At 41.3% G+C, this 72,089-nt stretch overlaps 2 protein-coding genes across 4 annotated transcripts in view; one reads left to right on the top strand and one right to left on the bottom strand.

Annotated features, from left to right (window-relative positions):
• PPHLN1 (periphilin 1) overlaps positions 1-696 on the top strand; it is a 91,707-nt gene extending 91,011 nt beyond the window's left edge. For both annotated transcript variants that reach the window (XM_069975988.1, XM_069975989.1), the window contains exon 10: positions 1-696. This exon is cut by the window's left edge and continues 30 nt beyond it. In XM_069975988.1, the coding sequence (XP_069832089.1) occupies positions 1-156 (156 nt within the window). In that variant the 3' untranslated portion in view covers positions 157-696.
• A 12,078-nt stretch (positions 697-12,774) lies between these two features.
• Positions 12,775-68,973, bottom strand: PRICKLE1 (prickle planar cell polarity protein 1). Of its 2 annotated transcripts, XM_069975986.1 has the most exons (9): positions 68,632-68,973; positions 20,013-20,188; positions 18,990-19,103; positions 18,257-18,394; positions 17,469-17,672; positions 16,981-17,167; positions 15,446-16,312; positions 14,947-15,054; positions 12,775-14,744 (listed from the first exon to the last, which is right to left on the bottom strand). In XM_069975986.1, the coding sequence occupies exons 2-9, from the start codon at positions 20,136-20,138 to the stop codon at positions 13,876-13,878; spliced, it is 2,613 nt and encodes an 870-aa protein (XP_069832087.1). In that variant the 5' UTR covers positions 20,139-20,188; positions 68,632-68,973; the 3' UTR covers positions 12,775-13,875. The 2 variants fall into 2 exon arrangements, with proteins under 2 accessions (XP_069832087.1, XP_069832088.1); XM_069975987.1 differs by lacking the exon at positions 14,947-15,054 and having other exon boundaries at positions 68,632-68,970.
• Between the last annotated feature and the right edge of the window lie 3,116 nt (positions 68,974-72,089).

Genomic DNA, 72,089 nt, shown 5'->3' with positions numbered 1-72,089 from the left:
ATGGTTGTGAAGATGCTCATAGATAAGGACCCTTCACTTGAAAAGCAGATCCAGTTTGCTTTACGGCAGAATTTAAGTGAGATTGGGGAGAGATGTATTGAGGAGTTGAAGCTGTACATTGCAGAATATGATGCTGCACATCAAGACCTGGCATAGCATGTGTCAATTATTTTTCTGGACTATCTTTAATTGTGTCTTATGATATGCCTATTGGTAATGAGTAGAACGTTTTGTTCACTAGTGCAGTTGTTTTTTTTTTGTTTTTTTTATTGAGGTACAGTCTGAACACATCCATGTAAATAATTATTAGGTCACATTTATTTTACCCTGTTTTTTTTTTTTACTACTTTTACTGCATTTTTCTTTTTAATGTTATATGTTTTGTTTCCTGGCAAAGTAACTTTGTATTTCACAAGTCTGAACGGTCCATTTTTAAGCCAAGTAAAACTGTAGAATATTTCAAATCTTCTATTTAATAAATTGTTCCAGGATCTCCTATTTCTGAATATATATACTAACTTATTTTGTTACTTTACATGCAAAAGATATGTTTTGTGATTTTTAAATCAATTTGATATTGGATATTTTAAAGGTTTGTCCAGAATATGGGAGAAATAAATATATTGACTTCATGTTATAGTTTGGTCTGGTCCTGGTCGTTGTTCTATGTTATATTAATACCTGAAGTATTTAAAGGAAAATTTTGGGTCTGGCTTTTTGGGTCTGGTCCTGTGACATTGGGGTTGCAGGGCCGTTCCATGGCCTCCCTTCCCTGCATGTGCACGCTTTGCGGGGTTGGCGGTCGCTGACCGACACGGTGTGGAGTTAGCGTAGGGACCCGTGTGGACCAGAGGACCTGCGCGGTGGTACACGGGGCAATATGGCTTGATCAATTCATATACAGACACTCTGGTGTTGATTTTTAATATAGGCCTAGCGGCATTAGTATCAGCCATAGATGGGATGTGCAGCCGTTCCACTCTCTCCAGTTCGTATTTAAAGGAAAATACTGTTAAATGGCTGTGGTAAAAATGTTATAAAACTTGATTTGACTTTTTTTTATAGCGAATAGTGCAAAAGTACATGCCTTACTAATAAATGGTAAAATGCCAATCTATAAATGCATATGTTTAAGTTAAGCTTTGTGTTTGTGTTTTTAATCTTAACACATTTTTTATTTTAAAAGAATTAATCTAGGGTATATAACTTCTTAAATGATTGTCAACACATCTTTTTACAGTGGTCATTAACAGTATATATTCTAGGCGGACTTAGTATAAAATGGAGCAGGTTCCCACTCTATCCACAAGGTTTCTTGGTTCCTGGTAGATTAAACCCTTTACATGCTGTGGTTAGATTATTACAACGGCATGTAAATAGTGTGCAGAACTTATGAATGTTCTCCAGTGCTAATGGGCCTGTTATGTCCCTCCATGAATGCCTGAGTATCTGGCCTTGTCTGCAGTTCAACCAGATACAGTGCCTGTCAGCGTTGTGCTGATCGTCTCAATACACTGCACTAGTGTGACTAGTGCTATGTATTGTAAAAATAATCTGTTGATCTTTGTAAAAGTCCACTTGTGAAATAAAAAAATTACAAAAACAGTATATAAAATGTAATTTTAAAAATTCCTCCCATCCTGCCAAAAAAATAAATACATTTTCACTTTACCTTCCCATTTTACACATATTAGATGTCATAATGCACATAATGACCTGAACAATACAATTTTATTATTTTTATCTTGCACAGTTAATATGGTACAAAAAGAAACACTAGGATAGCTTTATTTTGTTCATCCACCTTCTAAAAAAACACATTTGCTGTTTTTCAGTGTCATTGAAGATATCATTATAAATTCATATAATGGTTTTTAAAAATTGTAGTCTTTACACATACCCAATTCCACATTGGAGGCTATTCAGAATGTGGTTAGACATACATTGGGAAGGGAGTCGGAAGCAAATGGCTCGGTTCACTTTGTAGTGACCATGTTGGTTATTACTGCATCTTGCCTTTGATCACTTCTATGCTGTGTCAGTACCCCACTGGTCAGATATTGATGTTTGCTACATATGATAGGCCATCAATGTGTGGAATTGGAGATGTGTCAAGACTCTGTACAGTGCTGTTTTTAAAATATTAGTTTTTTTGTATATGCTAACGAGGCCCCCAGTGCACCAAAATTCATCATTAGCATAGAAAATCTACAATTATCCTGAAAATGGCTCCCAGGATCAAGAAAATTACCCTTTTCCTTAGTGCCCTGTCCTCTATAGGCACGTATCATGCTTCTAACCTGCTGATAGTTTCCCTTTAACTTCGTATTATAAGGTTTTGTTGCATTTACAGTTCTGTTACATTTGCTGTTTACATCTCCCAACATTGTTTGGTTTTTACAAGACAACGTTAAGGCACAGCAGTGCCTCACATTCTTATTCCTGTCACTTACACCATTTTTTTGTACACACACAAAATCGCAGAAGCTACTCTACCATATTCATGCCCATCATTCACGCAGGTGAATGTTCATAATTATGTGGCTTGGGTAAGTGCAAGCCACTCCAAAGGAATCACTGGGAAAACAAAATGGATTAACAAGATGATATATTGCAACATTTTTCGGCTACAAAGCCTTCATCGTAGCACAAATAGCGCCACAGATCTTACTTATATAGTTGTAAAAACAAATAAGCGATACACATATCACATCTTCCAAGCATGGACCATATTCATGGAATGTGTGACTGTGGCCTTAGTCTGTGTTCCAACAATGTGCTGTTTTAAAGTAAAAATATATTGTACCATCTGTGTAATCACCCTTTACAAAACACACTAGACTCATGCCAATACAATCATAAAGAGAATACCACCCCTGCCTTCTCACTTTTAGGCTGGAATAATGCACAATATTTCCTATATATTTATTTTACCAAAACCAGATTTGACACAGTGGGGAAAAAACACTTAAAGTGTCACTGTTGTTAAAATTTTTATTGCAGAAATCAATAGTACAGGCGATTTTAAGAAACTTTGTAATTGGTATTATTAGCCAAAAAATGAATTTTTATCATGAAAAAGCAGTTTGAAGCTCTCCTCCCTGTCTTCATGGTTTTCCTATGGAGAGAGAAAGTAAAAGCAGCAAAACAGGACAACAAAGAGTTAATTTACATGCACATCCCGGGCTCTCTCCTTTGACAGGCACCATAGACCTCTCTGACCTCTAATTAGGGCTCTGAATAGCTCCCCTGCTGAGCAATCCTTTGTTCTCAGCTCTCAGCTGCCTGCTAATCTCGCTCCTTCCCCCTCCCCCCTCCCCTCTTCCCTCTTCATAGACCAGACAGATCCAACTGATGAAAAAACAGTCGAGATTTCCTGATTCTGAGGAGTGGATGACAGAAAGGAGAGGAGGGGGGACCTGGGAAAAGGCTTTTTACATGAAGATAATGGCATATTTGGCTAATAAACCCGATTACAAAGTTTTTTAAAATCGCCTGGACTATTGATTTCTGCAAAAAAAAATAACGACAGTTAAGCATTTTTTTCCTGTGCATTTCTTAATGATTTAGGGGGTTTATAATTCCTGCTTTAGTGATTCAAACTTAATTTTGGTCATGTCCGTATAAGTTGTGTTTAACATACATGTAGAATTTGGGTGCCAGAATAGATTGTTAATAAAGATGAGCGAGTAGTAAAATATTCGAAAGCTTGAAATTCGATTCAAATAGATTGTGTTGCTCGAAAATTCAGTCAAATAGCGAAACCAATTGAAGTCAATGCGGGATAAATGCTCATTTCTTGGAAACCTAAATTCGACCACTTGGAGGTCACCAAGTCCACAATGACACCTCAGACATTTATGCAAACACCTCTGGAATGCAACTGGGACAATCCTTTACAGTATCTATCTATGAGAGGGCAAGTGTACTCCTGGCAAACCAGGGTACTCCCTAAAAACTGAAGAAATTGACCTTAAAGGGGTACTCCGGCCCAGCTGTATTATCCGTATCTGGCCGGGGAGAGGGTGGAAATAGAAGGCTCCAATGACTTACCTCCCCGGTTCCAGTGCCGGCTCCCGAATCGCGCCGCCACATATTCCCGTCCCGCGGCCACTTCCTGGACTGAGCTGCGGCTTAAGACGGTACTCCTCTACGATTGCTGAATGGCTGAGCTGCCTGGAGACGTCACGTCTCAAGCCGCAGCTCGGTTCAGGAAGTGGCTGCAGGACGGGAGTACGGGGTGACACGATCCGTGAGCCGGCGCTGGAACTGAGGAGGTAAGTACCCGGAGCCTTCTTTTTCCACCCGCTCCCTGGCCAGATACGGTTTATACAGCTGGCCTGGGGTACCCCTTTAAAGACAGCATCCATGCCAAGCATGATGGCTAATTCTGATGGATCCATGGTGGGCAAGAGCCTGGTGGCGACCCTCTGAAAAATTCTTGGAGGTAGTGATAAAATAATAACAATACAGTCTTCCTAAGGGGCGCTGGAAACCAGGGTAGCGCTGAACCTCCAAGTTAGAGATGGAGGAGGGTTCAGTGCTGCAGAACAGGGAGACAGCACTCCAACATATACCCATTTTTAGGCGTTTTTAACCTAAAAAATTAAAATTTTTATGGAATTTGTAATTGAAGATTAAAAATCTCCTAATAGAGTGGCCTCTACCGACCTGACTAATCCTGAATTTGAAACAGCTACTACTTCCAAGGAAGGTAGAAGGCACAAAAAATGATCAGTACCAACTCGGAGGAGCAGTGACAAAAAATAAGGTGAGCCCCTACAAAAATGGAGTTTTAAGGCCCTTGAGGTGGGCACTCAAAAATTGTGTTTGAGGCCCTTGAGGTGGCCCTCCAAAAATTGAGGTTCTTAAGGTGAGTCCTCCAAAAATTTATTTTTAGGCCCTTGAGGTGAGCCCTACAAATAGTTCTTTTTAGGCCCTTGAGATGAACCCTCCAAAAATTTAGACTCTTGGGGTGGGTCCTTCAAAAATTAATTTTTAGGCCTTTGGGGTAAGCCCTCCAAAATTGTGTTTAACCTCTTAAGGACATATGACATACCCGTACGTCATATGTCCTCATTAGCACGTCAAAGAGGGGCCGCGCGGCGACCCCGCTTTGAAGCGCCGCGGTCCCGGGTGCCGCGTGTAGCCCGGGATCGCCGCTATAAGCGGGCACGGTCTGATCGCCGTGCCCGCTAATTAGCTAATTGGAGGCAGCTGTCAAAGTTGACAGCTGCCTCCGATTACCAGAGGCAACCGTTCCCTGGTGTCTAGTGGGGGAGATCGCTCCTCCGGGACGTTGTCCCGGAGGAGCGATCTCCCTGTCTGATGCCGGCCGGAGACTCGTCCAAGATGGCGCCGTCCCCGGCTCGGCACTCGTTTGTTTCCGGCTGCAGCAGCCGAAAGCAGACGAGTGCCTATCTCAATGATCTTTGCTGTATATCTATACAGCAAAGATCTCAATGAGAGATCAAAGTATATATACTAGAAGTCCCCTAGGGGGGCTTCTAGTATATGTGTAAAAAAAAAAAAAAAACTAAAAAAAAAAAGCGTTGTTTATAGTAAAAAGCCCCCTCCCCTAATAAAAGTCTGAATCACCCCCCTTTTCCCAGGTTTTAAATAAAAGTAAACAAATAAATATCAAGGTACCGATAGAAAGAACACATCACGGCGCAAAAAATGACACCTGACACAGCCCCATAGACCCAAGAATAAAAGCGTTATAAGCCTGGGAATGGAGCGATTTTAAGGAACATATATTTGTTAACAATGGTTTGAATTTTTTATAGGCCATCAGATACAATATAAGTTATACATGTTATATATCGTTTTAATCGTAACGACTTGAGGAACATGCAATAACAAGTCAGTTTTACCCCAGGGCGAATGGCGTAAAAACACAGTTCCCCCAAATAAAAGAAATGTGTTGTTTTTTTTTCAACTTCACCACACTTTGAATTTTTTTCTGGTTTCGTAGTGTACCAAATGCAAAAATTCAGCCTGTCATTGCAAAGTACAATTAGTGACGCAAAAAATAAGGGCTCATATGGGTTTCTAGGTGGAAAAATGCAAGTGCTATGGCCTTTTAAACACAAGGAGGAAAAACCGAAAACGCAAAAACGAAAATGGGCCCCGTCCTTAAGGGGTTAAGGCCCTTGAAGTGAGCCCTACAAAAATTGTGTGAGAGTGTTGTGATGTCCCTCCTTAAAAAAATAGTTTGAATGGCCCGTTAATCTGGTGGTTGAGGAGGAGGAAGAAATGAGCTAACCATGTACTTCATACACTTTGTTGGGGTGATAGGGGTGCATGGGAATTTTCTGGCAGAGCTTGCAAAGGCACATGGCACTTCATGTTTTGCTGCTTTCCACCACCGGTGGAGATGCAAAGTCTGAGTCAATTCAGTGGCTGTTCATTTTGATAAGCGTCAGCACTGTCAGTTGATAGGCGGCTGCTCTGAATACCCTCTCAGAGAGAATGCTGGTGGCAGACCAGCACCTCCAAGGCATAGAGAGAAAGCTCCAGCCACACGTCCAGCTTAGACACCCAATAACTGTTGGGCGCAGAGGGATCAGGGAGGACAGGGTTATGGTCGGCTAGGTACTCCTTCAACATCCGCTGATACTTGTCCCTTCTGATCACAATACTACCCGCACTGGTGAAAGGTGCAAGGGGGTGCCATGAAAGTGTCCCACACCTTGGAGAGTGCTTCTCTAATGCTTGTAGACCTGCTGGATGTGGTGGAACTCTGTTCTCTGCCAACCTATTGCTCCTCTCCTTTACCGGAATAAGAAAGAACACCTTATCCTTATATTGGGGGTCGAGAAGTGCTAAGATCCATTATTTTTTGTTCTCCATAATGTGGGCAATGCTTTTGTCACTTGAAAAGCAGCCCAACATGAAGTCAGCCATGTGTGCCAGACTCTGAATAGGCATTACTTCGCTGTCGCCACCAGGGGACCATCCATCCACGATAAACAAATGGAACGGACCCAACTTGAGTGCTACCCTCTGTAGTATAGCCAACAACCACCTCCTCCTCTTCAACAGCGTCTTCCTCCTGAAATTGCCGCTGAAAAGCCAACACAAGTGTGCTCTGAGTGTCAAGCTCCATTATACCTTCTCCCATCCCCACACAGAGAAATTGTATTGTTAAGCTGACAATAATGGCAACGCAGCTCACCCACTTGGTTGACTCCTCAAAGGCATCAGATATCCATGGCCACTCATGGCTAGTGCATTGAGGAAGCTGAGTGGGTGGCACATGGTGGTTTTGGAACTAATACTCCATTAACGCTCTCTGCTGCTTGCAAACCCTGGCCAACATATACAGTAGCATGTTAAGTTTCAGCGCGCTAGCAAATGTAAGCACTGCTGCAGGGTCTTCAGGCTAGCAAGAGCTACAGTTGATTTGTGGAAGTGGCACACAAGCGGCACACTTTCACCAGTAGCTCTGGCAAATTGGCATACATTTAAAAAAAAAAAAACTCTGTACCACCAAGTTAACGTGGGCCAGGCATAGTATGTGTGGGATTTTGCCAAGCTCCAGAGCCGCCACCAGGTTACGGCCAGTGGCGAGAGCCACAGTTCAGTCTGCTGTGTTATGGCGTGCAGCACCTCTGAGACGCTCTGCTTCTTCTCACACAAGCTGATGAGCTTCAACACGGCCTGTTGACGTCTCCCCATGCCAGTGCTGCAGTGCTAGCAGCTGAGGGCGACGTTACGGTGGATAAGAAGTAGGAGGAGGGGGTTGTCCGAACTGTCACAAAGGTTTGCGAAAACCCTGACAGAAGCAGGACCTGCAATCTTGGGAGGAGGTAGCAGGTAGGCCGTCCCAAGGTGCAACCCGGTCCCCGCCTCCTCAATGTTTACCCAGTGTGCTGTCAGTGTGATGTAGCGTCCCTGGCCACAAGCGCTTGTCCACATGTCAGTGGTCAAGTGCACCTTTATGGTCACTGCGTTACTCAGGGCAAACCTGATGTTATGGAACACATGCTGGTGCAAGACAGAGATGGCACAGCAAGGAAAAATAGTCATGGCTAGAAGCGGAATACCAAGGGATGGCGGCTGCCATGAAGTTGCAGAAGGCTTCCATTTCCACAAGCCTAATGGCAACATCTCAAGGGCCAGCAGTTTGGAGATGTGGCAGTTTAAGGCTTTCGCTTGTGGGTGAGTGGACGTGTACTTCTGCCTGCATTCAAATCCCTGGGATATGGACAACTGAAGTGACTCTGCAAAGGATGGTTAAGGGGAAGGAGCAGAGAAAGGCAAAGTGGCAGATGCAGCATGTGTACATGTGTCCTGGCTGGTGGATTGGACTGCAGTGCCAGCACCCAAAACAGAAGAAGAGGCACTGGCGCAGGTTGTTGTCTGTTTGTTCTCTATCACTCAGTCCAGTGCTTGGCTTTCAAGTGTAAACACATGCCAGTGGTGGTCAGATTGGTCAGAGCCCCTACTCAACTTTGAATGGCACAGTGTGCAAACCGTGCTCAATTTGTCATCCACACACACGTTACAATATCTCTACACCTAGAAAGAACAAGCCCTTGATAGGGGAGCTTTGTGCTAGGGGCTGCTACGGGGAAGAGTTGCGGCCCTGCTGGCTCTGGTCTGCCTTCTCTGTATGGACTGTTCTCTGCCTCTGGCCACCCCACGGCCTTTGCCAGTGCTGCACATGCCTCCACATCTGCACTGCTTTCCCCACTAGCTATGAGACCTGGCCATGTCAGGTCACTCACTTCGTTGTCCACCACCTCCTCTCTCTGATCCTTCTACTGCCCACTGGACATACCAACAGCCTACCTTGCTTACAACTGTGTCTCATCATCATCGCTCATCATTTCACATTCAACTTGCTGATCCACACCACCAAAATCACTTAGAGATAGAAGATTCTCCAGTGTTTGGGCATCTGTACAAACAGAATCCTCTGGTACCTCCTGCGGTTCTTGCAGTACTAGCGAGGAGTCAAATTCAGGAAGATTACCCGAGAAGAGCTCCTGGGAGTGGGAAAGAATGGGATCACTCGTTTGGTAACATTGGTCAGAGTGGGGTTTCTGCTGTCCTGCCACTTGGCTATCTATGAGATTGGACTGTGTGGATGACTGCTATCCATTTGATCACCTGCTCCTCTGACTTCAACAGCGGTGTACCCCACCCCCTCTTAACTGGCCAATGAAACCAGGGATACTGGCTGAGCGTAATCCTGGATACCGCTCAGCAGCAGACATTGTTTCCACGCTTGCCTGCACCATTAATTTCACATCCTCGTCCCTTTGCACTAGCCTTCCGCATTGCAAAAGATATAACTTTAAACAAAGTTCCGGGATATATGTCTGTGCGTTGTATTGTAACACAATCAACTATAGTATGTCCAGGAAATAGTTTGCAAAAACAGAGAAATGTATGAGCGCAATAACCTGTAACCTGCAACAATTTTCATCCAACAGGAACTCAACTAAGCCAACACTGGTGCATATAGTATGCTTGTAAAGTTTTACATATGGCAACAGGCGATACATAACAGATTGTTTTTTTTAAAAAAAGAACACAAAACAACAACACCTTGTGCAGAGCGCAATAAACTGTCCTGCAAAAATTTTTAGCTAACATGAACTCAACTAAGCCAACACTGGTGTATACAGTATGTTTATAAAGTATTACGTATGGCGACAGCCATTACGTAACATTATGCAATAAGGTGTCCTGCGACAATATGGATGTAACACGAAATATGCCAACACAGGTGTATACAGGAGAATTATAAACCGCCTGCCTGTCTAAGCTGATGTGCTGGTAGTCTGCACTGTATGGACAGAGCCATATGCTGTGCTGTGTAGTAGCCCTAACAAGGGCTTTTGGGGTCTTGCCTGCCTAAAATCTGTGAAAATCTTTACTGTCCCTACTTCAAGATCTCTCCCTTAACTTGTCCAGCAACAATTAAAATGTAGGAGCAAATAGATCCAGTAAAGCCTATTCTTATTCACAATAAACAGCAGCTGCCTGTCTGTATGTGAGAATAAGCAGCTTATTTACTGTCTATTAAGAGCCATTTGATATGCTGTGTATTGTATTAGTCCAAAGAAGGGCTTTTGGGGTCTGGCCTGCCTACAATCAGCTAAAATCCTCACTCTCCCTACTCCAGGATCTCTCCCTCAGTAGGTTCAAGATGGCAATTGATAACAAGCAGCAGGAGCTAAGTTCTTATAATTTGAGGTCACATGAGTAAGCCATCCAATGTGTGTAGATGCTGTTCTCGCGATGCCTAGTTATTGGCTAGAAAAAAGTGGGAGTAACAAATTTTTACAGTTTTTTTGCTTGGATGCTCGATCAGAAAATGAATATATCTAATAGTATAATATTCGATCAAATAGCTAATTAATCTAATACTACTCACTTATCTAATTGTTATTAAAGATGAGCAAATTTACAGTAGGAACAAAGCTAATCGTTTTGTTCCTATCTGCATTCCGCTCTTCAGGCTGCAGGCTTTGAAGTCTGCTCCGCTCCATGCCACTTCTCCCTTGGGTGGTGGGAAAAGATGGTTTCAGTCCTGAGAAACTTCTCCCAGTTTCCTAGGGCTTGATCCATCTTTTCCTAGCACCTGGGGAAGAGTGGAGCAGACTTCAAAGCCCGCAGCCTGATGAGCAAAATGCAGATAGGAACAAAAAGTGATTAGCTTTGTTCCTACTGTAATTTCGCTCATCTTCAATGCCTCTATTTGTTTATTTTTAGCAAGACTGCAACTGCTGGGACCCTTGCTAATCCTTAGACTCCATTCACATTTCTGTAGTGTAGCCCACAACCACGGTCCAGAGTGCAAATGTGCATCTGTAGTGCTCCATGCTTGTGCACGTGGTTGTATCCTGAAAATGTAGGGGTTACAGTGATCGTTCAACAGTGCAGCTCCTTGAAAGTTTTGTGTACAGCAGAAATCACTGCATAGCTCCATTCACTTGAAGGAGTCTTCCCAGAGACCAGAAATTACTATTATATAACAGTCCTTTAAGAGAGTTTTGCATTTTGTTTGGTGCCTTTTTTGCTATATATAATATATACACAAAACGTAGCAAAAAAACAAACAAAACCAACATAGATGTCTGAAATGTAGGAAAGTGACAGAGTCTATCCAGGCACTTTGATTAGTTTAATACTTTTTTGTCTTGCATCTCTTACCAGAAAACAGATATCTTGTAAATGTCAAACTCACTTCTGGAATTTAGATATAAAAGTTCTTCTATTTGCTTCCATTAGAAGACAGAACTTTTTAGGCAAAATGCCACCAGTTTAATGTTCTTGAGCAAAAGGTGGCAATAAGTGCTAAAACTAGCATTTCCTATGCCAGTCTTATTCTTTGCTGCACTGGATTTATGGAGGGGTGAACACTTCTCAGTAAATGCAGTTGATCTGAGCTGTCCAGGTGGCAGGGGCAGAGATCTAAGCCAGCTAAGAGCCGACATGGATTTCTTATGAAATCTAGGCCTGTGTGCAGGAATTATAATAAATGTGTAGGTGCTCCCAGGAAATTAATCTTGCCAATTTTTTGATGTATGGCTGCAATATACCATCTGCCAACACTGTTAGGTCAATGAGACCAATGATATGGTCCCTTTTATATATGTTGGCTTCCCTAACACAGAAGAAAAGCTTTTATTCTCCAGTGCAAGTGCAAAGAGTCAGAGGCATTCTCCAGCTTAAAGGGGTTGGCCACTTTACAGTAAAATTGCTCAGTGTACAGTAAGTGTACTCACTGTATATACTGACAGCAGCTCCCTGTGTACCTCATAGAGCTAAAATCAGGCTCCCCTCCTCCAGGCTGGGCTGCCCTGCTCTGTGGTGTTTTGGTCCATAAGATTGCTTACATGGAGGAGCATGTGACCAGGCCCCGCCCCCCAGTGTCCACCACTGAGCCTGTATATGTCTATGGAGGACACAGTAGACAGGGCACGGTCACATGCTCCTCCATGTCGGCCATTTTATGGACAGAAACAAAACAGTAGGGCAGCACAGCCTGGTGAAGGGGAGTCTGATATTAGCTCTATGAGGTACACAGGGAGCTGCTGTCAGTATATGCATTGAGTACACTTACTAATACTTTGTACTGACCTATTTTACTATAAAGTAGCCAACCCCTTTAAGTGCCACCTCTTCACTTTCCTCTCATCCCTATCCCTGCAAGATTTGGCATCCGTGCTGGAAGCGGTCAATCCAACAGGGATAGGGATGTGAGGAGGAGCATGCATTTTCCTATGTTATGGAAATTGTGTTAAAGAGGCATTGCCAAGCTAAAGGCTGTAACACCTCCTTGATCCCCTCACATTCCTATCACTGCTCAATTTACAGCTTCCAACCTTGTTTTCCAAAGCATGTACCTGCACTGTACATAGAAATTTTGTACAAGTGTGAGACATGGAAGCTGCACTGTAGAGTAGAGTTGTTGTTTTTTTTTGTTTGTTTTTTATTTCAAATGCTTTCCTGACAACACCTTTAAGACTCGGAAAGTTAACCGACCTACACTTAATAACTAAGCTGGTATAGTCACGTGAGAATGCATAATACTAGACGAGGGGTAGGGAACCTTGGCTCTCCAGCTGCTGCGCTGGACTGTATAGTACAGCTTACACTGCCAGTGGTTGCAAATGTGCCAGACTTAGCATTGCGATTGGGCTAGATTTTAGTCGCAACTGCAACAAAACTTGTCTGTTAGGACTTCCTCTCATCATTTTTGTTTTAGACAAACCATGTACACGAGTTTAAGGAAAAATACAAAACAATGCAGAATGTTCTATTTTTTATTCTTCACAAAATGTGTCAGTCTTTTAGAAATATCAAACAAGTGATTTATAGTATCTAAAAACTTACATCCAAGACAATTTTTTTCCACTAGTCTGATCTATAAATAAAACCTATAGGTTACATAGGTGTAAAAGAATATACACCACTGCAGTGCCATGTATAGGGCCAAATAACTCATTGTGGGGTTGATAATATAAAGAAACCTTGTCCCTAAATACTGTTGGGATAGGCTTTTTAAACCTTTTGTAATTGCAAAAACATACAGAGAAAGCAAGCACAAACCAAAACTTTTCTGTTGGACCCCAATTCATGAAATGCAGAGAATGAATATAAAAAATAACATGTTCTACATTTGACATATACAATATATACAGTTTTTATATGCACAGTTAAATTAGGGCTAACTTTGTTTAAAGACAAAATTATAAATAACTTGCAGCTAAATATCCTACACTTAGCATGGTTTACAATGTTTCAGACAATGCTTTCAAATGAGAAAATCTGGTTCTGCCTGTATGGGTCAGCGTGAATCACCTGAAACAAAAGAGCTCATTGCATAATGACACATACTGTACACACATCTCCGATGTAGGAGTGCAAGATGCAAACTGTTAGAAGCAAACAAGCCTTATTCATATGAAAATTATCATATTCAAACGTAAATGACCCTGTAGGCTACATGTGGAAGGGGTATATTGAACTGATTGCTCTCTTTCAAAGTGGGTTCCAGACCTCAGGGTTAACAAGTCTGATGTATCTATACCAGTGGATGCTAAGCATATGGTGCACAGTCTAAATTCTAACTTTAGTATTGTGTGCAAAGCAATAAAACAAAGCAAACCTGAACTGTAAACCTGTGATCGTCTAAGTAAATAATCTGCTACACACAAAATCTTTAATAGCAATTACACATTGCAAACACCAGCCGGCCTGTTTTGGTACAAATGGCAAAGCTTAAAAATAAGACATTTTAGCAAATAGCAGAACTATAAAAAGAAACACAGTCTCTATAGACTGAGAATGTCAATTGCCTTCACAGGAGAAAAAAAAAACTAAAAAAAAAAAAAAAGATACCTAAAAGTCCTAGGAAATAATACAGTTTTTGCCTTTGTGTCCCTTCTTCTTTTTGGATTTAGTGGTCCTTTGGCCAAAATGACTACTGGATAGTGCAGATGTGGGACTAGGCAAGTCATTTGTAAAATACTGATATCTTTGTGGGCGTGGCTGAGGAATAGGCTGTCCAAGAAAATATCCTTCCTCTTCAGAGTCAGAAGATGACGAGGAGCATGTTGAACACCAAGAGTCATCATCTTCACCATAAAGACCAAAAAACTTATCCATAATTTGGTTTTGCAATCCATAGTCTGAAGCAGCATTTGCATACTGTCCAAAAAGTTCACTGTTTTGGATGTATGCCTGAAGCTCTTGAGGGGATTTGTTCTGAAAGACTCTGTCATAATCCTCTGAAGTGTAACATCTAGGTTTCTCCCGTCCAGATGCTTTTTGGTCTGCTGCAACATTAAGTGCATTTTCAGAGCGAGATTTCCTGCTTTTCCTACGGCGATGATGATGTCGGGGTCTCTCACTTCGCTCCTCAAAATTATAAACCCTTCTACGACTTCTCTCACTCATTGGTGGCTGTCGAATTTCAATGCTGCTATAATCTCCATTATCAATTACATCATCTGAAAATTTGACTTGTGGTCTTGTCTGTGATTTTGACCTTCTCAGGGCAGACATGTGAACAGGTTTTTCTTCTTGCAGTGGCTTTTCCTGGCAAATTTCCAAGCTAAGACTTTTAAAAGATTCAGAACTCCTGTTCATCATAGAAGAATTAAGAGTCCCCATATTACTCATTTTCTCACAATCTCTCATGTCTACGTTCAAGTCTTGAAAATTTGGATAAGAGAAGTGTGAAGGGCGTGGTTTACTTTCCCCATCGATTGACGCACCTAAGGAAATAAAAACAAAAACAAAAAAAACATATATTAGTCTAAAGCAGCAATTATAGTATATAGTTTACCCTCAGTTCACAGACAGAAGATCCTAGGATGGCACATAACTCAAAAAACAAAACAAGTATTAAGGCTATAGACATAGATGTAAGGCTATACAAATAATATTTAGATGTATTTATTTAAAAGTTATGGATACCTTTGGGAACTTTTCTGCAATGCATGTATTTTCTGGAGATTGGGCCATTAGATGAGTTCTCTGATGGATCTAAAGTGGGTTTCTGCAGCTTGTTATGTCCTGCAGAAGCTAAACAGTTGAATATTTTCAATGAAAACTATTTACAAATATGATCTTATTGAGGCAAAAATACATGCATGTCAGTACAAATCTGTGCCTTCTGAGCCCTTCATAGGTTTTAAACTAATATGCACATACACCATTAAAAGTTAAATCTATTGTGATGTCTGAACCAAAATGTAAACCTAATATGAAAGAACAAACTGGCCCAGATTTATCAAAGGGTGTAAAATATACACTGGTGTAAACTGGCCACAGCAACCAATCACAGCTCAGCTTTCAGCTCTGGTATAAGAAGTTGTGATTGGTTGCTGTGGCCAGTTTACACCAGTGTATATTTTACACCCTTTGATAAATCTGGGCCAGTATGTTCTTTCATATACAGAATAAACTGACATACCTGTTATATTGGACAATGCTAATGAATCCATAGAGTTGCAGATGTTGTCAAGCTGTGGTTTTATATCATCAGATAAACATTCCAATGAGTCTTTATACCATGGAATCTTTTCACGTTTGTAACCAGATGTTCCATGATCCAAATCCAGCTCTTGTATCTTTCTACTGCTTGCTGGCCCTGGGTGACTGCCATAAGCAGAGTCTCCAAGACCATCTTGTGACTGTGCCCAGTACATATCAGTGTGATACTTTTTACTTGCCAAGCTCTGATTGCGGTCACTTCTTTTTAAGTCACTACAGATTTTGACATTTTCTGACATCCACTGTTCACCAGATCGACTATCTTCGGCAGGCTGCTGAAAGAGCCCTTTTTCACCAAACTTTATAAGTAACTGAGTCATATAGTCATCGTGCTCAGCCCATTCTTCATGATCCTCTGGAGTCTCCTGTTCATCTCTTCCTTTCCAAAAGTCATTATTATCAAAACTGGCACCTTGCCTTGATAAGCTGAGGTCATCCATCTTACGAGACAGTGTATCATCAGCATTGCCAGACAGTCCTGGGAACTTGTAATTTAATGCTGGAGACAGCAAGAGTGATTGTCTACACTGATCTGCAGATCTGCTGCTCTTTCCCATTCTTACACTTCTTCTGGACTCTCTGGACCTAGCAGACTGAAATGCTGAGTCAGAAGAATCAGAAGCATGGACATCTTCTCCCAAACTACAGGTCTTTGAGCAATAGATTCGGCCCTTTTTGGGCAGAAAGGGACATCCAAGCAGGGAAACTTTGCACTGTGCGCAAGAAAAACAGCTTTCTGTTGCATGCCAGTGCTGGCCATCGTAGGTCATCTGAGCATGGTCAACACCTAGATGGTGAACAAACAAAAGCAAATGGTCATCAGATTTGGTTAGAATTCCAGTTTAGTACTAAGAATTAGAGCGTTAAAGGAAACCTGTCAGCCCCCGTGCTGGGGTGACAGGCTCCCGACCCCTATTAGATCCCCCTATACTTAACTCATTGCGCCAGGTCCCGCTTCATGAGCCGGTCAGGTGACTGAGATTTCAGCGCCCAAAGCCCGGCGCACGCGCTCACAGAAGAGTCCGATGCCCATAGAGAATAATGGAGCATCGGACTCCCCATTAATTCTCTATGAGCATCTGACTCTCCTGTGAACGTGCGCGCTTGGCTTCAGTATGTATGAGGTATGTATAGGGGGATCTAACAGGGGGTTGGGAGCCTGTTACCCCGGCACAGGGGGTGACCGGTCCTCTTTAAAATGCTGTTATGAGTATTTGATATAAATACTATAAAATAAAATTTATAATAAAATAAATTTTATTCATTTAAAAAAAAAAAAAAAAAAACTATTTGCATCCTTTGTGGATTTCTATTAGTAATTTTACTCCAGTAATTGTAATGATCCAATCACCAAAACTAAAAGTCTTCATTTTCATATGATATTCCCTGTGAACCCCTCATAACATAGCAATACAATACAATATGGTTGAAATTACAAATAAAGTTCCACAATACCTATATGCTCTCCACAGGATTCACAGTATTCTGCATAATGGGATTCAAAGCAGCTACAGCAGAAGGGACGACCGTCTTTCATGATGTACCTTTGTCCTCCAAGCACAGTCTCACACTCATAGCAACAAAAATGCTTCATATGCCAGTGACGACCCTCAGCCTCGGTGCACTCATCAGCAAATATAATCTACAAGAACACAAAAAAGTTAGGACCACAACATTTGTTACATTTATTAGATGCTCAAATTTGGGCCCAGATTTATCGAAGGGTGTAAAATATACACTGATGTAAACTGCACACCGCAACCAATCACAGCTCCTCTATCATTTTACCATAGCTGAAAGCTGAGCTGTGATTGGCTGCCATGGGCAGTTTACACCCTTTGATAAGTATGCCTCTTGGATTGTATATATGTAGCTAATGAACACCTGAACAAACACAAAATGCTCTTTTATTGTAAGAAAATCTTCTCGTAAGGATTACATACCTCATCACATGCTGAGCATCTTGGTTTAAGTAGTTCAGCGTGGTGTCGGCCACAGTGTATTTTTCCATCTTGGTAGAAGTATATTAGATCAACCAGTAGCTCATTACACGTGGAACAGGCAAAACATGATGGATGCCAGCATACCCCAGGACCAGCCCTCGAAACAAAAATTGCTATTTCACCTCCATTAATCTTCTCACCACACTAGAGAAACATAAAAGAATTGTAAAAAAATACACTTTAAAGTCTAGTCTATACCATGCTGATTGAAAGTTGGCACATTTGCTGCTGTTCACATTTAAAGGAAAAATACTACTTCTGACATAAAACTTACACAGGAATTTAAACACCCATTTAAAATCCAAAAGGGAGAAAAGTCTAATAATCCCCGACCATAAACGGATTCTAAACCAAGAAAAATATTGCTGATGTAGAGTAGATATTTAAAGAACCGCTTAAGCTGGTTTTCATTATTTGAATGTGGTTTTAATAAAGTTAGCCATCTGGCTACAATTTGACACTTCTCCCATGGAGAAAACACTCTCACAAGTCTGCAGGTACACATGCACACTATCTGGAGGAAATACCTATATGAGCCATGGGGAAGTGAAGAAATGACACTGGATGGTGACAGTACTAGAAGATTGTCATAGATACATTAATCGTAATACAGCCAGAATGTGACTAATGTCTTGTGGGGAAATGGTGCACCAGTGGTTACACAGTTTTCTAATATTTTCTCTACTGCAAAGATGACACAAAATGTGCCTTTAAGACATTCCAGTTACCTGCTCACAGACTGCATGCATCAGAGCCCTTGACAAGATTTTAATATTGCCTCTTCCAAGGGCCTCCTTTTTACGCTGGGTACTGAACAATATCAGTTCCTTCTTCTCTTCTTCACTTAAGGACTGGCAATAACGCACCTATGGGAACAAAGCATTTTTGTCAGTACTAAGCATTCACAGACTTGGGGATTATTTGACACTTGACTGACACATTCTACAGTAGATTTAACAACCTATATGGCTCCTATACAATGGCTCAGAATGAGGAATATGGCATGTGGCTTTAAACTGGTACTAACTGTGTTATATCGGTAAATATAACATTCTAAAACACTAGATTTTCTGGAATGTACAACATTACTGTAAAATCTAGAAGGAATTCTTCCTGTATTAATTGATGATTTATTGAATGGCTTACAAATAGAGATGAGCGAACCTCGAGCATGCTCGGGTCCATCCGAACCCGAACTTTCGGCATTTGATTAGCAATTGCTGCTGAACTTGGATAAAGCTCTAAGGTTGTCTGGAAAACATGGATACAGCCAATGACTATATCAATGTTTTCCACATAGCCTTAGGGCTTTATCTAACTTCAGCAGCCACCGCTAATCAAATGCCGAAAGTTCGGGTACGGATGGACTCGAGCATGCTCGAGGTTCGCTCATCTCTACTTACAAACAATGTGCTAAGCACATGTCTAAAGTATTTCCAAGGAAAAACTTTTGCACCTTACCTCATTGTCATGTGGGGGTAGCTGATAGAGGAGCTGCTTGATGCGATACTTTTCGCCCACACTGTTCACATAGGGGACTTTTTCTTCTGGCAAACAGGCAAAATATAACTGAACCTGCAAGAATAAACCAAAACTATTTATATAAAGTACATGAGAAAAACAATATTATTTATAAAATCTTAACATTTGCTGCAGACAATAGATTTCTATGTCTTTCGTAAGAAGGTAAAACTGAGGTGAAATGGCCAAGAAAAGTAAACAATGCAACATTAGGGTTGAGGCAGCTTTAGGCTTATGTGATAATGAGCACCAGATGAGCCAACTCAGCACCAGTAGACGGTCAGTTTGCACCCAGCTGCTGAATTGCTTTTCTGGAATGTGAGCTGCAGTAACTATTAGGGGGCACCATAAATTATGCACATTTAATGTGGCTATTATACCCACCTCCTCTACCACTAGTCAACAAGTCTATAGAAATTCCAACATTTCTACCTACAATTACTTTGCATAACGTGAGAAGCCATTTAGAAAACAGCCCCTATAAACAGGTTTAATTTGCTTCTTGCATTTTACACATTGGTGAGACAAAAGCTGCTTTGTCAACTCCTGCTGGTAGGTTCATCCCAAGCCACGGCTTTCATTGCTTCCATCTGAGCTTTTTCCAGAGGACCCGAAGTCAACTTCACGGGAGGGGTCAAATCCAAACATGTTTTAGCCAGATGCCAGGTTCTCCTCTAAAGAGGCACAGTTTAACTACATCCTTTTCCAAATACTATGCCAGATAAGCCTTATGTCCTTATGTGCATTAAGCCAGGTCATTACATTACGGGGCTTCTCTTTATTCATTCAGAGGTTTTTGCTACTGTATGAATTACTAGAAATGTCTTACAACACACTGGACTAAGAGCATTAAATATAAGGGCTATATTACCATGAGACCATGTAAAACATCTGATAAATATAAAGTTTAAAAAGGACATATGTTGTACAAGAAAGCACAGACAGCGAGCACGTTGTTCTTACCTGTTCAGGGCGAAGGCCTGGTGGAACCCAAGTGTACTCCTCCATAGCACAACCGGAATCGTCATCGGATGTGGAGCTCCGCTGACACCCGTAAGCGAGCTTACTGACTTTCTGCTCCATCGCCATAGGCAGAGAATAGGATGTTCTACTTCAGGATGTTTCAGTCATTAATTGCTCTAAGGAAGAAAATGAGACAAAACCAAGTCAACACTGTGTTCATTCTGAAGCACGTCCTGCTGAGATAATGTTTTACAATGTATTTAGTTTAGAAGAAAATCTATATCCACACAGCGATGTCAGAGGCCAACTTTGAAATGAATACATGCCATTCAAGGCACCAAAAGCCAGTTCCTCAGATGTCACCTCTCAAGAGGGGACCTGAGTGGTCTGGAAAGTTCATTTGCAACATCATTTTCTCACAGGTTCATGGGTGGGCAATTCTACAGGTCAAAGAAAAGAAAAAGTCTGGCAGAAAAGCCGTCATAAAAATTCATTTGTTGACACATTAATACAAATGTTCTCAGTTTATAGTGTATAAAATCTGACTTATTTTTTCTGGGGCCAGAATGAGATTAAGGGAAGATAGAGAGGGCACCAACAAAGGAAGCTACAGTTTCTCCCTACAGGGATTATAACCTTTTGACCCTGGGCAATACCGGAATACTGTGCTGCTCTTTCCACTACTAACAGTTAAACAAACGTTCCCTTCAACAGGTGCAGCTCAACTATTCACACCAGCCAACTGTTCACAAGTCACTTCTGCAATCCACTTTTAAGGCCTCCAATTGCATGAAGTTCTATAACCTCACATACCATAACCAATGTTCATCACGGGGTGAAGATCAAGTACTACAAGTGTTATATAAGCACGACTATTACATCTTCCACTCACTAGTTGCAATATAATGCATGGTACACATGACATCCATAGGTTAACCACAGTGTACTGCTTCTAACTATGGCTTATAAATAACAGCTACTTATGCAGAAGAAAAGAGATTGTTCTTTAAAACCATTGGAATATAGGACTTTAAACTTCCTAATATACTAGGCTATAGAAGATTAAAAATTAAACTATTGGATATAACTTGAATTGGTTCAGGTTAAAGAAAAAAAATGATATACACTGAAAGCCCTTATTTATGAATTTCCACAAAGCAATGACTCACACAGTATTACAAGTTACATTTTGAGGGGAAAAGTAAATAAAGTTATAAAGAATATGGGGGAGGGGGGGGGGAATCACTGTATGGGTGAGAACCAATATATGAAAGCTTTTTTTAAAATATGAAAATATATATTATTTTTACTAAGCAAATTCACATTTCTGGGGGATCCAACGGTGGAGACATCACCTTGGCAAAGGCAGTAAAGCCCAACTGTGTAACATTCTTCGGCTGAGAAGCAGTTATAAAGAAGGTCTTATCCACATGAAACATGATGGTTTAACCAGACTGAAATATTAGCATCTGCTTACAGTACAGATACTGTAATACACATATAATGGCAGAGTTGTCTCTGCAGCCGCTCACTTGCAGGTCAAGGCTTAAGTTTTTGAGCACACATCTTAAAGACTACACAACCAGTTTGTGATGCAACAGGCATAGTCGAATTATTATACAGATGAGTGAAAAGCATTTGGAAGATGGTAGTCCAATAGCATGTTTTTATTCCATGCTTTCATTACAGCCATGGGATGTAAAATATACAAGAAATAATAATTCGATTTAGAGGCAAGCTGTTAACACACAGTAAAGGGATTTAGACATTTTATACTAAAGGCAAAAACATCTCCAAAGCAGATGTTAGAAAGGTATTCTGAAGAGATCATTAATATAGGGTTATACAAGTTATGAAGCATTACTGAATAGGGTTGTAAAACTAACATGGTGTGAAGTTTTTTTTATTAGGTGGATGACTTCTATCCATATTGAAACATATAAAATGTATATTTCCTTAACTAAACCATTTAAAAGTAGTAATGCAGTTACTGTGTCCTAATGGGAAGATTTCAACATTGACATTTTTTAGGGATTTTTTTTTTTTTTTTTTTTACTCTTACTATCCCAGAAGGAAATGCCCCTGATGGACAGGCTACAAATTAAGGGTTTCACAGAAACCAAGCTCATTGAGTGATGTATTGAACAGGATTGTGGGTGCCAAAGCATTATACAAGTGAATGCTTTTACAGTTGTATGTGTTCTTCAAAGGAAGTGGTAAACTTCTGGCCATGTCAGTGACAGGCAGCATGTACAAACCAGTGCAGCAGCTGCAAAAACTAATCCTGATATAAGGCTATTTTAAGGCAAAAACTTCAAAGTATAAATACAATTCAGCTTTGTAAACTGTATGCTAGCATTTGCGAAATATCAGTAATTTTTTTTTTATTATTTTTTTTAATCACCACTATGTCTTAATCTTCCAGCTTCACTTGGAGGACACGTTAGTGTTGGTTTCTTATGTAAGAATATTCTTACATATAATGGGACGAGTTCAATGGTTAGCTCAGACAATACTACCAATTCAGAAAATGTATCTTCATATTATAGAGGCAGCTATATATCGGAAAACTAGAACAATTTATTTCTTAGTAGTAGTGAGGATCACAGGAGGAAGAGCAGTTACTACTAGTTTACTATTGGGCAAGTATTTGGATAACTTCTGATGTGTTACAAAATGGTGGGACCATCAAGCTTTATTTCTTATACCATCCATTACATTGCTCCTTTAAGCACTCTATAACCTCCACAGATGAAATTTTACTACTTATGAAAGCAGATGTCCAAAACAAAAGGATGACCAGGACAAACCCCATAAAGCCCAATTTCAGCCATCTCAATTGCCCCATGTCCACATTACTGCTGAATTTTTCATTTCCATCGAGCCTGATGCAATTAAGCTGTATAATCAGAGATTGCTTCTCTAATAACTTGTAGTAAATCAACCAGATTTCCACTTCAAAGAATGGCCGGTGTTCTAGAAGTCCTGACACCAGGGAAGAGGTGGAGCAATAGAGAGATTGATTTGAAACCACAACAAGAAGTTAGTTAAGCCAGAAACAATAAAACTTTTAGTAGCCCTCATTCCCTGGTTTCAGGGATCTGTCCTGTCATGACCTCTGGGAAACAGCAAGCTGACTATTCCAATGTACACAGATATTTACATCTCACACTGTCACCTGCTGGACTGAACAACACTCTTTTGTCTTTTACATTCTGGGACCCATTGAAACAAGTTGCCAGCAAAAAGTTGAATTCACCAGTTTTGTTGAATAGTTAATGATAAGAAATAACTACAACACAAATTTATATAGTGAGTGCTAAAGACTAGTGACTTCTAATCAGATAGCATAAACATACATACACACGCTATATGGAGAATCACTTGATGACATAAAACACATTCATCAGCTATACAGGACCTTTAGAACTTCTTTTGTGCGGTCAGATTAAACAGAGGCTTGTATCAGGAAACACAGCATTCCCATGAATACACTGCTGAAATTTAAAGCGTACCCAGACCACCTGCAGATCAGACAGGCCAGCTGACAACAAACGTGCACATGCTACATACAAATGCAACGTTTGTTCCATAAAAGGGATCAAATGTGGGGCCATCTTGTATGTCATCTAGAACAGAGGCACAGTGAGGAACCTGAGCAGACCTGACCTCTCTTTGCCTACAGCTTCATGGTTCAGGCATCAACATCCAATTAACCTCACTTACATAAAGCCCAGAGATTAAGTGTCTGAGCTCCAGGTAAAAGGAAAAATCACCAGTCACAGCAAAAGACATAGAACAACTAGAGGGGTTTCCAAGGAAATTATACCATATTCATGCAGGTTATATAAAAATACAACAGCAAAAAAAACAAAATAATAAACTATAGGAGGGGAAGGACAAAAAAAGCATTGCTGGCATAGTAGAAGAAAGCAAAAAAAAAAAAAATCTGTATTATTGGAATGAAGTCTTGTCCTTACCTCTTCAAATGATTGGATACAATACTTGCAGTGAATTATAGGAGACCCTTTGGGAAAGCTTCAGTAAGCAGAAATACACATAACTGGATGTGACTCCACTTAGTTTGTTTCCATTCTGTCTGAATGAGCCCTGTGAGCCATACCCTACCTGTACTTAAAAGGGCCAGCCCCTCTACTTATTCATGCTGTCACCAGCCCAACCCCCCATTCAACCCTTTGATTACACAAAATTCCAACAACACAGAATCAGATGGCCACCAGCAATCCCAGCTTCCTATCCCCAAAGCCCATACAGATGAACTCTGCCAACTCTTCAGTGCATCAAAAGCAAAAAGGCAGAGCTTCCATTGACTGCTCTAGGAACCACACCAGGTGGCTCTCTCTATAAACATACATGCATGGGAGCGCAGGTTTCCTGCTGGACAATGTGGACACTGCACAGTATGCACAACCTTTTAGGGGCAGTCACCAAAGTTTTTCCATTACCATCAGTTTCAGTATAACATCTGCACATGTCATTTACTGTTTTACCTCTTTCACTGTATTATACTGCCCCCAATTCTTTTTAAGCTAAACCTCAAGAGAAATAAAAACTGATCACTCAGGGGTATTTAACAAGAGTTTTTCCTACTGTGCTGGACAACTCACAAGCAGTAGATTTACTAGATTTAATCTTTTCAAACACAGTATGATATCTTAAGGCCCTATTCCACCAACAGATCTGACGACAGATTATCTGCCAAAGATTTGAAGCCAAACACAGGAACAGACTATTAACAGGGAACAGGTCATAAAGGAAAGACTGGATTTCTCCTCTTTTCAAATCCACTCCTGGGTTCGGCTTCAAATCTTTGGCAGATAATCTGTCATCAGATCTGTTGGTGGAATAGGGCCTTTACTTTAGCCTCTAACAGAGAGCAACTGAAATTCCTGGCATTGATAGAAGGATGTATGTAATACAACATATTGTGCTACTGAATGATTTCATCTGCTGCTACCAAGTGGCCTAATGTCCATGCTTAATATGAAGTTAGCCACAGACTGAGATTATTGCAATACAAAGAAGAAAAAAAAAAAAGGCAACACTTTTTTTTATTTTACACTTTTGCAGAGGATTCTAAGTTCCTCTTGGTGAATGGCGTTTTGTCAATAACTGCGGTACATATTAAACCAGCTATTAGCAGTACGGTGGCTTTGTAGAAAAATTTGATATATTTTTTTATATCTATATTTTGTACTTCCTCTACAGGTAGGCCGCTCTCATTAGTTCAACATAGAATAAACCCACTAGTTTTAGTTTAGCATTATCCTGTGAATCTAATGTCTCCTGATGGCAGGCTGCATTCCTACATAGTGATGGTAGCATGTGGCCGCAACCATGTCCCCATGCATTTACCAATAGCAATTAGATGTTCCCAGTGAATACCAGCAACTTCCTGTAACTATCTGTCCACACATGGGGCACAGTGTTTCGGATGCGCGAGTTCAGTGCCATGTAGGAAAGTGTGTTTCCACATTTGTTTTTGGAATCCATTTAAACATGGACAAAACCGCACCAAAGTTGCTATGGCCTTGTTCAGAACGCACTCAGAACACAAATGTGGCTGTTATGCAGGCTTAGAAAAACATGGCTGATCTCTTCCAGAAACAGCAAGACTCTGGTCTCCAGTTTGGTCAGGTTTTGCAACTCTGTTTCATTGATGAAATGAAACTTAATTGCAAACCACATTTTTCCTATTTCCCAGATAACCCCTTTACCTTGCCAATACCTACTTGTTGCTGGTAAAGAGCCACTGGTAGAGGTTTCTGGCAGCAGCCTATTCCAATTTCCTTGTCAATAGGCAGACATTTTGTGTGGAAGTTTGAAGAGATAGCTGGCCAAATGAGCAATTGGCCAACAGCTATCCAGGGTGTATGGTTACCTTAAAGGGGTTGGCCACTTTATAGTAAAATTTCTCAGTGTACAGTATTAGTAAGTGTACTCACTGTATATACTGTCAGCAGCTTCCTGTGTACCTCATAGAACTAAAATCAGGCTCCCCTCCTCCAGGCTGGGTTGCCTTGCTCTGTGTTTCTGTCCAAAAGATCGTTGACATGGAGGAGCATGTGACCGTGCCCCGCCCCCATTGTCCAACACTAAGGCTACGTTCACACAGAGCAAAAGGAGCGGATTACGCAAGGAAATATTTCCGCCTGAAATCAACTGACGCTGAATTCCGAGCAGAATATAAGCAGAATGTAAGCAGAATCCCTGCGTATTCTGCTAGGAAAGTGTTCAGCTCGTAATCAGCTCTTGACAAATTCAGCGCGGAATCCTCGAGGAATCCGCGCTGAATCCGCATGCATTCAGCGCTGAAATTCAGCGAGTATTTGGTGAGTAAACTAGACTATACCAGAACATATACTAGATTCCTCCTCCCCCCCCCCCTTTTCCCCATTTCCGCGCTGATTCAGCGAGTAATTTCCACTTGTATTACGCTTGTATTCCGCGCTGAATACGCTTGTATTCCGCGCTGAAACAGAAAATCAGAGCCCCATTGATTTGTATAGGCTTCCGCTAGCGGAAGAATGAACATGTTCATTCTTCTGGCGGAAAGCGGATTAGTTCAGTGCGGAAATTCCACTGTGTGAACTGCAGAGCAGAATTTCCATTCAACACAATGGAAATTAGCTCTGCACCTATTTTAACGGCTGAAATTTCAGCGCTGATTCAGCGCAGAAATTCAGCTGGTTTTGCTCAGTGGGAACGAGCCCTAAGCCTGTATATGCCTATGGTGGACACTTGGGGGCGGGGCACAGTCACATGCTCCTCCATGTCGCCTTATCTTATGGACAGTACCACCACAGAACATGGCAGCACAGCCTGGAGAAGGGGAATCTGATTTTAGCTCTATGGGGTACACACAGAGCTGCTGCCAGTATATTTAGTGAGTATACTTACTAATACTGTACACTGAGCAGTTTTACTATAAAGTAGCTAACCCCTTTAAAGTCTTGTATATTTGTTCTAAGCACCACCCCTGTCCTCAGGTTGTGGGTGTCATTACAATTCATCTCCATACATTCAATAGAACAGAGCTGCAAAACCACACCAAAAACTGAGGACTAAAGAGTGATGATGTATCTGGAAGAAATCAGCCATGTTTTTCTAAGTCCGGATAACCCCTTAAACACATTAGTTCCTACAAAGCAGTGGAACAGTTTACTGCTTAGATTACTTCAGTGAATAGTGTAAAAACTACACTTTACACAGTGTATATCCCTAAAGTAAATTCTGACCATACCTTGAGCTAGGAATTACTGGGATTACAGCTCTGTAGCCTGAAAATTGTAAAGACAACTCTGAACTAAAGTAGCATTTATGTCACTTTTTTGCAATGGTACGCAATTTCCCATCAGAACAGAGATTCTGCATAGTGTAAATTCTTCCATCCGTTTTGAAAATAAATTGCATTCCCATTGAGGATCTCAATAAGAAAAACAAAAATATTAGAATGCTCTGGGGCGCAAATGACTCTTACCATACAGCACTACATTTCAATAAGGATAATTGTAAGTGGACTGTACATTACAACTTGTATATAACAATAAACAAATATTGTGGATGCTACAGTTCCATGCCTGGAATCAATCATAATCTGAAAGCTCCTTTGAGAATCCTGAAGTCTTTTCCAATCCCATAAAGTGATGGCATATTGCTAGCATGTGCCTTCACTTTGTGATCGGTTATGATCACTAATTCCCTTGCAGTTGGCTGTGCTGCATTTCCCTTCATGTTAACGATCGGTGGGGGTCCATGGAGGTTGGACCACCAATGATGATAAAATGCAAGCACATTGTGTTCTGCATGAACTTTATGAGACAGGAATACACCAAGCGTGTCAATCCTCAGAAAAATAGAGCAAATATCCACATGTACCTATATGTCATAGGGCAGGGTGGGAGCTGGAGTGCAAGTGGTTGTGGAGCACTGCGTTATAGTAACGCAATCATTGTCATTCTGACACTGATATGTACAGTAAATGTAAATATTTTGAGAGCAGACATGTGACAATAAGACTACAATGTGTGGAAATACAATGCCTGGAATTGCTGTTTGAACCTACACCAGCTGTCCAGAAGGGGCAGTATAAATGGTAATTCCCCAGAGGCTGAAGGTGACAGTATATAGTACATTTACATCACTTTTTGCAGTGACTAAAGTTTTTTGGTTGCTTTGAGTAAATATACTTTATAAGGCTACATGGCCACAATGAAGCCAGTCAGTGGTTGTGTAGACTTGATATGGTCATAGGGATTATGATATACATTGCTATCTTTAAACAGGTTTAAGTAAAAATAAGAAAAGACCCCCTCCATGATTTGATCACGGCCCCATTGTTCAATGTAACTGAGATATCTCCAGTGTGAACAGGCGTGATTGTCATCTGTCTCAAATGCATGGTTATTGTCAATGGTTAGAGATCAGCCTAGTCTGTCATTCAGACTGTTCTTTGTCTTGAGTGTGTTAAGTGGCCTGCCTTTGTTCCAAAATGGTATTGTCCGTGCAATGAAACCAATGGTGGAAATTCAACTACTTCAAGTAGAGATAGTTCCAGAATACAAAAAGTTACTCAAGAAATAATATTGGTAAACTTGTAACACTTTAACGTTGTAAAAATCATGTGTCTAAAAGTTAATTGTTGCATTTTCGCTGCCTATACATTTTTTACAAGCTGGAAACAAGCAAACAAACAAACACAAACACACACACACACACAAAATGCAAAAACAATTCTGTCTATGGAAGTTACTGAGTCAAATATAGGGAGTGAATTCAAAAGGAATGGGAAATATAAAGGAAGAACTTCTACTTCCGTTTCCTGACAGACTCTTTTCTGGCTGCGGCTCAAAAACTGCAGGAGGATAAAAAAAAAAAGAAAAAGAAAACAAAAGGTGCCTTCTGGTGTAGTATTATAGTGTCCCCAGAGTCTAGGCAAATTTGGTGTACACACACTCACCTGATTAGGATGTACAACACGTAATAGGCACAACACTACTGAGGGCTTAAATCAAAATTAAGTTGTCACCGTTGCTTGTCAAGGATCACTCTAGAGCAGAGGTAGGGAACCTTGGCTCTCCAGCTATTGCAAAACTACAACTCCCATCATGCCTGGACTGCTAAAGTCTTGGCTATCCAGGCATGATGGGAGTTGTAGTTTTGCAACAGCCGGAGAGCCAAGGTCCCCTACCCCTGCTCTAGAAACTGAGGTGCAGAACAGAAGGCAGGAAAAGCTAACACAGATCCAACCAGCAGATAGGTATTGCTATTCACTAAATGTGTGTGACAAAAGCCTAAAAACACATCTGGCCGCAGGGAAAAAATGGTCACCAAGAAAAAGCATTTAAATATGTGCATGACACCAGCAGTATGCCTAGTGCAGGGCCTGAGAGGTTAGTGCAGGTCTTCTTCACATCGCTGAGTCATGGCACTGCGCCTCAGTCCCTGCAATATGTTTTTCCTGGACTGTTCATTTAAAAGCACAAAGTTCAGGTGAACCTTTCTGCATAGCTATGCCTCACAAGTATGGAACAGACGTATGTTTCATGTTCCACACTAATGCAGAGTCATGACGACTAACTACAGAGCCCCTGCACCAGCTCTATATATCCAGTAAAAAGTGCGTGCAAATCTTTGCTGACAACTAGCCTACATATCACTGAATACAGACTTCCAGGCATGGATCCATTAGTGTACATTAGTGCTCTTCTATATTATCATTTTTTCCCATTAGTATTAGAGAGAACAACTTAGAAAGCGTGATATGTAAACAGAAAATGCGCTACATAAACTCAATAATGTTTCCACCACTAACAAATGGATGGCTCTGCACAGAATAAAGCGTTTACACCTGTAATTACTATAAGAATTTTCTCATTTCTAATGAATGGCCACATTATGTCCAGGATGGTCTATGATTAGCGATACAGGGAATGTTTACTTTGCTGGCCAGCCATGAAGGGGAATGATTGAGAGCTATTCCTTCTGCAGACTTCCTGCACTGGATTTGCTGCACATAAGTCAACAACACAGGAGGACTCTGCTGGTGGTTTCTAGCATCCAATAATTTACAGTGCTCAGCCTTGTAAAATCAAATGCGGCTTCAATAATCCAGGCAAAAAAACACATCACAAAACACTTCGCACCACTGAAGCTGTAACTAACGGACAACATGCATATGTATGGTGTTTTATGGGAACAGGGATTATTCAGGCATTTCCTATAATAACCTTATTCAAGGAGGTCTATGCATCTTACACCGGAACTCTTAAATGGTTAACAGAATACTAAACATCTAGGAGTTACAAGCTTCCATGTTTGCCTATGGTAAAGAATCTCACAAATAAAGCCATGAGCAGTTATAGTAAACTGACTACTGTTAGGCCAAAAACAATGGTGACTGGGAAAAAAGGGAGTGCAAACATATAGTTTTTTTAGGTTTTAGCGCGTATACCTATTTACAAAGCCTGCAGGGCATGTCATAATGACACCTTTTTTGGTACTCTTTACACCAGTCTAACTTTTTTTTTTACCAACAGCAATAACATTTGAATAGAGCCTTACTACACTGAAAGTGTGCATTTCAAATAGGTCCCAAAAAGTGATATATCACTTATTCTGAGTGTATTGCTTGGGAAAGCATGATCCAGATGAGCTCCACTGAGTAGGGCTGATCTGCATCTACTCTCACAATTAAAAAGGTGTATAAAAAAGTATATGAATCTAACCCCCTGATTTCACCGCCTATGAAACATGCTGTGAGCCCATATCCTCACCCTAGAAGCCAGATATCTTACACCATCACAAATTATATTGATTTATATCATCTTGGGACATTTCAGTAAGTATGGCAATCAGAAAAGTAAATCTCTCTTTAAAAATTGTCGATGGATTTGCAACAAGAAATACAGTTTGGTCAAACAGAGAGCAATCTTCATCTATTTATATATTATGGATGCATTTCAGCATCTGTATTATGACCACAAGTCACGGCATGACCGCAGGTCTAATAACCCAAACTGACAGATGTTACTTTGTGTCATCAGGCCCTTATGGTGCATTTACACAGTGAGATTTATCTGACAGATTTTTGAAGCCAAAGCCAGGAACAGACTATAAACAGGGAACAGGTCGTAAAAGGAAAGACTGAGATTTCCCCTCTTTTCAAATCCACTCCTGGCTTGGCTTCAAAAACCTGTCAGATAAATCTGTGTAAACGTACCATAAGGCCACATTCACACGTCAGTATGTTTTCAAGGATGAAATTCGTGATCTGAAAATTTTTATCCGCAATCCAGAAAAAAAAAAAATCATCCCTAGTGCGCTCTCTATTTTGCGTATCCACAAATATAAGGTGTAATTAAAAAAAAAAAAATGGGAAGGCAAAATGAGCTTGGTGATGTCAAATGAGCTTGGCCGCATTACAACCTGTTCTATTTCTTTGTGTCACAGATACGCAAATTCACAGGATGTATAAACAGCACCATAGAAATCAATGAGTTGCAAAGGATTCAGTATTTTCTACTCCGCAAATACTGAGGAAAAATACTGATGTGTGAGGAAAAATACTGATGTGGCCATAAAGCAAAGCCTGCACTGCAACTTTTTGTAGCACTACAACATTGTAAAGCAAATCCCCCAAGTTGTATGCATTTCTTGTGGACTGCAAGCTAGAGTTGTAGTTCCAGTATCTGATAAAGGGTAAAAAGCAGGGCAGGTTATCATACAACTGTCTATGAAGGACATATAATAACTTCTACAGTGACACTCTTTTATGGACACTTGGGTAAGCGATGGAGGAGAATGGAAGCAAACAGATGTGGGATTTCGTTTGCACTATTATTTATAGTTTGTGTGGCAAGTATACACAGGACCTTCTTTCCAAACAACCATGAAGAGGTCATCTAACAATGCTGCACACCTGGGCTTATCTACAACCCACCGGGATTCTGCAATTCCAGATTCTACAATGTCCGGCACCAATGCTTAAAAAAAATAAATAAAAATACATGGCTTACAAGAGTCCTTCAAAGGCCTTCACTACTTTATTGGAAACAACAGCAACTGGACCAATGTCCTTGCAAAACAATGAAAATCTATCACTTGTTTATACAAATAAGATACCATATATCAATGACCCTGGAAACACAATTCAACCATAAAATCTTTATTGGCTGGCTTCCTGCAGTTCACACAGTTATCAAAAATATCAAAATGTAATCCAAGATGACAGATCTGGATAATATATACAAGCTGAAAAGTAATGCAAACAAAAATGAATCCTAATGATGTCATCAGACAGGTCTTATCAGTTCATGTTGAACATAAAACACCCTGGTACTATGAGGAGACTACAAAGCATCTACTTAATGAAAACCTTTAAAGCAAGGGAGTGGGTTATACAAGGAAATTGTGTCACAGTTCTCCCCTTTCATTTGCCTGTTACTGGAATAACTATAGCATAGAGGTCTGTTCTTGATGTGGACAGACAGAGGCTTAACCACAAACCAGACACGGTCCAAGCCATTGTAATGAATACTAAGGACACCTCCCAGAAATAATGCTCAGAAAGAAGGTAACAACGCAAAATAGAGACTTCTGACTGGTGACTAACATTAGTCTGCTACACAGCTAAACCCAAAACAAACCCAGCCACTAAGTAATCTTTATATAGGCATAAAAGTGTTCAAATGAGAAACACAAACAGAGGATTTACCCAACAACCACTAGACATTTCAAATACAAAATGAGTAAACCACTGGACAGTAATGTTTACATGTTTTTAAATAGACGCAGAATGGCTACTACTTGCTCAACATCCCTTTACCAGTAAATGGGCTTAGCACAGGGATGGGGAAGTGTTTTTTCACATTTAATGGGTCACTGCTGTTATAACTTTCAAATTCTACAACAACAGTAAATGTCATTTAAAGTTTGCAATTTACATAATTTTTTTTTAGTTAGCATGGAAAACACATCACTTCCTGTGTTCTGACTTTTTTTCTCCAAAGAGTCTAAACACAGGAAATCCAGTGTATCCCAGGCCATCTGAGCACTCACAGAAAAGGCAGTCACTTGAATGATGGACACTGAGCTGTGACTCTCTGTACAGGTCAGACTTCATGTGTTTAGTCACTTTTTTAACCAGCACAAGACTAAAATCTGCCTTTTGGAGACTGGACCTGAATTTCTGGTAAGTATAGCTTTGTTTTACAGCATGGTAACAAAAAAGAATGTAAATTGCAAACTTTCTTTATTTCACGTCTACTATTGATTTACAGTTTTTTTTAGTTATAACAGTGACAATTTAAGGAAACTGTGGTATGAAATACTTGCTGGGATTTTTTGTATAGGGAAACAAACTATCCAAAGAGAATGGAGTATAGCAGTTGTGTTATTAACTCTGCACATCTAGATCTGTTTTGTAAGTTTACTGTTTTTTTGTTTTGCATGCCAAGCATTAAGATGCCAGGCATACTTATATTGGCAGGTCCATCTTTCAAAGGACCTTGTTATCTGTTCGTTCTGATGCCATTCCTGTCCCGGTGATAGTACATGTAACTTGATCCCCAACTTCCTGTAATCTACAGTGCTTTACTGTAGATCGGAAGTATAAAGGTGTACATTAGGCTCAGGTAACTTCGGCAGTGCTATGACAGGGACAGCATAGACTGTCATGCTGATGTGAGTACACCTGGCACCTTAGTGCTGGGCATGCTAACAAACAAAATACAGTGGTTCTTTAAGGAATCGTATATGTCTCCTTTAAACTGTTGATCCATTGAATCTAACCAGACATGGATCTTTCTTTATAAATATGCATTTTAGAATAGGAAATATGCATGCACTACAGAATATTCTCAGCAAAGCATGAAAGTGTATGTCCAGTTGACCCTCCCTATTTCACAAAACAGATCCAGTGTTTGACCAGCCACTTGTAGCAAACAAAAATTCCAAGATGATTTGTTTGATACTATGAAACATTCTGCACCAAAAACTTTGCTGCTTTAAGTTTCCAACCATATTTCTTTTTTTTTATTTTCTAAATTTGACCTCAATGGTGTCTTCATGAATGAACAAAAACTAAACATTCATACACCTACAACAACAAACACTGCTGCTCTGCATTCCAGAATTTATTGATTAATGTAACTAGTAATAAACATGGATTCTGTTTAACAATTTCTGACAGCCTGACATCAGTGTACTTTCTCCCTGTACCTGCACTTTATGATTCTACATTCAATAGCTGGATCATCTGCAAATAAAGCACTTTTTGCCTCTCATGTCACCCCCAGTCCTCCTAGTCTGTAAGCTCTTGCAAGCAGGTCTCCTTTGTATCTTTATTTATTTTAATTTATTGTATAATATGTAAAAAAAAAAATGAAAATATAATATAATAATTATATATATTTATTTTTAGGCTGAATTGCCACCATAGATGTTATTGGGAGGAGCACTTTTAACTTACCTATGGAAACCTTTCAAATAAGAGACCACTAAATCAAGAAGACAAGTTGCCCAATAAACATATGTAACACAATTTAATATAGACTTATTATTTTCTGATAGTAGGGATTACAGCAAGAAGGAAATGTGCCAGATCTATTCCCAGCAAAGAAGGGCCCACCATTGGATAATAGTGGCCAAGACTGCAATATACTGCTAATGAATAATACAACTGTACTATCTGGGTTAAGCAGGTGTAAAGTCAGTGTCAATCATTAGCATTTTTGCAGGTTTCCTTCCTTCCTTGGAAGTGTCACCTTTATACAAAAGGTCCATGAAGTCTGTTGCATTGTATATGCTCTGCAGTAAGATGTGAAGTGGGTACATAAATAAAACGACACATTGCTCCTTGAAGAGAAGGTGATATAGACTGTAAGCAGGTGTATATCTGTCCAGGATAACAGAGTTTATCATTTTCCTGACCTTTACATTTGTTAAAGAAACTGTCACCTTCGCCCAGCATAACAATACCCCAGTCATGAGAGCCTAAACACACACATACACATTACAGATTCCTTCATTTACATCACTTCCCTTTACTTCAAGTCTTGTCCTAACATGTCTACCCGACTTCATGTGTGTGTTTATACCATAAATAAAAAGGTACAAAAAGTACAAAGCTGAGCACACCAGTACCAAACACACATTACAACATCAATATCAACTTCAGCATTCCGTTTTTTTGTCCCATACATTCCTATTACTTTATAGTGTCTGTCACAAAAAAAAAAAAAAAAAAAAACAACATTTCACACATCACAGAGAAATGTCAAAAGTTTAGTTGGTCCGGGTTGGAGTGTTCAGAACCTGACGTGAGAATGAGCAGGGAGAGGACCCCACTCTGTGTCAGAGATAAAATACACGTCCCATGAGGCAGACTTACAGTGGGGAAAAAAGTATTTAGTCAGTCACCAATAGAGCAAGTTCCACTACTTAAAAAGAGGAGAGGCGTCTGTAATTTACATCATAGGTAGACCTCAACTATGAGAGACAAAATGAGAAAACAAATCCAGAAAATCACATTTTCTGATTTTGTAAGAATTTATTTGCAAATGATGGTGGAAAATAAGTATTTGGTCAGTAACAAAATTTCATCTCAATACTTTGTTATATATCCTTTGTTGGCAATGACAGAGGTCAAACGTTTTCTGTAAGTTTTCACAAGGTTGGCACACACTGTTGTTGGTATGTTGGCCCATTCCTCCATGCAGATCTCCTCTAGAGCACTTTCAAGTCCCTCCAAAGGTTTTCTATAGGGTTGAGATCTGGAGACTGGCTAGGCCACTCCAGGACCTTGAAATGCTTCTTACGAAGCCACTCCTTCGTTGCCCTGGCGGTGTGCTTTGGATCATTGTCATGTTGAAAGACCCAGACACATTTCATCTTCAATGCCCTTGCTGATGGAAGGAAGTTTGCACTCAAAATCTCACGATACATGGCCCCATTCATTCTTTTATGTACCCGGATCAGTCGTCCTGGCCCCTTTGCAGAGAAACAGCCCCAAAGCATGATGTTTCCACCCCCATGCTTTACAGTAAGTATGGTGTTTGATGGATGCAACTCAGTATACTTTTTCCTCCAAACACGACAAGTTGTGTTTCTACCAAACAGTTCCACTTTGGTTTCATCAGACCATAGGACATTCTCCCAATACTCTTCTGGATCATCCAAATGCTCTCTAGCAAACTTCAGACGGGCCCGGACATGTACTGGCTTAAGCAGTGGGACACGTCTGGCACTGCAGGATCTGAGTCCCTGGCGGCATAGTGTGTTACTGATGGTACGCTTTGTTACATTGGTCCCAGCTCTCTGCAGCTCATTCACTAGGTCCCCAAACGTGGTTCTGGGATTTTTGCTCACCGTTCTTGTGATCATTTTGACCCCACAGGATAAGATTTTGCGTGGAGCCCCAGATCGAGGGAGATTATCAGTGGTCTTGTATGTCTTCAATTTTCTACTTATTACTCCCACAGTTGATTTCTTCACTCCAAGCTGGTTGCCTATTGCAGATTCAGTCTTCCCAGCCTGGTGCAGGGCTACAACTTTGTTTCTGGTGTCCTTTGACAGCTCTTTGGTCTTCACCATAGTGGAGTTTGGAGTCTGACTGTTTGAGGGTGTGCACAGGTGTCTTTTTATACTGATAAGTTTAAACAGGTGCCATTACTACAGGTAATGAGTGGAGGAAAGAGGAGACTCTTAGGGCCCTATTACACGGAACGATAATCGGCCGAATTGGCTCGATTCGGCCGATTATCGCTCCGTGTAATAAATGCAACGATCAGCCGATGACAACGATCATCGGCTAATCATTGATATAGGTTAGAACCTATTTTTGTCGGGCGCCGACTGCGCACCGCTGCGTGTAACAGCGGTGCACGAGCGGCGACTAACGATATACATTACCCATCCACGTTCCAGGGCTGCTCCTGCCGTCCGCTTCTCCCGGGGTCCCGCGCGCGCTCTAACTTCACATCGGCCTGTCAGCTGATAGGCCGCTCAGCCAATCACAGGCCGCGGCGGTCCTGTGATTGGCTGAGCGGCCTAACAGGTGACAGGCCAATGTGAAGCTAGAGCGCGCGCGGGACCCCGGGAGAAGCGGACGGCAGGAGCAGCCCTGGAACGTGGATGGGTAATGTATGCCAGTTTAGCAAGGGCTGTAAGGACATCGGTAACGATGTCCCTGCAGCTCTTGCTAAACAATTATCGGGCTGTGTAATAGGCCCAGTAAACGAGCGACGATCTAGCAGATCGGCGCTCGTTTCCAGGTATTATCGGGCCCTGCTCGGCCCATGTAATACCACCCTTAAAGAAGAAGTTACAGGTCTGTGAGAGCCAGAAATCTTGATTGTTTGTAGGTGACCAAATACTTATTTTCCACCATAATTTGCAAATAAATTCTTACAAAATCAGACAATGTGATTTTCGGGATTTGTTTTCTCATTTTGTCTCTCATAGTTGAGGTCTACCTATGATGTAAATTACAGACGCCTCACCTTTTAAAGTGGGAGAACTTGCACCATTGGTGACTGACTAAATACTTTTTTTCCCCACTGTATCACAGAGCCGGGTGAGAAATGCACTGAGCGTGGTCATCTTCCAGCTTTGTCTCATGATCGGCCAGGGTCAGAACCCTCAGACCCCAACCAATCAAAAAACTTTTAAAACTTGTCTTTCTGACATGGCAAACGTTCTTTTGTAATGACAGTGACACTTAAATCCTCAACAAAAAAAAAAAAAATCATGAAATTACACAAATGCTTGGCTTGTGCAATGCACATGTGTTCTGAATGGAAACAAAGTAAGAAAGCCATTGCCAGACAGCTCTGGGGGAACATATTTCCTCAAGAATATGAGAATTTGGAAGTTAAAATCCAATATACCTGACCCTTTTCCCCCCAAAATCCATCAGGGAGAGTTGGGGGCCCCCACACACCTTAGACACTCAGCTGGTACTGAAAAATCGGCGAGTTTGGCTAACTTTTCCCTAAAGATTATGGGGATGTAAATTGCAGTCCTCTCAGAGGCAGTCATTATCTAGCTTCTATAAACCTTAAATGCCTGACAGGATCAGATAGGATGGGTCAGAAAGTATTTCTTATGGTCAGAAAGTATTTCTTATGGTCAGAAAGTATTTCTTATGGTGGATATAAACAGTGACAAGGGTATCTGGCAGCCACTTAAGATCCTCGGCTCAACTAAAACAACACTTGACATCACAGATACACGCGGAACTGATAAGTAGGCCAAAATATTTTTGGTCATTACACAGTTTTACAGCAAAAAATCATTCACTAATTAATGAACAATATGAAATAGAAGTCTTTAACAATACTTGCGTTAGCATACCAAAAAGCTCATGTATATCAGGATGAGGAATATCACTTCAGTTACTAATATAGAACTGTCCATCTGCTCAGAGTGTAACATATTCAGACATACAGACTAAATACCATGTGAAAACATTATCCCTTCCTAGAATGCTTTACATACTTGTACAGCCTTCTATTGCACTTTGTCTAAAACATTCAGTCAATGCTGTGTTTGCGCTACATGTTGTCTGACCACATTAACTAGGTGGCAACCTGCCATGGAGTGAGCCAGACTATGCTCCACAAAGGTACACTTCTTTTGCTACAGTAATTAAAATCTATTTTCAGCCAAGTCAGTTCTCCAATGTTTGTCTGAACTATATATGTTGCATTACCCAGGTCTCTAAACTTGTACATAAAGATTTTAGGGTGAGGGTAGCATAATCCTTTCCCATTAAACCAGTTACCCAAGATGATAATGCCTAGGACTAGTGAAACAAAACATTTAAAGGATATTCCCATCTCAAGTGATATAGGTATACTTGTAGGACTCGCCAAATTAAATATTTTAGTTAATACATTAAATTTGGCAAACCTGCCTCCTTCTCCTGTCATAAGGGCTCCCTCACTTCCATTGTTGACAGCTCATTGTCTAGGTTTCCGACCACCCCACTGCTCTAAAAGTAGTGGTGTGGCTGAGATATACATTAGAGCTGAGGAAAATTTTGAAAAGTTTGGTCCGGCAGGTTCGCAAATTTTTGGTGTAAAAGTTGGTGTGATGTTTTTTTTTTAAATTTTCTATATTACTGTCTATTTGTTAACAAAATCATGAAATCTTGTAGTTTCCATTCTGGCTACTAGGCTCAAAACTAGGGCTGGGCGATATTGACCTAAATCATTATCGCGGTTAATCGTACATGTAGCCGCGGTAACGATAACTGAACGATAATTATGACACGCCCCTTAGGTAAGCCACACCCTTCTGCAAGCCACACCCACTTAACCGTGCCAACCTGGGGATATTTTGTTTTAATAGAGTAAAAAAAAAAGTAACTCACTGAGCAGCAACACAAGGATGAGCCATTTAGTCTATTGTCATTATTTGTTATTATAATTAGGGACATGTATATAGAGGTATACAGCTACAATAGGACATGTATATACGGGTATACAGCAATGTACAAAGTACAGGATGTGTATGTACAGGTATAGCGCTATGTACTACATAGCTGTATACCTGTGTATGGATGTCCTGTAGTGCGTACATAGCTGTATACCAGTATATACACATCCTGTAGTGTGTATAGCTTTATACCCGTATATACACGTCCTGTAGTGGCAGTATTATATATGTATGTACACACTACAAGATGTGTATACACAGGTATACAGCTATGCAGGTTCTACATTAAAAACACATGCACACTCAGCTAAGCTGAGCATTCATGTGTCTAATGGTGCGTTTACACAGGCAAATTTAACTGACAGATCTTTGAAGCCAAAGCCAGGAACAGACTATAAACAAGGATCAGGTCATAAAGCAAAGCCTGAGATTTCTCCTCTTTTTAAATCCATTCCTGGCTTTGGCTTGCAAAATCTGTCAGATAAATCTCTCTGTGTAAATGCACCCTTAGAGGATCACAAAAGACAGCTGGGGTGGAGCAGGGGCATAGCTAGGATTCATGACACCCCATAGCAAAAAAAATAAAAATAAAATACATGGGGCCCCATGAATTTTGTATGAGCCCCCCAACCTCTGGCAGCACATCAGATAGAAGAGGGGGCAGCTGAAGCGGGGGCAAGGGGGACTGCAATTAGAACTGGGGCAGGGTGGCATCTGGGCAGAAAGGGGGGCAGAAGCTGGGGGTGATCTAGGCAGAAGGGGGGGCATCTAGGCAGAAGGGGGTGGGCAGAAGCGGGGGGGGTAGAAGCTGGGGGAGATCTAGGCAGAAGGGGGGGCAGAAGCTGGGGGAGATCTAGGCAGAAGGGGGGGGGGCAGAAGCTGGGGGAGATCTAGGCAGAAGGGGGGGCAGAAGCGGGGGGAGATATAAACTGTATCTTCTCCCTTGTCACTAGGGAGAAGATACAGCACTGGCACACACTTGGCCCTCACGGCTGCCACCTCCTCTCACCCCCCCCCCCCTCCCGAACAGTCGCTGACCTGCTCCTCATACCCGACACACATGCGGCATTTCTGACAGTCGCCGACCCGCTCTTCATAACCAGCACCGAGTTCACACGCAGCCCTCCTGGCCGCACGCACCCGCAGGTTCCCGGTCTCTGGAGAAGGGGGTTGCAGGGACCGGGGGATCGTGTGATGGATGGTGTCGCTGCGCTGGGGCTGTATAGCGGGATGTGGGGGCGCAGTGCAGACCCCCGATCCAGCTATACAGCTTCACCACCCACAGTGACGCCATCCATCACACGATCCCCCGGTCCCTGCAACCTCCTTCTCCAGAGACCGGGAACCTGCGGGTGCGTGCGGCCAGGAGGGCCGCGTGTGAACTCAGTGCTGGTTATGAAGAGCTGGTCGGCTCTTCCGGAGTGAGTGGCGGGGGCGGCCGGGAATGCCGCTTGTGTGCCAGGTATGAGGAGCGGGTCAGCCACTGTTCGATGTGAGAAGAGATGGGGGGCGATGGGCTGCTGCCAAATGTCAGACTGCTGCAGGGCAGGGGATGGGAGGTCACCTGCCTCAATAGTAAATGTGCGCCCTGGCTGGAACCCCAGGCAGGTTGGGAGCGGGGACACAGAATTATATAGGGGGCGGAGGAGAAATACCGCAAATACCGCCCTGGCAAAGTTGAGGTCAGTTTACCGACGCCAGGGACGGTATCGGTATTTTCACGGTATACCGCCCAGCCCTACTCAAAACTAAGCTGAGACTTCCTGTTTTAGGCTATGTTCACACCTTGTAAGAGACCAGCCGTTCCGTGGCCCAGCCGGTCTCAGAAAAGATCATCCCTGCCGGTACTGCAGTACCGGCTGGATAATCTTTAGCTCCACTGAGTTCAAATGCGGGCGCATCCACACGCCCGCATCAGAACTTCCACTGCACACGTTGAAGCGCGCGGCCTGAGTCGCACACTTCATTGTGTGCACTGATAGGGTTTTTCTGCAGCCACTATCCATTGAATAACGGCCACTGTGTCTACACTCCGTCCGGGATTCCCTCAGCCTGCAGCACAAGTTCCCTACTAATCATGGCCGTTGTTACTGTGGAACGTACGTTGTATGAACATGGCCTTATACTGATCATTTTCCAACAGTACCCTTATCGACAACAGACAGGTGACAGTTGACACCAGTATATACATACCAGTTACACACACTAGCTACTGCTCATAACTCAATGTCCACCTTTGTCAAATGACCTCCAGAAAAAGGTCACTATGCATGCCTAAAGCCTCTCTCATTCACCTGTCTATTGTGTTTATGGCTCTTACTGTAAAGTCTCTTAAGGGTGCGTTCACACCTACCGGATCCGCAGCTGGTTTTCTTGCTGCGAATTTGCAGCAAAATCAGCTGCGGATCCTGTACTTTGAATCTCAATGTGTCTCATACACAAAGCGGATCCTGCATGGGACCCAGCCCCTTTAACCCCTGAGCCGCCGAAGGCAGCTTACAGCCCCGGCCCCCTTAAACCCCAGCACGGCCGATCGCAGATCAGTGCTGACGTGCAGGGGAGCCGTAAGCATCACACAGCCCGAGCAGGTGATGTATGCTCGGGGCCGGGGCTGCGATTGGGCGTACAGGGGGGCCGGGGCGGCGATCGGGCGGTGCGGGGGTTTAAGGGGGCCAGGGCTGTAAGCTGCGGGCGGTCGGCGGTGGCGCAGGGGTTAAAAGGGCCGGGTCCCATGCCGGCGGCGGCGCAGGGGTTAAAGTGGCCGGGTCCCATGCCGGCGGCGGCGCAGGGATTAAAGGGGCCAGGTCCCATGCTCATTACCCCCCCCCCCACTCTGTTCACACATGCTGCCAACAGATTAATATGTTACAGTCCAACTGTAATGTCCATATTATATTTCCACCATATCTCAAGTGAGAGTGGAATAAAAGTTAACCCACTAAGTTTTTTATTCAATGTATAGTAGCTCTTTATTGTTTTACTTCAGTCCCTCAAATTTATCACTAAATGTGGCTTTATCAAGGAAAGTTATGTGCACACTGCTTTGATCAAAGCACAGTCCTTGAATTCCTGACATCAGGCTGGTTGTGTTCCTTCTATATCCCTAACCAATACCTTATATATTCCTGCTGATTGTGACTATTCGTGACGTATAATTCAATTGTAACATTGTATATCGTCTAATCATGGAGCTCAGCAGCACCCTCTCTGTTTACCACTCCTGAGCACCATGTCATCCACATGCCAGTATTGTGATATCCTGGAGATCTCATGCATGCGTACATACGTTGAATAGGGGGCAGATCACAGAGCGGCAGTGCGCATGCATTGGGATTAGTCTTCACACCACATGTTACTCGAATAGTAAAATATTCATCAAATATAGCAGCTACACATGCTCGGGGACTCCATTCCAGTGAGTTTCATGTACATTCTCTGTCACGTCATCTTTAATGCTGATACTTTTAGAAGGAGGGGCATTCAGTATATCCACTTAATACCTATCCTATACATTTGTAAGTTATGTGGTGGTTCTTGAATTCTGATACCCATGAGAGGGAGGCCATTCAGTCTCCATTTATTCATTGTACCATTCAATTATACAGTGTTTCTTTTTTTTACTTGAAATTTTTGTATAAATTCCTGGGAGGATATAAGTTATTTTGCAGAAATCTCAAGCTGTTTCGCTCCATATTCAGACTACCAGTTTACAGATTACCTTATTAAAAACACATGTGTCCTGAAGGAGGCACACATTCCTTCCAGTCCCTTCTGAGGAGACAGAAGTGCAGGGAGTAAAGGAAAATGTCAGATATTACTTTCCGATTATTATTCATGAGTCAGCCAAGGTTCTTCTAGAACATTTATTTTAATACTTGTTTGTATGGCTGTAGCACAGAAACTTTGTAAAACCATTGTTTGCACACATGTAGGAATGATATAAAATCTACTTTATTACTCACGTGATACAGCTTTATAAAAAAAAAAAAAAAAAAAAAATAGATTCTTTGGTGACAGTTTTTGTCTGTCTAGGGGATGGGAACAAGACAAGAACATCAGATTAGAACACATGGTTTGTGTGACACAGCGCCCTCTACTGTTTATGGAAGGGAAGAGTAGGCTGTGGCTTTAAAAGCTAGTTAACCAGCCTGAGAATAGCCACATAATTCATCCAAGCTGTGAATACACAATTTAGCAAATTGAAACACATACATCATCTAATAAAGGCAAATGCCACATGATGAAATTGATATAATACATGGTGAGCTCAGTACATAAGTTGTTACAGTTGATTAAACAAATATTAGGTCATGAAACGCGATGCATGGCAAATTCCATAAATCAAAATACTAGCGTTTATAAATGTTAAGATTACGATGGAGGCCAAAAGGTGGAACTTGGAGAGATGGAAATAGACCTATTAATCTTTTTATTAAATGAGAGGCTGGTTCTGGCCTGCCAGAGAGTCTATAGAGCTATTGTTTTCCAGTCCTCTACAAAAAGGTGGTTCACTATGTAATATCACACTAGCATGACCAAGTCAATAAGAGGCTTGTTAGGGGTTTGAGTCTCCTCATGTATGGTAGCCACAAATAAAAATTAAAGTCTCCCAAGTATAATCAGCCTCATTATTTCACGACAAAGCCCGCTGTATCTGTGGAGGGAATTCCTTGACAACCAGCATCTTTACTGCTCATTTTACATGCTGGACACAAAGCATTATACATACTACCAACTTTTGCATCCACTAAATACTAAACTTTAATTAAAATCTACTTTTACATGAATTCTTTATGAGGGCATAATTTGACAGTAATCTTTAAGTGAACGAAAAAAAAAAAAAAAACAACTTGAGGTTCCAAGAAATCTTAAACTGTACAGTATACAGAGTTCTGCAACTTCTAATCCAAATAAAATATTTTATTCAGTAAGTGAACAAACACAAACTATGCTTCATTGAGTACTTTAGTTTATTGCCACAGCTTATAGCAAATTTATCGTTGGTGGATACAGAAATACAAGCTCGAGTAACAGTATACATTTGTACAGTGAAACCTCTGAATCAACTATCAAAAATTGCATTCACAAGTGGCCTTCTAAGGGACCGTCTTCATAAAGAGGTGGTCTTCTGTATATTAACTTCCTCCATGGTACTGTATAGAGAACACACTTACATGGGCCTCCATCTCCAGTATAGTGCAAAATCTAATATGTCATATAGACATAAGCCAGGACCAATTTCTAGGAGAACCAATCACTATTATAATGCATATAAAGCGGATAGCGGCTCCTAACAAAGCTACTAAAGAGTTGTCTTAACATACTTGGTGTGCCGTCCTCCTAGGGGGTATATCGAAGAAAATGTTGCTTTATTACAGCACATGCTACACGGAGAGAGGCGGGAACATGTAATCTGGGCGACTGACAGGTATAGAGACCCTTTAGAAGCCTCTTGATTGGTCACTTGTGAGGCCCTTTATGTGCATCATTTGTTGGATTAAGATTCTCTTCTACAAAAATGTTCTGTTTCCAGTCTGGCACAGTGCCCTCTGCTGCCACCTCTGTACGTTGCAGCGCAGTAGCAAATCCTCACTGAAAACCTCTTTTGCTTTGGACAGTTCCGGTCATAGACAGAGGTGACAGCAGAGAGCAGAGTTTCATTCGTCACTTTTGGTAGGACATACAGCGGTACATACAGTAATTTACAAATCTGTATTACTTTCTGGCACCATTTGATAACAATTTATTTTTCACCTGAGTACACCTTTAAGGCCGTAAAATATGTATAAAATAGCCTCTGTAATTGATTACCACAATCCAAATAATGAACATGCTCATTATTAATGATCTGCTTATGCAAAATATGGCTGTTTCTTTTTCATCCGTTCATACATTGTTTAATTTTTACTTAAAGTGACGGCCATATTTAGCTTTTAGTAACAAATGTATGAACCAACGGCAGCTTTTTTTCACATTTTTCTGCTGAATCTTATTGTCTCTGTATACAAAAATTCATACGAGTTGAACAAATGCCTCCATGGTGCAGAGTCACACACGCGGGGCAGGAGGAAGAATGGCCGAGTCCCATAGTTCAGCATCTGGTTAATTGCAATCATTTACTTTCATTCAGAATAGAAAACATCTGCTTAATGATAAAGCCACACTGTAATTATTTGAGGGGAAAATGTGATACAGTCAGCAGAAAAGACACAGGAAGGAAGCATGTTAGATTTCCCCCCCCCCCCCCCCAAAAAAAAAAAGTTTACAATCTGTTCAATACCTCCATTCTAAAACACATGCTTTAAACCTTAGCTCTGGAGCTATGGGACTTCATAAAAGTATTCTACTCTTCTATGTTGCCCTAACAAGGAAGAATAGCACATTTTATCGACTATCATCAAAGCAAATGTGTGTAAAAGACTTTAAACAAATCCAGGCCTACATTTATGCTTTTAAGCAGACATTTCATCCGAGCCCCCCGCCCACAAGAGAAAAGGTTGGAAGTACACTGAATATCTCTTTGAACTGACCATATCAGTAAAGTTCGGTGATAGGGACAATCAGGACTGTTAGTAGAAGTCAGAGGTCACAGATAAATAGACAGCTTTTGTTACAATTCAGACATTTCATTGGTCCTTTAAAGAGGAAGTACACGGAGCAATCTCCTCTACGTTACACTATAAATATTGACCGGCTTGTGGACAGCCATCTACAAGTGTTGCCAATATGATATGTATGTAGATAGTCATTACATATTGGAGGTTGAATTTTTGTGGCTATGCTTTGAAGTAACATAAAAGTCTCTTGGAGATAGGGGATGACCACAAACTGACCGGTTACACCATTAAAACCACTTAAGGGGCCCATACACCTTATGCTAACATTGGCTGAAACTGACACCATTATAAGGTGATGGCTTCTCAATTCGTAACCGACCGAGATAAGGGTCAGGCCTGACAGAATTTAACTGCCTGATCACTTTGTTCTCAGAGGGAAAAGCTGCAGCAAAAAGGAGTCTGGCTGAGGCTTACCCTTTCCCTCCCCACAGAAAGCACATCAACGTGCAGCAGTGCAGAATGTTAATATGTATAGGGAGAATGGGAGAGATAAAGGCATACAGGCACCTTAAGTTGCACAGCAGCCTCCTAGCTCTTCACTGACAGACAAAGTCTGAAGAGAAAAGGGTTGAATGTGCTGAATTTTTTTGGCACCCAACCCTATTCTTCTGGACAGTCATGTGTATGTGTCGATCAACATAATCAAGTGAACAACAACATTGATGATCTCAATACAATGGCACCCGTCAGGGGTGGGATATATCATGATGCAGTTCAATGGCATATGGTCGTACCCTCAAATTTTACTGAAAACCCTCTGCTTATTTTATTGGAAAATAAATCTGCCTATGGATCCACTAAGAATATCACTTCCTTTATTGGCTTCCCTTCCTCTCCTAGTGCATCCTGCTGACATATTTTCCCCAGGTAAGGAAGACAGGGGTCACCCTGGGTACTGTGACCAGTAACAGCTGTAAAGCCCCAGACAGCAATGCGTCACCTTTGTCATAGCCAGCAGTACCTTTGTAAAGTTGCCCGAGTTTTTAAGCTATGTGGACAGTTTTTTTTAAAGCTGCCTCAAAACGCCTGTTTTACATCTGAAATGCACCGAAAAACTGCAGTTTTTTCCCTCTTTTTAAAGGTGCCAGTGTCACAATTTCATTTGGTAAGGGTTTCTCCAAGGGATAAGGTTATTTGTTTGCACATGTCCATTTGTAACTTCTAGACAACACCAGCATATACAACTGTCTGCTTGCCAAGTTTCAGACAGTTCTTTTCCCATAAGAATGATCCCTGCACATTCTGTGTGATGAAGTACACAAATCTAGCCTCTCTTTCTATTATAGCTGAAAGTTTTTGCTTACATAAGCAATCTGTGCAGCAAGGACAAGGTATGATATCACTACAGAGCAATTTATTCTTGACCAGAGAAAAGGCACACAGCCGTGTAAGGTCACATGGTGAGCCTCTTTATGTCTATGTAGCTGCCTTGTCAGGAAAGCCTGTGCTGTGGCTGCCAACTCTTCTTTCTGGAAAGCTGCCTGTTTCCATTTCTCCCAGAGGTCTGGATGCTCTCATGAGGAGGTAGATTAAAAGGATAATGGTATCATAGGATTTAACAGGAAAAAGGTGCCCGGTTACAGATCAGCTACAGCTGCAGGGCAAAAGAAAAGCTGTACAACAGATGCTTGGCTCCCCTGGTGGACGTGTATCCCATGTGTGTTACTGACTGAAAACCATTGGGAAACACACCACAATATTAGGTTGTGCATAAGCAAACAGAAGAACAGCGCTCTTGCACAGTGACATAGAAGCAGCTTTTGAACACTGGACACCAATGTTACACCTCTAGCAATAATACAGGTGACCATTTTGTCCAGTTTCATCACAGTGCGTAATATAGATAGTGGTGTAAACTGCCCACAGCAGCCAATCACAGCTCGGCTTTCATTTTACCAGAGCTGAAAGCTGAGCTGTGAGTGGTTAGCTGTGGGCAGTGTACACCAGTTACTGTTTTACACCCTTTGGTAAGTCTTTTAAAGCCTTTATTATAGCCTAAAAGGAGTCAAGCTTAGCAGAATGGTCTAACTAATCTAGAACACATTATAGAATCGGAGTATATGCATACTAAGGAAATCACGCGGATAACCGGTCCCGCTTGAAGTTCTGTCGGTCCCATAGGCTCCATCCTATTCACAGGCGTCTGCCCAAGGAACTGTCAAGATGTAATAAAAGATGTTTTTATTACACCGTGCAAGGCCAGGAGAGGGGCGGCAACTAGTTATCTGAGCGGAGAACCGTCCATGACTAGTCACGGCTCTCTGCCTGTCAGCGCGCAGTGCAAGATGATTGACAGGCAGAGAGACCCATTAGCATTCACTCGCTCTCTGCTTGTCAATCATCCCCGCACTGGGCGCTGACAGGCATATGACTAGTCACGGACAGCTCCCTGCCCAGAAGACTAGTTGCTGCCTCCCTGCAGTTTATTTTATGACTAATTGTTGGAAATAAAGAGGATGATTACATGTTTAGGGGTGAGTGCCTGCTTCTTTATCTTATTTGGATTTTTGCTGAAAAAAAGTGTCTGGCATGGTACAAGAAGTTTCTAAATAGAACATAAATGCGGTTTATGCATTTGCACCAACTTTTTGGTGCATTGTAAGGCATAGTTGTCGCTCACTAGACTTAGTTAATCTAAAACCATATTTTTATTTTAAAATACCAGATGTATGAAAACTTATGAAATACTACAAAGAAGTGTGTCTTTTTACTTCCCACATTGTTCCCTATGACTTACTGTAATGAATGTATTAATATATATGTATATCACATCTAATAATGCAAACCACTCAGACACTGAGACATACGTCATACAGACAGACAAGATAAAAACATGATAAGCAGCCTAAACATTTCCAATCGTTGAAAAGGGAATGTAAGGGAAGTGAGTTAAGTGTTACATGTTATGAAAACAACATGCCTCGAATGCCTGTCAGTAGCACAATACTGGTGTGTGAAGCAGATAGACAAGGCTGCTGATCCATTAAAGTCGTATCCTAGGACCGAGAAAAAAAAAAAATAAATTCTTCTAAAAAATGGTGCCCCACATGTCCACAGCCTCAGTCACTTGAATATAGCCAAGCTACAGTACCAGGCAACCTATGGATAGAGGTGGCACAGCGAGGCATTTCAAAAGACAGACTTCAATTTACTTATCTAGCTCAGACTAGATAGGCTAAAAGAAGTTGGGCAAATAACTATGTAGTGTATAATGATGTTGGAAAATGACTGCCATTGCCAGTAAAAGCTGTAAATTGGGTTTTCTCAATAGTTGAACATATTTTTAAAAAGTACATTTGAAGAATAACTAGTTTACTTAGGCCTTTCTGGCAAGAACTACATTGTTCTACTTTTAGAAAATAACAAACAATAGCTTAATGTTTCTCTAGATATGGCTTTTGGCATTTTCCTACTTAGAATTTAATTGGCAAGTAATACTTTAAGCCTCCACAAAGGCCATGTAACATTATCATAGCAACTTGCTCTGTTTACCATACCTAAACGAGACCTTCTCCACAATACTTTCTCTTTTCAATTCCTTTTCCTTCTTCTTGAAAGGTGGTAATTCAATTTCAGCAAAACTGTATGCAAAATACAAGACTGTTCCTATAGAACAAAATGGGCTTCATTTCTAAGCCAAAACTCAGACCATTTATGGCCCTATTTAAGAGACCGTAGATGACTGTGGACTAGGCATGAACATATACACAAAATGTTACTACTAGTGTAGTATTTTAGGGAAAGGGAGTAATAATTGTAACCTGAAAGGCCAGTTTTGTCCAAAATAACATGGCAGATCTATTAAACTACCCACAGACATGCTGGCTACCTATCATACACAACACAGCCTTTGGTTGACAGCTATGTTTTCTGACCTATAAAACATATGTTTAGGGGACCACATGTTAAAAATCCATTGAGGGTGCTTATCCCCATACAGATGTGTATATTAAAGGGGTACTTTAGATAACTGCGGCAGTTATATAGAAGCTAATATTGCCTCACTCTCCCGCTGTCCTCCTGTGACATCTTCAGGTCCCCTGCCGCCACTTCTGAGACAGAGGCTGTCCCATCTCAGTCAGTGCAGAGACGAATCTCTCAGAATTGGCGGCGGGACTGTTCAGCAAAGGACCTGGAGGCAACACAGGACACTGGGGGAGCGCATGTTTGCTATGTTCTATATAACTACAGCAGTATATCTAAACTTGTCTCACACCGGAGTACCCCCTTTAAGCTGTGGTCTATGGGATCTACAGAATGAACCAAACAAGCAGCATTCTTCTCTTTCTGTAACTCCAATAGAGTTAAACAGAGCAAACAGACAAGCATAGCCACCTTTCCAAAGAAGTAGATGTAGCTGAAGGCCACTTTGCTGTGGTACATATGGGTCACGAGACTATGGCTAGGCTATAAATGCTTCAGACAGTAAAACCAGTGGCTTGGTGGATGTTTATGGTAGAACCTCTATATTTATCTAGGCATCATCTTTTGTAGATGTTCGGGAATGTCACAAATGCACAGAGTATACTGGGAACAAATACAAATCACCACATACAATTTAAGACCAAAGGGAAAATATTCATCCTTGAGTGTCGTATGGAGACTTATAGACCATTCATGCTCTGCTGGGAATTCTTGGAAGAAGGATATGCAAAGCAGCTCCCTGATTCCATGGACAGAGGTAGCACAGTGTCAGACAGAAAGAATACACCACTTTCTGCAGGACATACAGCAGCTGATATGTACTGAAAAGGCTTGAGATTTTGCAAACAGAAGTAGCTTACAAATCTGTACAACTTTCTGGTGCCAGTTGATTTAAAGTTTAGGTCTAGCTGTTTAGGGTTGATACACTTGTATGCCTTATATATATATATATATATAATATATATATATATATATATATATATATATATATATATATATATATATATATATATATATATATATATATATATATATATATATATATATATATATATATATATATTATTTGCTATCAGCATGTACATAGAAATGCAATAAATAAATGACCTGGCTAACTACTGATCTATTACCTGGCAGCCAAGCAACAAAGATTCTAATTTCCAAAGTGTTCTCCATTGACTTTGCATGTAAAGTTGAAATACGCCACCTAGTGTCAAGTGAGTTAAACTCTATTTATCTCCTTTATCTAAAACAAGGAACTACTGAAGGGAGAAAAGAATCAGTGACCCTATTGGGCATGCATCATTTTTGTGCCATCACCCACAACAGTTAAGGGAAATGAATTGTAATGTGTAGTCGTCACCAGCAAAGACTAACAATATGCTTCAGGTCATTAATGCAGAAAGCTGTAATTTATTATCCTCGGCTGAACAATATAATTAAATGTTGTCCCCAAAGGCTACCTCATGCTGACTGCTCCACTGTGACCTCACTGAGGGCTAGATGGATAGATAAACACAGACCAAGAAAGAAGGGGAATAGAAGCTAATGTGTACTAACAGTAAGGCGCCAAGATTAATAGCCCAATATTGGAAGTCAATAGCAAGGAATGGAAAGTTTAAGAAGTAGATAAATGGCAGAACTAGAACACATTAACACACAAGAGTTCCAAAGCCAACATTTAGCTTCTTAATGAATAGTAAAAAATACTAAAGAGCAACACATTATGTGTACGAGGGAGCGGATACAAAAGATATAGAAAGGCAGCTCCTTTGGGTCTGGTCAACAGACAATTGGGTGGTCAGCTGTTATTACCACCATTCATTTTTTGGTGGTGCCAATAGGGTGCTGTTGTGCATGGTGTCAGCATAAACTGAGAAGAATCACCAAGGGTCTCTGCCAAAAGTCATCCCAAAGGGATAGATACACACAAGGCCAATTTTGCATGTCGAAAAATGACCTACTGTTTTGTTCTGTGAGTGCTTATACAACTCGAGGCAGCCGAAATTCCACCAACACTCATAGGACCCGCTGGGCAATACAATAATGCCCCCAAAACTTTTGAGTATAGTCACCCTGAAGAATTAGAGGTAAGCAAATAGTGATAACATGGAATGGGGGAGCACCCCTGGCACCACTTAATAGATAGATTGGTATAGAATCATATCTATACTTTCATGTTCTCTCAGAATTAAGAGGTCATGGCAGATGCTATAGATATGGCAGTAAAGAAAAGCCCTCTGTGGTACTCACCAACAAAAATCTCATAACTTTGCCTAAATTAACATTAAAAGTATTAAAATATAAAGCATGTAATATAGTCAGAACAGATTACCAGGTGCATAAAATGCATTATCTGATGAAAACCAGCCACAATACGACAAGGCCATCATTACAACATTTCAGATTTTGACAGTTCTATTGTCACGAGATGCACCCAAGATAGACCACCATTACCTTCCATTTGGGTTCATCTAGTGGTGTCATACACTGAATCTCTGATGGCAATACACTACAAGCTGCCACATGTGCTGGTCTATAAGAAAGCTGCATATACAAGGAACCAGTTACATCCCCTCCACAGCTTATGAATGCCACCTCTCTGCCTAACATACCAAGCGAACGTTTTCCGTTTAAACATTTCCATGTGGTACAATGTCCAGACATCAAGTCCCACGGCAGAATTATAGCTTTACAGTCAAACATTTGTCAAGGTTCGACATCATCTTCATCCGCCTAACAATGACTCAAATAAAAAGTATAAGCAAAACATGTGAGGCCCAGAAGGAAAACATTTGTGATGAACTGGTTTAGTGCTTTTCTGTCACATAAATTCCTTGCAGCTTTATAATTGCTACAAGAGATGTCTATGTAAACACCGGTTTAAAGAAAGAGCCAAAACGGCAAAAAAAAAATTCTTCAAAGTATGTTATAGAAACCAGACTTCATTTTGCAGTAATAAATGTAACTGTAAGGCTGCAAGCAAAAAGAGGAGGAGCAAAAGAAAGGGAGTAACAAGAGTGCAGGATCCGACTACACACAGGGTTAGTTAGTAATCTGCAGCCATGGAGACATACAGCTCTGCACATAACCGGATCATATTAGTAAACAAGGCTAAATTTAAACAAATAGGGGGGAATTTATCAACAGTTTTTACGTAGGTTTTGGTGTAAAATTTTTGAGCAATCAATTGTTTTCTAAAAAATGTGCCACTTTTTACAGGCAGCACAAAAGATCAAGTCGTCTAACGACAGAGTTCACTCATCAGCTGAGCGCTGGCCCTTTTACACGGGCCAATTACTGGGTTAATAATAGTCCGTTTACACGAAGGGATGAGAGGAAAAAAATAGTTAGAAAAATCGTTATTGCGATAATTTTTAAGATCACTTAAGCCCATCTCACACCTAGGGTGAATCTTTGAAAGACTGTTTACACAAAGCGATCTGCGAATTTTTAGCGAACGACCAACGATGATTAGAGAACATAATTAATAATTTCTCGCTCGTCGCTTGATCGTTCGCTGTGTTTACACGAGCCCATTATAGCTCAAATGCGATTGTTATTGTGAAAATTCTAAGGATAATTGTTCCGTGTAAACGCACCATAAGAAGGGCCTTCACTGCAACTTTTTAATAATCCTTGCTTGCTGTCCGAGACTAGAAGTTTTTTTAGGTTACTCTAAGAGGTCAGAAAACCCTTTTGACCAAGTTCTGCCCACATAGTACAGATACAATGACTAGGGAGTCATTCAGGTACAACTGTATATGTACAGAAAAAATAAATAAAATAAAAACTATGAATGTCTGTATAAAGTAGTAACAGTGGATAGGCCTTGGTGCAGGAATTGAGCCATACTATGGCATGTGCATGATGAGCAGGGTAAATAAATTTGTTTTATTGAGTTATGATTTTTTTTTCTAGGAAATCTCTTGATCACTGCTCAACTGCAACAATTTTGTATTGCAGCTTGCCTGTTAGGGTAGTTTATACCACCAAGACAGAAGAGCCCCCAACTACCATGGACACTCATTGGCAACCAATCCATGTGCCCCCTCTCTCTAATCATTGAAAGAGAATCTCTCATTACTTTCTTCCTACTGTTCTCAGTTTCATAGAGATTTTCCTCCTGACAGGTTACCTTAAAACATAACCTGTCAGTTCTCCCGATATTACTGTTTTAGTAAATATTTTTATCTTGCATAAAAAAAAATTCAGAGCATCTTTTCATATTATATAGTTTTACAGTCCCTGTTATTCCGGCTGTTACCAGTAGGGGGTGTGCCTTTACTGTTAGCACTGGTTGGGCAATGTCAGACAAGCCCCATTGCAAACAGGAATGGCAAAACCCTCTTGTCAATGTATTTTTTCAATCTACAGAAGAAATATGTGTTCAAGGATTGTTACTTCATGGACAATTCTGTTTTGTGTCTCTTTTAGTAAAAATAAAAGTAATAACAGGCCTCCTTATGACAAATGTGACCTAAAAAGCATGTGAATTATAACAATAGGAATTTGAAATATCAAATATCTATATCCACAACATTATACAAGTTTGTTTTGTATGTTTTAGCATTCTAGATGTGAAGAGCCAACTTTTTAGGGACAAATACATACATTACTTGTTTAATGTTTCAAAGCAGAATATTCTCTCGTCCAGAACTGCTTTCCTTATGTTATTGTAAGTATAAAGCCAGCATTCTTGCAGAGGGATGGTAAATTCAGAACTTTACAAAAATGGCTAAAGGCTCTGCAGCTGTTATAACCAAAATATGTTGGGCCAGCTGAGAAAAAAAAAACAAAAAACATTTAGCCACCCATATCCTCAAATAAATAAGAACACTATATTATTCAGGTTTAGGTTATATACATTTATTTTTAACATGTGCTAGCTAGTTTTAGTTTTTATGTACCTACCCACAAAAATCTTGAAAATATTCAGTTTTCACACTGGTAACCAAAGCACACTTGTCAGCTGTGCTGTGTAGACTGTGACAGAGTCCACAGTGAGTGAGCCATTTAAAGTGGATTATAGCAAAAAAGTAAAGTTTCTGTGTCTACTGATTCAATTTCAGCTGCCAGAAAAAAACACCCATACTTGTCGCAGACTGATTGATAAATCTGGGCCAATTTTATCATTTAAAAGAAGTAATAAATAAAAACCTTACATATTTTGTCCTAAGTTTCCAGTTTTTCTTTAAAAAGGGTGGTTAAACCTTTCGATACTTGACTGATCAGTTGTATTTATAATGGCATTTTAAAAAAATGCATATACTACTGGGACCTTACCTACCCCTGTTCCTTTGTAGCTCTTTCTGGTCCCCATTCTCTTGTGTTCTTTTTGATGAGTGCTCGGAGCAGGACCTGCTCGCTCAAATCACTGGCCGAGAAGGGACACTGCTGCTACCAGTAATTTGCATGCGTGGGCAGGTCCTGCTCTGAGCGTTCATATCAGAAGCAGAAGACCGGAAATTAGGAGACCAGAAGGAGCCGCCAGGGACAGATGGTAGGTAAGTATAGGTATTTTTTCACATTTTTTCTAGCCCTGGTAGTATAGGATTCCACATTTTTGCAATCTGAAATCCGAATTTAAGTGGAAATAAAAAAAAACCCTCTTTAAGACATAAGATCTAATTATAAGTAGTGTGGTGCAGTCCCCTCAAGCAACTGATCAGTGAGAATGCAAAGATACAAAACTGAATCTCTTCAAGGGGCTAAATACAGGTGTGGTGATTTTAAAGAAATATAGCCTACTTAATCATATTTTTTAAAGTGTACCTATCATATCAACATATCAGAGGTTTGTATCAGTCGGGGTCCAGGTGCTGAGAACCCCCCCCAATCGTTAGAATGAAGAGGCAGATGCGCTCAGCCTCTTCATCTCCGTCTCACTGATAATGAATCAATCTTCGAACTATGGAACAGCGATTACCTGAATTTCCTTAGGACTCCATTATAATTCCATTGACTGCAGAGCAAGTACTGCTGCACACGTCTCCCCCTTAATTCTAATGATCCCAACCAGTGCAAACCTCTGACATGATTCTGTGACATGGCAGAGGGTTGTATGAATGATAGGAACCCTTTAAGGAGTTGAAATGGGTACCAATAGCATTCTCCTTTAGTTTTAATTTCAATCAATCTATTCTTAAGTGTTGCAAAATAACTTGGCACTATATAAAGATTATAATTTAACAGTTAACAAGACAACAGTAATAAAACCTGCATAATTACAATCCAATGTTTCTTTTCATTGTACATACTATTGAGAAGTTACAAGTCACCATTTGGAATAAAGCGTTAAATCATGCAGACCTTAATAAACCAGTAACCATAAAAAAACACTGTGGGGGGTTGTAAGAAACAGATTGGGGTTGTTCACCACCTCTCTTGTATTAAACTTAAGTAAATAAAGACTGCAAGTACCCATTTGCTTTCTCTAGAGGCGAGACAGGGCGAGTAGATTTTAAAGTTTCCCAACACCATTTGCTGGTATTTGTATTACAGAGAGTGTTATCCTTGCCATTTCCCTTAAGAACATAACTACCATTAGCCTCAAGTTACAACTAAACCCTTGCACATGCCTAGAGGAATACTTCACCCTGGCTGATTAGGTCAAGATTTGAACATATGATAAAGAGAAGCTGCAGCCAGAGATATCACCCTACTTGGCTGTGTAACACAAGTCTCTGACCATGGGAACATCTTACGACATATCATTTATCACAGACACAAAGGCAGGGTCCCATCAGACCAACATCCTGATATCTCATCAAGCATCCTTATTCCAGAGGAGCATTCTTCTATACATTGTAAAAGAATTATTCTAGGTTTATGTCACATTTGGGCTATATATCCTTTAATGTCTATTCAGTTTATGTACTGAATGTATACTTTATCTTTTAATGGTGGTGAATTACACTTTTGAGTTTGGACATCTATTCTCTTGAACACACACACAGTCACCAGTAGCCTACATTTGTCCCTTTAAATTCAATAAGCCTGCCATGTATACAAACTATCTGTCAATAGTTGATTCAATCTCTATAAAGGCATAAAACATAGTGGGGATGGCATGTCAGCCAATGGTATTAAACTATGCTTTTTTGGTTGAAAATTTTAGTCAGATTCATTAACCCCTTAAGGACAAAGCAAATTTTCGTTTTTGCTCTTTTGCTTTTTCCACTTTATGTTTAAGGGTGCCTTCACACCTACCGACTCGCAGCGTTAATAACGCTGCAAGTCGGCTAGGTCCTGGCAGATGACTGTCATTAAATACACGCAGCGGTCTGAAAGACCGCTGCGTGTATGTAAATCTGCCGGCCGCTTAACCCCTTCTGATGCCGGCCCGCTCCGCTCTGTATACAATACCTCCTCACTCCACGGGGTCCCGGCGTCCTGCTCTCCCGCCCAGCCAATCAGTGGCTGCGGCAGGGCAACACACTGATTGGCCGGGCGCGAGAGCAGGACGCCGGGACCCGTGGAGCGAGGAGGTATGTATACAGAGCGGAGCGGGAGGCGGCCGGCATCAGAAGGGGTTAAGCGGCCGGCAGATTTACATACACGCAGCGGTCGTTCAGACCGTTGCGTGTATGTAATGACAGTGATCTCCCAGGACCTAGCCGACTCGCAGCGTTATTAACGCTGCGAGTCGGTAGGTGTGAAGGCACCCTAAAAGGCCATAGCGCTTGCATTTTTTCACCTAGAGACCCATTTGAGCCCTTATTCTTTACAAAACCAATTGTACTTTGCAATGAGAGGCATTATTTTTCCATAACATATGCTGCAAAACCTGAAAAAAAATAATTTGCGGTCAAATTGAAAAAAAAAAGGAATTTGTTTTGATTTCGGGGAGTTTTGCATTTACGCCGTTCACCCTATGGTAAAACTGACTTGTTATGCATGTTCCTCAAGTCGTTACGATTACAACGATATGTAACATGTATAACTTTTATATTATGAGATGGCTTGTAAAAAATTCAAACCATCGTTAACAAATATATGTTCCTTAAAATCGCTCTCTTCCCAGGTTTATAACGTTTTTATCCTTTGGTCTATGGGGCTGTGTGCTTTTTGCGCCATGACATGTACTTTCTATCGGTACCTTGATTGCACATATGCGACTTTTTGATCGCTTTTTTTACATTTTTTCTGGAATTGATGCAACCAAAAATGCGCAATTTTGCACTTTGGAATTTTTTTGCGCTGACGCCGTTTACTGTGCGAGATGTGATCATTTAATAGTTCGGGCAATTACACGCGCGGCGATAACAAACATGTTTATTGATTTATATTTATAAAATGGGAAAAGGGGGGAGATTCAGACGTTTATTAGGGGAGGTTTTTTTTATTAATAAAAAAACATTTTTACTATTTTTACTTTAACTAGAAGTCCCCCTGTGGGACTTGTATATACAGAGCACTGATTTCTCATAGAGATCAATGCTGTGTGTATACACAGCAAAGATCCATCAGATCGGTGGTAGATTAGATAGATTGCTCTGGCCTGCTGCAGCTATTGCAGAGTCTGACAGATCATCCCCCCCGCGCGATCGCATCGTGGGGGGGGGGGGGGGGTAATCAACACCAGGGATGTGTGGGTCTAAGCACCTAAGTGCAGCTGTCAGGTTTGACAGCTGCATTTAGATGCTTAATTAGCCGGCACGGCAACAGGACCCCATTCGCTAATAGAGGCGCTCCCCGGCTATACATATCAGCCGGGAGCGGCGCCGTTCAAAACGGGGTCACAGCGGGACCCCTCTCTGAACACCCCCCTCCCCCCCTGCGGCACCATGACGTATCAGATACCTCATGGGTCGCTAAGGGGTTAAACAATCTCTACATCTATAACCATCATTGCACACGGAGCTCTTTAAATGGTAGCCCACAATATCAGCTCAAATATGTCTTAAGTAAATGGTGACAAAACGCAATTCACTAGAATTATAGTCCAATATGTTTGTAAGGTGTCTAACAAGTTTAGGAAGAATTTAAGTTTTATGACATCAGTTCTACTGGAGCCAGAATCTCATCAAAATTTTCAAATTACTTAAATACCAGAGTCCATTCTTACCCAAGATGCCCTGTTTTTGCCATACATATTTTTTCAGTGGATTTTTACCATTACTACTTTCTCACTACTGCACCTTATGGGCAGTGCCAACAGTTTACAAAAGTGGGCAACATGCCCAAATTATGTAATATACACACTCTATACAGGTCATCTGCTTAAAAGAGAAAAAAAATGTGTTAAAATACATCAGAGGAAACCTTGCAACAGACTTTATTAAACTCCAAAGCAATCAGTCTAGCGGGGAACACTTGAAAACCCTTTTGGCTTGCAGCTGTCTTCTGCTGCCAATAATGTGTGTAACTGGAAGCATTTCAAACAGAATTGTTGCTAAAGTCAAATGAACATAATTGTGATCTGCAGGATATTTACTTCAGATAAAGGCAGCTGAAAGATAAAAAAAAAAAAACATCTGCACAAAATAAAAGTTTAGACATATATTTAATACACAAGCATATGCACACTACAGCATACTGTACACTACACACAATATTACATAGGATTTCTATAGTTTGGCAACAGAAAAAAAAAAATACATCTGTTTTTCTCATCTAATGGTTTAAAAAAAAAATAAAAAATAAATAAAAAAATCAGGGATGGGTAAAATATTGAAGAATTTGCAAAACAGAACATTGCAGGTGTGGTCCAGCAATAAGAAGTTTCACAGACATCAAAACAAGGTAGGAGCAAGCAGCACATTTCTTATTGCATTGTCTACTGGACTTATGGGAGTTATCCAATTCTTTTACTAATTTAGTCAGATTAAGTTTTTGCCAAAACACATGTAGGGGCTGACACTATTGCATCCCACTGATATTACAGCAGTAAGAATGTGGCTTTAATAAAGCGGTAATCCAGCACTTAAAATGTTTTATATATGTTCCTGACCTTATATAAACGATGACATACCTCTTGTCCTTACCTCACCACACTCCACCGGTGTCCTCCTGCTGCATTTCTGGGTCCCCCACGGACGGCAGCCACAACCACTTCCAAGACGACCTCATCTCTACAGTGGCAGCCCACTTGGCGAATCACTGGCCGCAGCACTGTCTCATGTCAGTCAATGATTGGCTACACAGGCAGTCATTGCAGACACAAGTTTGTCTCAGAAATGGCAGTAGCTGCAGTCAGCGGGGACACCTGAGACACCGCAGGAGGACACCAGGGAGAGCATGGAGAGGTAAAGATAAGATGTTATGTTTGTTATGTTTTATATAAGGACAGCAACATATAAAAAGTTTTTAAGAGCCAGATAGCCCCTTAATCACCAACTACTTTGTGCTTTTGCTACTGTACTTTATTTATACACATGGCATGATATTTTACAGTTCATTTACATTTGCTCATTATACCTTGTTATAACTGGTATCAAAACTTATTATTTGGCATTTAGGCCACCAAGCTCCTAAAACATCAACTGCAGACAGAATCTGCAAAGGATGTGAGTGAGCGTGAAAGGGGGAAAAAAAACTGTGTCAGTGATGGAAGTGAGACAAGATCTGGAAAATGGTGACACTTTAAAACCAAAACAACTGAAATAACACAGCAAGTTTTTGATCTGCAATCTGTTGAAAGTGGCTGTCATTCCAGAGTCTGCCTTGTGGCCAATAAACCTGGCAGATAATTGCTCACTTATCTGCCCGCTGGAGAATATGCTTGGTTGGCCAAGGAAATGTGATCACTTTGTTACCTTCAAACATAGAACACTACCAAGTTAAAATACAGAAAAGAATGCAAAATTGTCACAATGTGAGACAGGATAAGAGGAGAAGACTCCAATACAAACAAACAACATTGGACACAATCTGAATTTCTAAGAAACTACTTTTCTTGAAGTTTCTAAAAACTACTTTTTCTCAATACAACGTATGATCACACAATGCCCAAACATTTCCTAAAAACAGACAGCGATATCTGAGCTTTGAAAAGATTTGTTTGTGGTCATTAGATTTTCTAAGGGTCCTTTTACATGAGAGAGATCGGAACTTGCTTGCAGTGTCTTTAACAAGGAAAAAGAAATTCGCCCAGCTGGGCCACATGAACGAACGATTTCTACAACGTTCATTCGGCCGTTTAAAAACGTTTAAGCAGGAAAATGTGAAGCCAATAAATGATTTTTCCAGCCGCACAAAAGAGCAAATCAGCCGACGAGCAGGCTCACTCGTCAGCTGATCGCTAGCACTTTTACACTGGCCTGTTATCAGCTGAATAAGCATAACTAGGCCCATGTAAAGTTGCCTTAATCCTGCTCATATACTTGATAAAAGCCAAGGAACCTGTATTCTTTAGAAGGAACCATGGAAATCTAATGTGTATGGGACCTTCCAACTTTCTTCAAACAGCAGATGTTAGAAGAACTTTTTCACAATGTGATTTTCAGCCAAATATTTCCTTGTGTAAACGACCCAGTGATCGGCAAACAAACAAGCAATCTCTCATTGGCTGATCACCCGGATCATACAACCCTAAAAATAACTGTTTATTGGCCACACATCTCTCCTTGCAAAACAGGGGATGTGCTACCCAAACCGATGGAAGCAGTAAATAGATGCAAAGTGATCCATCGATCAGTGGTGCAAACTTTCACTCACAATACCTGGTCTGTGGAATGGTGGGCAGCTGTCTGTCCATGTGAAGAAAAAAAAAAAGCTCAAGGTAAACAAGGATTGTGTATGCTGAATTTAAACATGTTGGACGGTTTGTCTACTAAGGTTGGCCATAGACATAAGCAAACACATTTCTAAAGAGTCTGTCCTTTAAGTCTTTATCGATATGTTAACAATATCTCTTTTCGTCTAACAAATCTTCAAAAATTTCAACTTACATTCCAATGTTATCATTAATAGCATTTTATTTTGAGGCACTCATTCACATTAAGGTTGAATCATGACAAGCATGTTCATAATATAAAATCGATTAATAAACAGCAGAATCAATACGCGGTTGTTTATTAATTCTAAGCTGTTACATGTAAGACTATGAACAGGTGACACATTTATTTTAGTCGAACACTAAATGCTAAGCGCTCGTAGCCAAAACAATAATCTGCTGTAGGTGCACACAAGAAATAATTACACAGCTGACACTGTGGGCTTATGATCACATGGCTGCTAGCTCTATGATTAAGGTGCCATAAATACATAGGACATGACTGCATAGGCCTTTAATGGATGGACAGTATAAAGGTTTCCAGCAATCGCTGCAAACTCTTGACTTGGGACAAAACAATAGGCCATTAAGGTCAATGTCTATAGCGGCTCAACAACGTCTAAAAAACCATTAGAGACGCCATCTGCCCTATAATAAAACTGAACAGTCTTTTACTTTTGCTTTCTCAGTTGGAAATCCAATTTTTTCCTTCTCTGTTATAAGCAGGTCAGGAAATTGTGTACTTGTCTAGACCTTACAGCTCCATGCTGGCAATTGGAAAACCATGGTCAGCTAGACTACCATACTCTACTTTCAGATATAAAGTTTATGGACTGCCCAACGTCCCCACATCATGCTAGTCATAACATTCGGTAATACAAGCACTCTATTTTCTAGGTCTCTTCTAGGCTAACAATGCCAGATACCTGTGATATAGAGGTCAGACATAGGCCCAGATTTATTAGCTCTATCAGTGTCCGCAATCCTGCATAAGCACCGTCCCACAGGAACTACATGCTGAGCCAGTCAGTGACTGCAGCTGTGCCCCGCCTCACCCACTGATTGGCTAAGTGGCCATTTCTGAGGGCGGTTGTGACATCACAGGATCGGGAGCCCGGCATGGGACCATGAGCCATGGCGCTGCACTGCGGGGGGCATGAAGATGGGTAAATATGACTTCTTTATTAGGATCCCACCATCAGCTGTCTCCTGGATTTTTCACTGTTGCCCAGAATACACTTAATTTCTGCCTCTCTCTCACTCAAACACAGCCTGCTGCAGCCATAGCACACTGGAGAAAATCACACAATCTTCTCTCAGAGAGAAAGCACCACACTGAGGACCGAGGCTACTGGTACACTACTTAAGTCTTCTCCTCCTCCTCCTTTCTCTATATTACACAGGATATCTTTATATTATACTGCTCATATACAGTCATCCAGCATCAAGAAAGAACAGCACAGATCTCCCCCCACGTAATAGACTCTTTCACCTCAGAAACAAGCTGCCAGATAGTGACCGACAACTTTACCCCGACCACCCTTATCTAATAGGGCCAGTGCTTTATTACGGATATAGGGAGGAAATGCTTTACTCTCTAACCAAAGGCCCTATTACACCAACCAATAATCGTCCATATTTGGTTGATTATTGACTGTTACGGACAATAAATCGCTTTGTGTAATAGCGCCTGTTAAAAAGGCAACAATCAGTCAACATGCACAATGTCAGCTGATCCTTGTCTTTCAACATGTTAAAAAAAAAACAGAACGATAATGACTGTCTGCTGGCCATCGATTCATGGAACATTTATAAAATTTATATTAATATATAAACAATAGTCAATGGTTGAACTCTCCGCCGCGGAATCATGCCTGCCTTAGTGTGCCATAGCCTGTCTGAGAGGGCTTGCGCACCTCTGCTCTAGCCACTCTCCGCGCAAAGAATTGACTCAGTGTGAACATACCCTTAGAGGGATCATCCTTTTTTGGAAGAATCACTGGTGCACTTTCATTAAGCCAAGGCTAGGAGTGGATTCAGAAGTAATGGGAAGCAATTTATACTATACACACGCAGGACATGACCGAATACACTGTCAATGGATGAGCACCACAAGCTTTCCATCAACGGATACAAACTTTCTGACTTTGGGATAAAACAATGGGCCATTAACTAAGTTCAATGTCTAAACCTGCTAAACAACTTTTAAACAACCATTAGAGACGCCAAATGCCTTGTAATAAAAGTGAGCAGTCTTTACTCTCACTTTCTCAGTTGGGAGTCTAATTTTAGGAGGGTTGTCCTTTTTGGTTGGATTCCCACGTCAGATATTATTGTACTTGTCTAGACGTCTTTAGAGCTGGCAACTGAGCAGCCATGGGGAGCTAAACTGCCATATACCCTTTTCGAGATAATATTTCATGGGTTTCCCAATGGCCCACAGCACACTAGGTTCAACAGTACAATTATTTCTGTATTTTTCATTGACATAATGGGCAATATGTTTCAATTATCAATATCATAATGGGCAATATGTTTCAATTATCTTATACACTATCACTAAAATATTGTCTCTGAAATAGGAAGGTGATGGAAGTTCAGGGGGCTGGAAGTTTCTATTGATCTGTATTGGCATATTTTTTATCTCATTGACATCCCTGTAAAAAAAAAAGCATGTTTCATTTGTGCAAAGCTCGCATGTACATATTTGCACAGTTTCATTTTAAATCCATAATTGACCAACGTTATAAACATGGCAGTGAGAAAAAAAAATGCAAAACCCACAAAAAAAATGGATGTAAAATCTGCACGCAATACAGAACAGAAAAAGGTCAGTCTTTATCCATATATTTTTATATAAGGCTGGGTTCACACTACATATATTTCAGTCAGTATTGTGGTCCTCATATTGCAACCAAAACCAGGAGTGGATTAAAAACACAGAAAGGATCTGTTCACACAATGTTGAAATTGAGTGGATGGCCGCCATATAACAGTAAATAACGGCCATTATTTCAATACAACAGCCGTTGTTTTAAAATAACACCAAATATTTGCCATTAAATGGCAGCCATCCACTCAATTTCAACATTGTGTGAACAGATCCTTTCTGTGTTTTTAATCCACTCCTGTTTTGGTTGCAATATGAGGACCACAATACTGACTGAAATATACGTAGTGTGGACCCAGCCTACAAGTGTAAATGAGGCTGTAAAGCGAAACTGGCTCAGTTGCCCCTAGCAACCAATAAGATTCCACCTTTCATTTTCCAAAGAGTATGTGAGAAATGAAAGGTGGAATCTGATTGGTTGCTAGGGGCAACTGAGCCAGTTTTCACTCCTCCATTGACTGTTGAATTTCAGCGCACATGACCTCTCACTGCAAGGCTGGGTCCATATTTATACAATTTTTGTGGCTGCAATTCCTGGCCCAACCAGTGATCTCATGACCCGTACTGAGAGCTGTGTGTTTGGATCAGACATGCAGTCAACAGTCAGCCAGGGACTCTTGTCCATAGTGCACTAGTGTGAACTCCGCCTATTTTATTTAGTTATTTCCCACAACAGTTTTTATGCAGTTTTTTAGCCGAACCTAGGAGTGGATCCATGAGGAAAATAAAAGTCCTTCCTTTATGTCAGCCATTTCTCTTGAATCCACTCTTATCGTATAAAAAAAAAAAAAAAAAGCATCAAAAACTTCAGTGGAGGTGTGTGTGTGTGTGTGTGTGTGTGTGTGGGTAACCAGCACATGGGGAAAAATAGTGAAAACAAAACAACCATATAGGGGTGGGAAGTAGCAGTAGAAGGTCTGTGCCTTGGCATAAATAATTACCTTTGCTGCTAAGGCCGATGAGAGTACAGAAGTCACAGAGTAATGAAGGTTTACTTGTCTGCCCCAGCTCCCTATGGGATATTCCTAAGAACAAAAGGGTTTGTTTCTTGTTTTTCCACATACATCTGCCTCTAATCTTAATAGCTCTGCTAGTAACCATACACATCACACAACTTCTTCCCTCTCTAAATAGATGGTGCATATCTATGAATACTCCTAGCTTAACTTCTTCCAAGTCCTATTATGATCTGGACAAACTGCAGCTCCCTACACATTGGATTACCACACATGATAAACTGTTTTCCCTTGTCTAGGCTTTCTGTGGCAAAACAGATTGCATCTGTCACTGGAGGTATATTAATTGCTTTTTTACCCCCTTAACAGAGTCCCTTAAACACCACTTGGTCCGACCCCAGTAACAGACACTGGAAACCGTAGACACAAAAAATGTAGAGAGAATTGCTGTGCAGCCCAGACAGTTCTCTGTTCTTCACAGAACACAATAGGCTGCATCATACAATAGACAAAAAAAATGTAGAAAACGTTAACTCTGTTTCAAAATACATCAGCCGTGTTTAAGACTATATATTATCTATACTTTACAAGTCATCTCTCCCTAGCCAGTCACCCACCTACCCCCAAAACCTATTAGGAAATCTCTTCTAGTGTTTCCTGGCTCCGAGCCTGATTGCATGGAGAATTACTGTAGCATCACCCACATCCTCTTCCATCAGACCCCCAGCAGAGGTACAATGATAGATCTCTGTCCACAGGCAAAGGCAGTCACCAGAATACTGAGAGGACATTGAAGTCAGACTAAACTGAACCTGGTTTGACAGGATGATAGATGATCACTGCTTATTACCTCCAGCAAGAGGAAATATTGCTTGAGAGAGAAGATTCCTCAAATGCTGCATCACTGTGTCCAGGTACTGTTCATACCAACAGGCAAGTATCCGAATCCACTACAAGTTCTAGAATCCCAAGGAAGAAGGGAAAGCCAGAATGTCTACAGTTTCCAACTACATGGCAATATAAAATTGTTGTAATAAAGATGGGCACATAAGCCTCCCAGTGGGCTAGTATATTATCCTTACAATAGCAGGAGGCTGAAACATTGACACCTAGTTAAAGGAACTGGTGAAAGCAAAAGCTTATTGGGATAGGACCAGTTGTCACCAAAGTGACAGACCAGCTGAATTCCCACATCTGGAGTCTCATTTGGGCAAACGCTCTGAAACTCACACCCTTATATAATGCTGGCCTGCTAAAGAGACAGATGGAAGCGCTCTGTACTACAACCACACACTCAGGACATATCCCGAGATACAAAATAAACAGACAATGGACAACACCATCATATACCCAGAGAAAGAAGTGCAACCTACTAGCATGCAAAAGAAGTGGAGAAGGAGCTTGCAAAGTTTCCTATTGAAAGAATAGCTCCCATCCACCCTGGCCTGCCCCTCCTTACTTCCCTGGCTTCTAATCAATCACCTTGTTCCAAGACTTCACTAGCACTAAGCAAGAATCAATAAATGAATTAAATGAATTATCCCCAGCAAGAGGTCAGCCTGTACATAAAAATACCAGTGCTTTCACTGAATAAACACTATAGAAAGCTCAGATAGTTATCTTTAATTGCGGGAGCCTGGAATTGCTTAACATGGCCTTATTCCACAATAACGCTAGTTTTATGGCATAGATATACAGCTTCCTGGACACAAAGCACCACACTCTGCCTGATGCCAACCCTCAGCTGGGAGACTCCAGCACTGCAAGCATTTGGCTCATGGGAAGTATGGACAACATCGCTAAATGCCAAATAGTCCCTAGTAACATAAATCATCATAGACATCATGCAACTTTGCTCAATTCTCGCCCATAGATAGTGACTTGTATGAGTGCAATGCACACTGGGAACCACAGACCAGATGCAGTCAGCCTCTAAAGTCTGACAAGTTGCAGTTATATTGTAGCCAGATTATGGCAGTGATCCCCAGTATGTGGCACCACTACAAGCTGCCGGCTGTAGTACTCTGTAGGGCACGCTGGGGGTTGTAGTCTTGCAACAGTCTGAGAGCCAAAGGATGGTGGACCACTGTTCAGTCACAGCCTAATGTAAGCATGTGCAGGGCATGTTGGGGGTTATAGTTTTTGTTTTTTATAACAACCAGACAGCCACAGGTTGGGGATCAGCGATCAGAAGTAGTCCAGTCTAAGTTGATGTAAGTTATTGAACACACCTCTGCTGCATCTGCTTTTCCTATCTAGATAGAGGGGCTCCAGCCCAGCATTACTGAGAGTGTTCTAGAGACTTTAAGCCTCCTTTATTACCCCTTAGGGAAAAGAGTTTGCACCAAGAGAGGATTTACCAGCTCATTCATCCTGACACATTTCCAATACATGGGATTACATATATTCCTGAGTGTTTTCACATACTTGCACACAAACTCGGTTCCATAGAACAATGACAGACAGACACAATTACCCGTCTGTACAATAAAGCCAATCCACATTCTCTGGCCTTGAACCCACAGTGCTCCCTGAAGAGACATGTTATTTAGCCATCAGCCTCACCTCTCCCCTAGGGGAATGCCATTTATTTATTATTATATGGGTAACACTATCAGATGGGGCTGGCACACACACATCTCTGCACCCATGGCCATAAATGCTGTATTCCAGCTGATCATAACATTTACTACTAACATTTAGAGAGGAACTTATACAATTCCCAACCTAAGTGCTATTCCCACATGCTGCCAGCAGGGGGAGCTGCAGAGCAATGAGCCGCAGGACTCCTCGGAGTGAAGGGTTAATGCAGCAACTGGTGCCCAAAGTAAAGTGAGTGTCTGCTCGGCACTGCACAGCCTCCAGGTCCCAGGCAAGTCTGGGAAGAATTTCTAAGTGACAGAGCTCAGGGTGTCTGACATTCCTCAGCACATCCCCCATCCAGACAGTACAAGGCAGGCGGCAGACGCTCACTACTAGCAAGGCTGAAGAGAGTTACTATGAACACTTGCATACCGCAAAGTAAGGAGTGTGAAAGTAAATAGCGACCTACCGTTCCGTGTCTGACGCCTCAGCAGGGTATCCGTGTGCAGTGTACGGAGGCTCCTGTCACACAAGCACATTGAGGAAAGCTCCGCAGCGCTCCAGGCTTGTAGTCCCCTCCAGCTGCAGCGGCGGCATAGGCAGCACAGTACACACACAGCGCCTGTAGGTGAGCTCCCTCCTCACTGACTACTACTACACTGCTGCCTGCTCCCAGCACAGCTAACGTGACAAGAGCTCACCCGCCCGCTCATTGGCTCCGCCGCACAGCCCTCAGCCAATCAGCGCGCACACTGATAGAAGAGCCTGCACAGTCAGCTTCCCCCGCAGCTCTGACAGTCCCTGTAGGGGGTGCCGCGCAATGAGCAGTCTGCAGACTGTGTCACCGGGTGGTCACCTCGGCGGGGCTGTGTGTGAGGAGCAGGAATGTGCTCACCGGTGCAGGACCCGGCTCATTCTTTTCAGAGACAGCTAGAACGGAATTCCCCCACAGGAAGAACCAGGAAAGGACCTGTGCTATTTGTTTGGATGAAACAAAGTGATGAAATATCATCCAGTCAGTAGTGAGAAGTCTCCGGATTATGGGATGTCTGTGTGGGGACGGGCTGGTTACCCGAGGGTGACTGGTGGGACTAGCCGGGGGGTATCCTGCACTCACACACAGCCTTCATTTACAGCTTGTAGGGAAAGAAATCAAGAGCTCAGAAGAGAACAAGATGAGAGGTTCCTTGTAGTGTTATTACTCAACATGGAAGTCATCCTGGTGCTGCTGCCCCCAAAGGTGGCCCCACAGCATGGCTGATACCAGAGAGCAATCACATCTGAGGCTACATCAGGTCTACGCTGCTATTCAGACATGGTGTGGACAAGCTGCCACTATGCTGCACCTTATTTGGGGGCTTTATTGGAAAGAGATACTTAGCTTCACATCTACAATGTAGTTATATGACTTATGTGCTGTCTGGAGTTGGCCATTATCCATACTAATGTGTATGTCAGTATGTGCTGTCTGGAGTTGGCCATTATCCATACCAATGTGTATGTCAGTATGTGCTGTCTGGAGTTGGCCATTATCCATACCAATGTGTATGTCAGTATGTGCTGTCTGGAGTTGGCCATTATCCATACCAATGTGTATGTCAGTATGTGCTGTCTGGAGTTGGCCATTATCCATACTAATGTGTATGTCAGTATGTGCTGTCTGGAGTTGGCCATTATCCATACCAATGTGTATGTCAGTATGTGCTGTCTGGAGTTGGCCATTATCCATACTAATGTGTATGTCAGTATGTGCTGTCTGGAGTTGGCCATTATCCATACCAATGTGTATGTCAGTATGTGCTGTCTGGAGTTGGCCATTATCCATACTAATGTGTATGTCAGTATGTGCTGTCTGGGGTTGGCCATTATCCATACTAATGTGTATGTCAGTATGTGCTGTCTGGAGTTGGCCATTATCCATACCAATGTGTATGTCAGTATGTGCTGTCTGGAGTTGGCCATTATCCATACTAATGTGTATGTCAGTATGTGCTGTCTGGAGTTGGCCATTATCCATACCAATGTGTATGTCAGTATGTGCTGTCTGGAGTTGGCCATTATCCATACTAATGTGTATGTCAGTATGTGCTGTCTGGAATTGGCCATTATCCATACCAGTATGTATTCATTCTTTATTGAGTCACACGTACCGCAGTGAAATCCACTGTTACTGAATAGCATTAAAGTCTATAACACTCCATACTCTCGTTTAACTACTTAGCCGCTGTGGTGTTAAAAATAATACTAAGCCTGTGCTTACCTGCCCGCGTTCCCCCGATGTCCTTCTGTCCTGCCACAGCCACTGATTAGCTGAGTGGGTCATTAGTGATCTGGGGCACAGCAGGTAAGGCTAGGTTCACACTGCATTTTTGCAATCCGTTTTTTTCATCCTTTTTTTGCAAAAAACTGATGCATTTGTGTGCATCCGTTTTGATTCGTTTTTCCATTGTAAAAAAAAAACGGATCAAAACGGATCCGTTTATTTTTTAACAAACACAAAAGTAGTGTCAGCTAAGTTTTTGTGTCCGTCAAAAAAACCAGATCCGTTTTGATTCGTTTTTTTACAATGGAAGTCAATGGAAAAACGGATGCACACAAATGCATCCGTTTTTATTCAGTTTTTTGCAAAAAAAACTGATGAAAAAAGCGGATTGCAAAAACGCAGTGTGAACCTAGCCTAAGCATGGGCTGTCCAGTATTTTTAAGGCCACAGCAGCTAACTAGTTAAACAAGGCCATGGCACTATATGGAGTACCATAGACCTACATGGTACTCCGTATCACAGTAGATTTCACTGCAAAACTCACTACATAAAATCTGCTGTGATACGGTACATGTGAACACACCCTAAGGGTATAAACACACACACACCGTATACGCAGCGTATTTACTGCTGCGATATGCAACAAATACCCAGCAGATTAGATCTAAATAACTGAACACAGTATCAAATCTGCTGCAGATCTGCTGCGTATCTGCTATGTATACGGTGTGTGGGTTTGTACCCTAAGCGTAGTTTCACATGTGCCGGAACGCAGCAGTTTTTATGCTGCAAGATCCACTGCAATTCCCTGTTCTGTCATTTGCCATAGGCTTATGTACTTATTCCTCTTCGAGTATAATACTGTACATTACCAGGCCATGCTCCTGCTTGCTGCTCAGGCTCCTGGCTGCCTGATGTCCCGCTCAATCAGTGTGCTGCCCCTTGTGTAATATATATGTAATAGGTGTACTGCGCCTTGACCATGTAGCAGTAGATACACAAGCTGTGCAGACCTCATAAGGGACTACATCCAGTTACATGCAGTTACATATAGCGCTCCACAGGTGATACCTTTGATACCGGCCCCGCCTCTTAGACACGGCATCTACGCAAGTAAAGTTTGTTTTTCAGCCGAAAGTCCAACCAGCGTGGCAAAACATACATCGACAGTAGATGTGATACAAAGCAAGTCTGCAATTTACATTCATTATTTTTTTTTAGTTATCATGGAAAACACGGCACTTCCTGTTTTCTGACCTACCCTACTTACCTCTTGTCCTGGCCCTGTTTACCACTGTGTGCAATGTATTACTCATCCATTGTAAGACATAAGACACACAACTAAGAAACTAAGACAGGTGTCTAGTCAAATGTGACATTGAAATTCGACCTTTTATACTTGGCTGCCTGTTTGTCTATGGCCATGTTTAGTGTAGCGCAGAGATGCCGCTATTACATGTCATATATTCATGAGGACCCAGTGTGCTGAATGAGACTTCATTCTTGAGGCTGTTTGTATTCTTCTATAATGTGCATGTGGAAATATACTTGATGTGCATGTTAGAGGACCTCAGCTGAGTACACTGAGAGCCAGACACCTGTTTATTTATGTTGGCTTGGTTAATCCTTTGGTGAGTAACAACAGACGCTAATAGCCCAGGTTT

This window comes from Dendropsophus ebraccatus, chromosome 1, assembly GCF_027789765.1.
Source record: "Dendropsophus ebraccatus isolate aDenEbr1 chromosome 1, aDenEbr1.pat, whole genome shotgun sequence".
NCBI classification, from domain to species: domain Eukaryota; kingdom Metazoa; phylum Chordata; class Amphibia; order Anura; family Hylidae; genus Dendropsophus; species Dendropsophus ebraccatus.
Note: the sequence above shows the minus strand (reverse complement) of the source record. Positions and strands in the feature narration are given on the sequence as shown.

Coding starts and splice junctions, on each gene's coding strand:
- PRICKLE1 (XM_069975986.1), bottom strand. CDS start 20,138: ATGGCGATGGAGCAGAAAGTCAGTAAGCTCGCTTACGGGTGTCAGCGG. Junction 16,313..16,980: donor ATCCTGTGGAGAGCATATAG/GTATTGTGGAAC, acceptor TTCACCATCTAG/GTGTTGACCATGCTCAGATG. Junction 14,745..14,946: donor TTGCAGAAAAGTTCCCAAAG/GTATCCATAACT, acceptor TTATTTCCTTAG/GTGCGTCAATCGATGGGGAA.